At 50.4% G+C, this 71,230-nt stretch overlaps 2 protein-coding genes and 2 long non-coding RNA genes across 7 annotated transcripts in view; 3 read left to right on the forward strand and 1 right to left on the reverse strand.

The window, feature by feature from the left end:
* The window catches only part of LOC141129528 (ICOS ligand-like), a 33,960-nt gene extending 29,097 nt beyond the window's left edge, over positions 1 to 4,863 (forward strand). For all 4 annotated transcript variants that reach the window (XM_073617615.1, XM_073617617.1, XM_073617618.1 and 1 more), the window contains one exon: positions 1 to 4,863. This exon is cut by the window's left edge and continues 1,284 nt beyond it. The gene's annotated coding sequence lies outside the window, so the exon portion shown is untranslated.
* Positions 4,864 to 19,583: 14,720 nt separating this feature from the next.
* Positions 19,584 to 29,043, reverse strand: GATD3 (glutamine amidotransferase class 1 domain containing 3). The gene is made up of 7 exons (XM_073617619.1): positions 28,862 to 29,043; positions 24,676 to 24,728; positions 23,466 to 23,576; positions 21,970 to 22,089; positions 21,379 to 21,471; positions 20,909 to 21,065; positions 19,584 to 19,794 (listed from the first exon to the last, which is right to left on the reverse strand). Exons 1-7 carry the CDS (start codon positions 29,018 to 29,020, stop codon positions 19,666 to 19,668), a joined length of 822 nt encoding a protein of 273 aa, XP_073473720.1. The 5' UTR covers positions 29,021 to 29,043; the 3' UTR covers positions 19,584 to 19,665.
* Positions 29,044 to 29,333: 290 nt separating this feature from the next.
* LOC141129531 (uncharacterized) lies at positions 29,334 to 52,768 on the forward strand. The gene is made up of 5 exons (XR_012241837.1): positions 29,334 to 29,404; positions 33,712 to 33,811; positions 42,464 to 42,596; positions 49,710 to 49,837; positions 52,639 to 52,768. It is a non-coding gene; the product is annotated as an uncharacterized lncRNA (long non-coding RNA).
* Positions 52,769 to 52,812: 44 nt separating this feature from the next.
* Positions 52,813 to 53,531, forward strand: LOC141129532 (uncharacterized). Its single transcript, XR_012241838.1, has 2 exons — positions 52,813 to 52,916; positions 52,973 to 53,531. It is a non-coding gene; the product is annotated as an uncharacterized lncRNA (long non-coding RNA).
* The last annotated feature ends 17,699 nt before the right edge of the window (positions 53,532 to 71,230 follow it).

Genomic DNA, 71,230 nt, shown 5'->3' on the forward strand with positions numbered 1-71,230 from the left:
TAGTGGGAGGGGTTATATTGATCAATGGGAGGGACTATGTGGAGAAAATTGACTAACCACATGAGAGTGCAATTGAGGAGTCACGTGGCATAATGGAAAGAGCTATGAGCAGGGAAATGATGTATGTGAGATTGTGGAATAAATTGTATGGGACAGTGGGAGGAGTTGTGTATGCTAATGGGAGGAGTTGTGTATGGCAGTGAAAGGAGTTGTGTATGGTAATGGGAGGAGTTGTGTATGGCATTGGGAGGGGCTGTGTATGGTAATGGGAGGGGTTGTGTATGGTAATTGGACGAGTTATGTATGGCATTGGGAGGAGCAGGATATGACAGTGGGAGGAGTTATGCATGACAGTGGGAGAAGTTATGTGTGGTAAAAGGAGGAGTTATGAATGACAGTGGGAGGAGTTGTGTATGGTAATGGGAGGAGTTATGTTTGACAGTGGGAGGAGTTGTGTATGGTAATGGAAGGAATTATGAATGACAATAGGAGTTGTGCGTGGTAATGCGAGGAGTTATGTATGACAGTGGGAGGAGTTGTGCGTGGTAATGCGAGGAGTTATGTATGTCGATGGGGGGAGTTGTGTATGGTAATGGGGGGAGTTATGAATGACGGTGGGAGGAGTTGTGTATGGTAATGTGAGGCATTACTAGAAGTATTAGGTGTAATGTGTTATTCTCTATTGTAGACACTGCCCCTCCCCCTCACACTTTACTGCACCAGATGGAAGATGCACTAGGGGGGCTGTTTACAGGAGATTCCCCATGGTGGAAAGTGCAGCTTATAACATACCAGTTATAAGCTGCCCCCCAGGGGATGTCCTGCCTCACCCATTCCCCTCTGCTTCAGTGTAACTTTCATTAGGAAAAATGGGGGGAGTCTTTACGATGGGGATTTCTGGTTCCATATGTTCCGGGGGCTCCTGCCTCTTTAGCTATGTCACTGCCACAAGCTTAATATGAGCCAGTTCAATATTGTGAGTCTAACTATACCAAATAGAATACAACCGAAGTGCATCACTAACCTAACATAGGCACAGTGTGATAAAACCCAACCAATCCATGACCTCACCGCCCAAACCAACCCATGACCTCATCACCCAAACCAACTCATGACTTCAGCGCCCAAACCAACCCGTGACCTGACCTTACCGCCCAAACCAACCCATGACCTCACCGCCCAAACCAACTCATGACCTCATCACCCAAACCAACCCGCGACATGACCTTACCGCCCAAACCAACCCGTAACCTCACCGCCCAAACCAACCCGTGACCTGACCCTGCCGCCCAAACCAACCCGTGACCTCACCGCCCAAACCAACCCGTAACCTCACCGCCCAAACCAACCCATGACCTCTTCGTCCAAACCAACCCGTGACCTCACCGCCCAAACCAACCCGTGACCTCACCGCCCAAACCAACCCGTGACCTCACCGCCCAAACCAACCCGTAACCTCACCGCCCAAACCAAACCATGACCTCACCATCCAAACCAACCCGTGACCTGACCTTACTGCCCAAACCAACCCGTGACCTCACCGCCCAAACCAACCCATGACCTCAGAGCCCGAACGAACCCATGACCTCAGTGCCCGAACGAACCCGTGACCTCACCGCCCAAACCAACCCATGACCTCAGCGCCCAAACCAACCCGTGACCTGACCTTACCGCCCAATCCAACCCGTGACCTCACCACCCAAACAAACCCATGACCTCACCGCCCAAACCAACCCATGACCTCAGCGCCCGAAGGAACCCATGACCTCAGCGCCCGAATGAACCCATGACCTCACCGCCCGAACGAACCCATGACCTCACCGCTCAAACCAACCCATGACCTCATCACCCAAACCAACTCATGACTTCAGCGCCCAAACCAACCCGTGACCTGACCTTACCGCCCAAACCAACCCATGACCTCACCGCCCAAACCAACTCATGACCTCATCACCCAAACCAACCCGCGACATGACCTTACCGCCCAAACCAACCCGTAACCTCACCGCCCAAACCAACCCATGACCTCACCGCCCAAACCAACCCGTGACCTGACCCTGCCGCCCAAACCAACCCGTGACCTCACCGCCCAAACCAACCCGTAACCTCACCGCCCAAACCAACCCATGACCTCTTCGTCCAAACCAACCTGTGACCTCACCGCCCAAACCAACCCGTGACCTCACCGCCCAAACCAACCCGTGACCTCACCGCCCAAACCAACCCGTAACCTCACCGCCCAAACCAACCCATGACCTCACCGTCCAAACCAACCCGTGACCTGACCTTACTGCCCAAACCAACCCGTGACCTCACCGCCCAAACCAACCCATGACCTCAGCGCCCGAACGAACCCATGACCTCAGCGCCCGAACGAACCCATGACCTCAGTGCCCGAACGAACCCGTGACCTCACCGCCCAAACCAACCCATGACCTCAGCGCCCAAACCAACCCGTGACCTGACCTTACCGCCCAATCCAACCCGTGACCTCACCACCCAAACCAACCCATGACCTCACCGCCCAAACCAACCCATGACCTCAGCGCCTGAACGAAACCATGACCTCAGCGCCCGAATGAACCCATGACCTCACCGCCCGAATGAACCCATGACCTCACCGCTCAAACCAACCCATGACCTCACCGCCCAAACCAACCCATGACCTCACCGCCCAAACCAACCCATGACCTTACCGCCCTGTCCCGGCCCTGAACATTCCTCCACAAAGTGCCAGAGAGCCCTGAGCATGGAGGATAACCAATGGGGCCGCCATTGTGGAGGACCAGACTTGGTCAGAATGGGGCGATGTATTTCCTGTAATGATTTTTTTTGGTATTTGACTGTTTAACCAGAAAAGGGAAAAATGCATCTGCTCTGCCAATGAGGGGCAGTGGGGGGTCTGCTTCATCATTGTACAATCTTCCATCCACCCAATGTGAGGCCGTATATAGGAGAGTGTATATCGGGCTGTATATAGGAGAGTATATAGGAGAGTGTATATGAAGCTGTATATAGGAGAGTGTATATAAGAGAGTGTATATCAGGCTGTATATAGGAGAGTATATATCAGGCTGTTTATAGGAGAGTGTATATAAGAGAGTGTATATCAGGCTGTATATAGGAGAGTGTATATGAAGCTGTATATAGGAGAGTGTATATCAGAGGATGTATATCAGGCTGTATACAGGGAAGAATATAGAATTGTATATAGGGAGGTATATGAGGCAGTATAAAAGGAAGTATTCGGTATGTCAGTATATAAGGTGTAATATGGTCCACACTCGGCTGGTTTCTTCCATGGTTTCGGCCATCTTTGATGAGGTCACTTTGGTCTTCCATATCGTAGTTGTTGGTTTGGGGAAAAATTGGGAAATTCCGGCCTCCCTTTCACCTACCACATTTCTGATTGTCCTTCACAAGCCGGGACGGGAAAAGTCCCTTCTAAACTCCCTAAACCACAAAATACTTTCACTTCATCTACAGTATATGGCAGCTAAAAATAAGTGAGTCCTGGGAATTTCCCCATCGAGCTTCTCCATACAACCGAGAGCAAAAGATAAGAGATGGGTATTTACCAAGCAAGAGCTGAGCAGAGGGAAGGGGGTATCCTGCTGGTATCACCTGACCTCCATAGTGGAGGAGAGAGAATAAGCCACCAAATACACCCCCCTCATCCCGCTATACTTAGACATCCCACTGCACCCCCTCATCCCACTGCACTTCCTTATCCCGCTGCACCACCTCATTCTGCTGTACCCCCACACCCCACTGCACTCCCTTATCCTACTACACCCCACATCCTGCTACACCCCCTCACCATCCCACTGCATTCCCTAATCCCACTGACCCCCCCTCATCCCGCTGTACTCAGACATCCCACTGCACCCCCTCATCCCGCTACACTTCCTTATCCCGCTGCACCCCCTCATCCCGCTGCACTACCTCATTCTGCTGTACTCCCACACCCCACTGCACTCCCTTATCCTACTACACCCCACATCCTGCTACACCCCCTCACCATCCCACTGCACTCCCTAATCCCACTGCACCCCTCATCCTACTACACCCCACATCCTGCTACACCCCCTCACCATCCCACTGCACTCCCTAATCCCACTGCACCCCTCATCCCGCTGCACCCCATTCATCCCGCTGCACCCCATTCATCCCGCTGCACCCCCTCATCCCGCTGTACCTCCATGAGCTGTGCTCCCCTTTTCCTCCGCCCTAATACGGCCTCTCTTCCTGCTCCACCATGAATGTCCTCACATTGTGGAATCCATCTGGTTGATATTTTTGGTCAATCTCGGCTACTTTTGGTACAAATAACTTTTATGTTCAGAAAGGGGATCATTTATTGATAAAGGATTGGCTGTGACTTTCAGTGAACATTCTTTGGTGGGGAATTGGTCTCATATAACGCACATGGACCGGGAGGATTCTCCACCAGAGAATGTTTGGAGAAGGTCACATTCACGTCTTTATAAATAGACCCGTCTGGGACAATCAGGAGAAACTGATGAGACCTCAGAGGAAAGTTTTATACATTGGGGATATGATCAATAAATATTAGGCAGTGATGCAGCGTCATGTGATCAAAGTTTAAGGAGCCAATGATTGGGGGCGCCATGAAATCTTTATATGGAGCTCAGGTGACACCCTGCGATCCTGGCCACGCCCACTGCGATCTCATTGGCAGATTATTGATGGTCACTGTACATTTCCAGTTTTCGTGATTCTTCAGCCAGGACCAGCACATCCTGGACAGACTTACAGTAACTGTGGTGTTAACCAGTTGTGATCAACTTTTTAAAATCTAACCCTTTGTATATGGAAATTAAAGATTTGTTTATTTTTTAAGCCTTTTTGGTATTTTGGTGTATTTATATATATATATTAGACCCTGCAAGGTACAGTACAGGTAAAGCCCCACCTGGTTTTTGTTCGAAAAATAGTTTGAATGGATGATATTGTAATGTGTATATTATGTATATTAAAGGGGAATTCCGATTTATGACATGTCCCATATGGAGAAATACAGAACTGACAAACAACCAGACTTGGATTGTTTCTTAAAGGGTCTGTCCACCCAAAGGTGATATTATAGTTATAGGTGGAGTTTGATGGGCGGAGTCACCACGGAATTCAGCCGTGACACGCCTTCTTTTATTCTTAAAATAAATGAAAATACTTTGTCTGTTTTATAACATTTCCTACAACATTCACTACTGACTACTGATATGATGGGGAGGAACCTGCACTGATATGATGGGGAGGAACCTGCACTGATATGATGGGGAGGAACCTGCACTGATATGATGGGGAGGAACCTGCACTGATATGGTGGGGAGGAACCTGCACTGATATGGTGGGGAAGGGGCCTGCACTGATATGGTGGGGAGGAACCTGCACTGATATGATGGGGAGGAACCTCCACTGATATGGTGGGGAGGAACCTGCACTGATATGGTGGGGAGGAACCTGCACTGATATGATGGGGAGGAACCTGCACTGATATGGTGGGGAGGAACCTGCACTGATATGGTGGGGAGGAACCTGCACTGATATGGTGGGGAGGAACCTGCACTGATATGGTGGGGAGGAACCTGCACTGATATGGTGGGGAGGAACCTGCACTGATATGGTGGGGAGGAACCTGCACTGATATGATGGGGAGGAACCTGCACTGATATGGTGGGGAGGAACCTGCACTGATATGATGGGGAGGAACCTGCACTGATATGATGGGGAGGAACCTGCACTGATATGGTGGGGAAGGGGCCTGCACTGATATGGTGGGGAGGAACCTGCACTGATATGATGGGGAGGAACCTGCACTGATATGGTGGGGAAGGGGCCTGCACTGATATGATGGGGAGGAACCTGCACTGATATGATGGGGAGGAACCTGCACTGATATGGTGGGGAAGAACCTGCACTGATATGATGGGGAGGAACCTGCACTGATATGATGGGGAGGAACCTCCACTGATATGGTGGGGAGGAACCTGCACTGATATGGTGGGGAGGAACCTGCACTGATATGATGGGGAGGAACCTGCACTGATATGGTGGGGAGGAACCTGCACTGATATGGTGGGGAGGAACCTGCACTGATATGGTGGGGAGGAACCTGCACTGATATGGTGGGGAAGGGGCCTGCACTGATATGATGGGGAGGAACCTGCACTGATATGATGGGGAGGAACCTGCACTGATATGGTGGGGAAGGGGCCTGCACTGATATGATGGGGAGGAACCTGCACTGATATGATGGGGAGGAACCTGCACTGATATGGTGGGGAAGAACCTGCACTGATATGATGGGGAGGAACCTGCACTGATATGATGGGGAGGAACCTGCACTGATATGGTGGGGAAGGGGCCTGCACTAATATGGTGGGGAGGAACCTGCACTGATATGATGGGGAGGAACATGCACTGATATGATGGGGAGGAACCTGCACTGATATGGTGGGGAAGGGGCCTGCACTGATATGGTGGGGAAGGGGCCTGCACTGATATGGTGGGGAAGGGGCCTGCACTAATATGGTGGGGAGGAACCTGCACTGATATGGTGGGGAGGAACCTGCACTGATATGGTGGGGAGGAACCTGCACTGATATGATGGGGAGGAACCTGCACTGATATGATGGGGAGGAACCTGCACTGATATGGTGGGGAAGGGGCCTGCACTGATATGGTGGGGAAGGGGCCTGCACTGATATGATGGGAAGGAACCTGCACTGATATGATGGGGAGAAACCTGCACTGATATGGTGGGGAGGAACCTGCACTGATATGATGGGGAGGAACCTGCACTGATATGGTGGGGAGGAACCTGCACTGATATGATGGGGAGGAACCTGCACTGATATGGTGGGGAAGGGGCCTGCACTGATATGATGGGGAGGAACCTGCACTGATATGATGGGGAGGAACCTGCACTGATATGATGGGGAGGAACCTGCACTGATATGGTGGGGAGGAACCTGCACTGATATGATGGGGAGGAACCTGCACTGATATGATGGGGAGAAACCTGCACTGATATGATGGGGAGAAACCTGCACTGATATGATGGGGAGAAACCTGCACTGATATGATGGGGAGGAACTTGCACTGATATGATGGGGAGGAACCTGCACTGATATGATGGGGAGGAACCTGCACTGATATGGTGGGGAAGGGGCCTGCACTGATATGATGGGGAGGAACCTGCACTGATATGATGGGGAGAAACCTGCACTGATATGGTGGGGAGAAACCTGCACTGATATGGTGGGGAAGGGGCCTGCACTGATATGATGGGGAGGAACCTGCACTGATATGGTGGGGGAGGGGCCTGCACTGATATGGTGGGGAAGGGCCCTGCACTGATATGATGGGGAGGAACCTGCACTGATATGATGGGGAGGAACCTGCACTGATATGGTGGGGAAGGGGCCTGCACTGATATGATGGGGAGGAACCTGCACTGATATGATGGGGAGAAACCTGCACTGATATGATGGGGAGGAACTTGCACTGATATGATGGGGAGGAACCTGCACTGATATGATGGGGAGGAACCTGCACTGATATGATGGGGAGGAACCTGCACTGATATGGTGGGGAAGGGGCCTGCACTGATATGATGGGGAGGAACCTGCACTGATATGATGGGGAGGAACCTGCACTGATATGATGGGGAGGAACCTGCACTGATATGATGGGGAGGAACCTGCACTGATATGGTGGGGAAGGGGCCTGCACTGATATGATGGGGAGGAACCTGCACTGATATGATGGGGAGGAACCTGCACTGATATGATGGGGAGAAACCTGCACTGATATGATGGGGAGGAACTTGCACTGATATGGTGGGGAGGAACCTGCACTGATATGGTGGGGAGGAACCTGCACTGATATGGTGGGGAAGGGGCCTGCACTGATATGATGGGGAGGAACCTGCACTGATATGGTGGGGAGGAACCTGCACTGATATGGTGGGGAAGGGGCCTGCACTGATATGATGGGGAGGAACCTGCACTGATATGGTGGGGAAGGGGCCTGCACTGATATGATGGGGAGGAACCTGCACTGATATGGTGGGGAAGGGGCCTGCACTGATATGGTGGGGAAGGGGCCTGCACTGATATGATGGGGAGGAACCAGCACTGATATGGTGGGGAAGGGGCCTGCACTGATATGATGGGGAGTAACCTGCACTGATATGGTGGGGAAGGGGCCTGCACTGATATGATGGGGAGTAACCTGCACTGATATGGTGGGGAAGGGGCCTGCACTGATATGGTGGGGAAGGGGCCTGCACTGATATGGGGAGGAACCTGCACTGATATGATGGGGAGGAACCTGCACTGATATGGTGGGGAGGAACCTGCACTGATATGGTGGGGAGGAACCTGCACTGATATGGTGGGGAGGAATCTGCACTGATATGGTGGGGAAGGGGCCTGCACTAACTTCATGGGGGACAAACAAATTGCTGATTCTGCACTGATATCATGGGGAGGGGTGTGCACTGATATGGTGTGAAAAGAGAAGGGGCAAATTACTGGATCTAAACTGGTATGGTTGGGGAGGGGTGTGTAATGATATGATGGAGGAGGAGCGCATTGCTGGATCTGCACTGGTATAGTGGGAGACAGACAAATTGCTGGTTCTACACTGATATCGTTGGGGAGGGGTGTGTACTGATATGGTGGGGGGAAGGGGCAAATGGCTGGATCTGCACTGTTATAGTTGGAGAGGGTCACACTGACAGGTCTCCACTCTCCACCCATAATTTCTGGCTCCAGGCTGTTTTGGGATTCATGACAATTAAAGGTGTTCTCGACCCTTTCTCCCATGTTCTGTCCAATCATTAATAGGCTTGCACCCTGTACAGGGATCCACCTCCATCCTCTCTCTTGTCATCCATCCAGTGACAATTAATATGAACTGAATTGTCAGACCACGGTGGAGTGCACTGCATGATTGGGAAACTAGGTGGCCAATTCCAGAAGGAGAAGAGCTGAGGGAGTCAATGGAAGAGAAGATTCTGGGTGTTCTGGAAGATAATAGACTTATTAATCATACATACTAGGAGGGGAACAGCTGGAGGAGTAAGTGGTGGAGAAGGATCTGGGTGCTCTGGTATATGATAGACTTATTAATCATACAATCTAGGAAGAGAACGGCTGGGGGAGTCAATGGTGAAGGATCTGGGTGTTCTGGAAGATCATAGACTTATTAATCATACATACTAGGAGGAGAACATCAGGAGGAGTCAATGGTGGAGAAGGACCTGGGTGTTCTGGTAGATTATAGACTTACCTACTGTGCATACATACTAGGAGGAGAACATCTGGAGGAGTCAATGGTGGAGAAGGACCTGGGTGTTCTGGTAGATTATAGACTTACCTACTGTGCATACATACTAGGAGGAGAACATCTGGAGGAGTCAATGGTGGAGAAGGACCTGGGTGTTCTGGTAGATCATAGACTTATTAATCATACAAGCTAGGAGGAGAACAGCTAGGGAGTCAAAGGTAGAGAAGGATCTGTGTGTTCTATAATATATGATTAATAAATCTATGATCTATCAAAACCCCCAGATCCTTCTCCACCATTGATTCCCCCAGCTGGAATGAGTACGGGGCCAGGTTGGTGTGTGTGGGATGACTGCGGTGCCAGGTTGGTATATCTGGGATAAATACAGGGTCAGGTTGGTATGTTAAGGATGAGTACGGGTCCAGGTTGGCATGTTTGGGATGAGTACAGGGCCAGGTTGGTGTGTCCTGGTTGTGGCAGCTTCTTGAGGGACTCACTACACTAACACCAATGAGCGAGGAGGCCAGAGAATTTATTACGTAGTGAAACTACAGGGCTAAAGGTTTTCAGTTTGCCAGTGCTCAGTTCTCCTGTAGGTGGCAGCATAACCCGCCAGTTAGGGCTGGGGAAAAAAATCGATTTAAACCTTGAATCGAGTTGAGAGGTCAAATCGATTCAAAATTTAAGCATATCGTTTTTTTTAGATTTTTTTTTTCACCACGCCGGTCCTGAAGAGCTGCGGGCAGGAGTTTTTAGGCGAGGCTGCGGCTTTGCCTAAAAACTCCTGCCTGCAGCTCCCCAGGACCGGCGCGGTGTCCAAAAAAAAAAACTTGGTTCGAATCGTGAATCAAGTTTTTTTTAAAGAAAATCGCAGGTTTTTTTTTGTGGAAAATCTCCCAGCCCTACTGCCAGTATATGACTTCTGGTGTCCCTCAATGTATGAGAAAGTAAATGCTCTTCTGCCTAGGATGCGAATTAGGGATGTCACCCCTGTTGGGACATCTGCACACCATCCTCCTAGCCACAAGATCAGGTATGGTCATGGTGTTGTGGGCGGAGCTCTTCTTCACCAGTTTGTGCTGGCTCCCCCCCACATTCTTTGGTATTTTTATACACAGATTAACCATAACATCCTGACCACTGACAGGTGAAGTGATAACATTGGTTATCTGATGACAATGACATCTGAAAGTGGGTGGGATACATTAAGAAGCAAGTGAACATGTTATCCCTGAAGTTGTGTTGAAAGCATTAAAAAATGGACAAGTGTAAGGATTTTAAGGACTTTGACAAGGATCAACTTGTAATGTCCAGACAACTGGGTCAGAGCAACTTCAAAACTGCAGTTCTTGTGGGATGGTTCCCGGTCTGCAGTGGTCAGTACCAACCAAAAGTGGTCCAAGGAAGGAAAACCGGCCAACCGGTGACAGGGTCAAGGGCAGCCAAGGCTCATTGATGGAGGTGGGGAGGGAAGGCTCATTGATGTAGATGAGGAGGAAAGGCTTCATTGATGGAGATGAGGAGGGAAGGCTTCATTGATGGAGGTGGGGAGGGAAGGCTCATTGATGGAGATAAGGAGGGAAGGCTTCATTGATGGAGATAAGGAGGGAAGGCTTCATTGATGGAGATGAGAAGGGAAGGCTTCATTGATGGAGATGAGGAAGGAAGACTTCATTGATGGAGATGAGGAGGGAAGGCTTCATTGATGGAGGTGGGGAGGGAAGGCTCATTGATGGAGATAAGGAGGGAAGGCTTCATTGATGGAGATAAGGAGGGAAGGCTTCATTGATGGAGATGAGAAGGGAAGGCTTCATTGATGGAGATGAGGAGGGAAGGCTTCATTGATGGAGATGAGGAAGGAAGACTTCATTGATGGAGATGAGGAGGGAAGCCTTCATTGATGGTGGGGGGAGGGAAGGCTCATTGATGGAGGTGGAGAGTGAAGGCTCATTGATGGAGGTGGGTAGGGAAGGCTCATTGGTGAAGGTGGGGAGGGAAGGCTCATTGATGGAGGTGGGGAGGGATGGATCATTGATGGCGGTGGGGAGGGAAGGCTCATTGATGGAGGTGGGTAGGGAAGGCTCATTGGTGAAGGTGGGGAGGGAAGGCTCATTGATGGAGGTGGGGAGGGAAGGCTCATTGATGGAAGTGGGGAGGGAAGGCTCATTGATGGAGGTGGGGAGGGAAGGCTCATTGATGAAGGTGGGGAGGGAAGGATCATTGATGGAGGTGGGGAGGAAAGGCTCATTGATGGAGATGAAGAGGGAAGGCTCATTGATGGAGGTGGGGAGGGAAGAATCATTGATGGCGGTGGGGAGGGAAGGCTCATTGATGGAGGTGGGGAGGGAAGGCTCATTGATGGAGGTGGGGAGGGAAGGCTCATTGATGGAGGTGAGGAGGGAAGGCTCATTTATGGAGATGAGGAGGGAAGGCTTCATTGATGGAGGTGGGGAGGGAAGGCTCATTGATGGAGATAAGGAGGGAAGGCTTCATTGATGGAGATAAGGAGGGAAGGCTTCATTGATGGAGATGAGAAGGGAAGGCTTCATTGATGGAGATGAGGAAGGAAGACTTCATTGATGGAGATGAGGAGGGAAGCCTTCATTGATGGTGGGGGGAGGGAAGGCTCATTGATGGAGGTGGAGAGTGAAGGCTCATTGATGGAGGTGGGTAGGGAAGGCTCATTGGTGAAGGTGGGGAGGGAAGGCTCATTGATGGAGGTGGGGAGGGATGGATCATTGATGGCGGTGGGGAGGGAAGGCTCATTGATGGAGGTGGGTAGGGAAGGCTCATTGGTGAAGGTGGGGAGGGAAGGCTCATTGATGGAGGTGGGGAGGGAAGGCTCATTGGTGAAGGTGGGGAGGGAAGGCTCATTGATGGAGGTGGGGAGGGAAGGCTCATTGATGGAAGTGGGGAGGGAAGGCTCATTGATGGAAGTGGGGAGGGAAGGCTCATTGATGGAGGTGGGGAGGGAAGGCTCATTGATGAAGGTGGGGAGGGAAGGATCATTGATGGAGGTGGGGAGGAAAGGCTCATTGATGGAGATGAAGAGGGAAGGCTCATTGATGGAGGTGGGGAGGGAAGAATCATTGATGGCGGTGGGGAGGGAAGGCTCATTGATGGAGGTGGGGAGGGAAGGCTCATTGATGGAGGTGGGGAGGGAAGGCTCATTGATGGAGGTGAGGAGGGAAGGCTCATTTATGGAGATGAAGAGGGAAGGATCATTGATGGAGGTGGGGAGGGAAGGCTCATTGATGGAGGTGGGGAGGGAAGGCTCATTGATGGAGGTGAGGAGAGAAGGCTCATTGATGGAGATGAGGAGAGAAGGCTTCATTGATGGAGGTGGGGAAGGAAGGCTCATTAATGGAGGTTAGGAGTGAAGGCTCATTGATGGAGGTGGGGAGGGAAGGATCATTGATGGTTGGTGTGTGTGGAATGAGTACGGGGCTAGGTTGGTATATCTGGGATAAATACAGGGTCAGGTTGGTATGTTAGGGATGAGTACAGGTCCAGGTTGGCAACTTCAAAACTGCAGTTCTTGTGGAATGGTCCCAGTCTGCAGTGGTCAGGACCAACCAAAAGTGGTCCAAGGAAGGAAAACCGGCCAACCGGTGACAGGGTCATGGGCAGCCAAGGCTCATTAATGGAGGTGGGGAGGGAAGGCTCATTGATGGAGATGAGGAGGAAAGGCTTCATTGATGGAGATGAGGAGGGAAGGCTTCATTGATGGAGGTGGGGAGGGAAGGCTCATTGATGGAGATAAGGAGGGAAGGCTCATTGATGGAGATAAGGAGGGAAGGCTTCATTGATGGAGATGAGAAGGGAAGGCTTCATTGATGGAGATGAGGAGGGAAGACTTCATTGATGGAGATGAGGAGGGAAGCCTTCATTGATGGAGGTGGGGAGTGAAAGCTCATTGATGGAGGTGGGTAGGGAAGGCTCATTGGTGAAGGTGGGGAGGGAGGCTCATTGATGGAGGTTGGGAGGGAAGGCTCATTGATGGAGGTGGGTAGGGAAGGCTCATTGGTGAAGGTGGGGAGGGAAGGCTCATTGATGGAGGTGGGGAGGGAAGGCTCATTGATGGAGGTGGGGAGGGAGGGCTCATTGATGGAGGTTAGGAGTGAAGGATCATTGATGGAGGTGGGGAGGGAAGGCTCATTGATGGAGGTGGGGAGGGAAGGCTCATTGATGGAGGTGAGGAGAGAAGGCTCATTGATGGAGATGAGGAGGGAAGGCTTCATTGATGGAGGTGGGGAGGGAAGGCTCATTAATGGAGGTTAGGAGTGAAGGCTCATTGATGGAGGTGGGGAGGGAAGGATCATTGATGGTTGGTGTGTGTGGAATGAGTACGTGGCTAGGTTGGTATATCTGGGATGAATACAGGGTCAGGTTGGTATGTTAGGGATGAGTACAGGTCCAGGTTGGCAACTTCAAAACTGCAGTTCTTGTGGAATGGTCCCGGTCTGCAGTGGTCAGGACCAACCAAAAGTGGTCCAAGGAAGGAAAACCGGCCAACCGGTGACAGGGTCATGGGCAGCCAAGGCTCATTGATTGGGGTGGAGAGGGAAAGCTTATTGATGGAGGTGGGGGGGGGGGGGTAATTGATGGAGGTGGGAAGGGAGAGGTCAGGGTGCCCATGCGGACACATGTCTACAGCCAAAGGCGCCTACAATGGGCACGTGAGCATCAGAACTCAACCACGAAGCACTGGAAGAAGGTGTCCTAGTCTGATTAATTCAAGAATAGTTTGAGCAACACAATGAGTTTTAGGTGTTGACTTGGCCTCCAAATTCTCCAGATCCAATCTAGCTTCTGTGGGATGTGCTGGAAAAACAAATCTGATCCATGGAGGCCTCACCTCCCAACTTACAGGACTTAAAGGATCTGCTAGTTATGGCTTGGTGCCAGATACCACAGCGTACCTTCAGAAGTCTAGTGGCCTCAACCGGTCAGGAAAGAAAGACTTACTCCATATTAGGTGGGTGTTCATAACGTTATGGCTGATCGGTGGAACTGGTTTATGTTTGGCTATATAAGCCATGATGTGTGTAGTCTCAGCCATATATAAACCAACCCTTAAAATGTTTCCTTCAATTGTGGGGTCACCATGTGCCGTGGGGCAGTACACAGTGGTAGAACGTCGGCATGGTTCATTGTTTATTTAAAGTGGAACAAGAAATAAGCGGCAGCGATTTCTGGTAGAAGGGACTTTGTATGCAGAAGCGGAGAATGTGTGGGCACAGCAGGAGGTAGGTCCAAACACGTATGTACACACCGAGTCCAGACTTCTTCTATCATACAGTGTGTGTGGGGGAGGGGAAATAAGTGATAATGCCGTGTCCCATGTCCTTCCACTTCCTCCTCGGCTGGAAAGTCCCGTCGATAATGTGATATCAGTCTGAGAGGAAGTGACATTTCCTGTGTGCAGGGGGAGCAGACAGCGCGATCAACGGTGCAACCATCTGTGTGCGACAGGAACTTACTGACCAGTCCCCGACCCCCTCCACAGAGACTCGCTGACCAGTCCCCACCCCCTCCACAGAGACTCGCTGACCAGTCCCCGACCCCCTCCACAGAGACTCGCTGACCAGTCCCCGACCCCCTCCACAGAGACTCGCTGACCAGTCCCCGACCCCCTCCACAGAGACTCGCTGACCAGTCCCCGACCCCCTCCACAGAGACTCGCTGACCAGTCCCCGACCCCCTCCACAGAGACTCGCTGACCAGTCCCCGACCCCCTCCACAGAGACTCGCTGACCAGACCCAACTCCCTCCACAGAGACTCACTGACCAGTCCCCCTCCACAGAGACTCGCTGATCAGTCCCAACCCCCTCCACAGAGACTCGCTGACCAGTCCCCACCCCCTCCACAGAGACTCACTGACCAGTCCCCACCCCCTCCACAGAAACTCGCTGACCAGTCCCAACCCCCTCCACAGAGACTCGCTGACCAGTCCCCGACCCCCTCCACAGAGACTCGCTGATCAGTCCCGACCCCCTCCACAGAGACTCGCTGACCAGTCCCCGACCCCCTCCACAGAGACTCGCTGATCAGTCCCGACCCCCTCCACAGAGACTCGCTGACCAGTCCCCACCCCCTCCACAGAGGCTCGCTGACCAGTCCCCACTCCCTCCACAGAGACTCGCTGACCAGTCCCAACCCCCTCCACAGAGACTCACTGACCAGTCCCCACCCCCTCCACAGAGACTCACTGACCAGTCCCCACCCCCTCCACAGAAACTCGCTGACCAGTCCCAACCCCCTCCACAGAGACTCGCTGACCAGTCCAGACCCCCTCCACAGAGACTCGCTGACCAGTCCCCGACCCCCTCCACAGAGACTCGCTGACCAGTCCCGACCCCCTCCACAGAGACTCACTGACCAGTCCCCCTCCACAGAGACTCGCTGACCAGACCCAACTCCCTCCACAGAGACTCACTGACCAGTCCCCCTCCACAGAGACTCGCTGACCAGTCCCGACCCCCTCCACAGAGACTCGCTGACCAATCCCGACCCCCTCCACAGAGACTCGCTGACCAGTCCCCCTCCACAGAGACTCGCTGACCAGTCCCCCTCCACAGAGACTCGCTGACCAGTCCAGACCCCCTCCACAAAGGCTCGCTGACCAGTCCCCTGACCCCTCCACAAAGACTCGCTGACCAGTTCCAACCCCCTCCACAGAGACTCGCTGACCAGTCCCAACCCCCTCCACAGAGACTCGCTGACCAGTCCCAACCCCCTCCACAGAGACTCGCTGACCAGTCCCCTGACCCCTCCACAAAGACTCGCTGACCAGTCCCAACCCCCTCCACAGAGACTCGCTGACCAGTCCCAACCCCCTCCACAGAGACTCGCTGACCAGTCCCAACCCCCTCCACAGAGACTCGCTGACCAGTCCCAACCCCCTCCACAGAGACTCGCTGATCAGTCCCAACCCCCTCCACAGAGACTCGCTGACCAGTCCCCGACCCCCTCCACAGAGACTCGCTGACCAGTCCCCGACCCCCTCCACAGAGACTCGCTGACCAGTCTCGACCCCCTCCACAGAGACTCGCTGACCAGTCCCCGACCCCCTCCACAGAGACTCGCTGACCAGTCTCGACCCCCTCCACAGAGACTCGCTGACCAGTCTCGACCCCCTCCACAGAGACTCGCTGACCAGTCCCAACCCCCTCCACAGAGACTCGCTGACCAGTCCCAACCCCCTCCACAGAGACTCGCTGACCAGTCCCCCTCCACAGAGACTCGCTGACCAGTCCCCCTCCACAGAGACTCGCTGACCAGTCTCGACCCCCTCCACAGAGACTCGCTGACCAGTCCCCGACCCCCTCCACAGAGACTCGCTGACCAGTCCCAACCCCCTCCACAGAGACTCGCTGACCAGTCCCCGACCCCCTCCACAGAGACTCGCTGACCAGTCCCCACCCCCTCCACAGAGACTCGCTGACCAGTCCCCGACCCCCTCCACAGAGACTCGCTGACCAGTCCCCCTCCACAGAGACTCGCTGACCAGTCCCCACTCCCTCCACAGAGGCTCGCTGACCAGTCCCCACTCCCTCCACAGAGATTCGCTGACCAGTCCCAACCCCCTCCACAGAGACTCGCTGACCAGTCCAGACCCCCTCCACAGAGACTCGCTGACCAGTCCCCGACCCCCTCCACAGAGACTCGCTGACCAGTCCCGACCCCCTCCACAGAGACTCGCTGACCAGTCCCCGACCCCCTCCACAGAGACTCACTGACCAGTCCTGACCCCCTCCACAGAGACTCGCTGACCAGTCCCCGACCCCCTCCACAGAGACTCACTGACCAGTCCCCCTCCACAGAGACTCGCTGACCAGACCCAACTCCCTCCACAGAGACTCACTGACCAGTCCCCCTCCACAGAGACTCGCTGACCAGTCCCGACCCCCTCCACAGAGACTCGCTGACCAATCCCGACCCCCTCCACAGAGACTCGCTGACCAGTCCCCCTCCACAGAGACTCGCTGACCAGTCCCCCTCCACAGAGACTCGCTGACCAGTCCCCCTCCACAGAGACTCGCTGACCAGTCCCGACCCCCTCCACAGAGACTCGCTGACCAGTCCCGACCCCCTCCACAGAGACTCGCTGACCAGTCCCGACCCCCTCCACAGAGACTCGCTGACCAGTCCCGACCCCCTCCACAGAGACTCGCTGACCAGTCCCGACCCCCTCCACAAAGACTCGCTGACCAGTCCCCTGACCCCTCCACAAAGACTCGCTGACCAGTCCCAACCCCCTCCACAGAGACTCGCTGACCAGTCCCAACCCCCTCCACAGAGACTCGCTGACCAGTCCCAACCCCCTCCACAGAGACTCGCTGACCAGTCCCAACCCCCTCCACAGAGACTCGCTGACCAGTCCCAACCCCCTCCACAGAGACTCGCTGACCAGTCCCAACCCCCTCCACAGAGACTCGCTGACCAGTCCCAACCCCCTCCACAGAGACTCGCTGACCAGTCCCAACCCCCTCCACAGAGACTCGCTGACCAGTCCCGACCCCCTCCACAGAGACTCGCTGACCAGTCCCCGACCCCCTCCACAGAGACTCGCTGACCAGTCCCCCTCCACAGAGACTCACTGACCAGTCCCGACCCCTCCACAGAGACTCGCTGATCAGTCCCAACCCCCTCCACAGAGACTCGCTGACCAGTCCCCCTCCACAGAGACTCACTGACCAGTCCCGACCCCTCCACAGAGACTCGCTGATCAGTCCCAACCCCCTCCACAGAGACTCGCTGACCAGTCCCGACCCCTCCACAGAGACTCGCTGACCAGTCCCGACCCCCTCCACAGAGACTCGCTGACCAGTCCCAACCCCCTCCACAGAGACTCGCTGACCAGTCCCAACCCCCTCCACAGAGACTCGCTGACCAGTCCCCCTCCACAGAGACTCACTGACCAGTCCCGACCCCTCCACAGAGACTCGCTGATCAGTCCCAACCCCCTCCACAGAGACTCGCTGACCAGTCCCGACCCCTCCACAGAGACTCGCTGATCAGTCCCGACCCCTCCACAGAGACTCACTGACCAGTCCCGACCCCTCCACAGAGACTCGCTGATCAGTCCCGACCCCTCCACAGAGACTCACTGACCAGTCCCAACCCCCTCCACAGAGACTCGCTGACCAGTCCCCCTCCACAGAGACTCACTGACCAGTCCCGACCCCTCCACAGAGACTCGCTGATCAGTCCCAACCCCCTCCACAGAGACTCGCTGACCAGTCCCGACCCCTCCACAGAGACTCGCTGATCAGTCCCGACCCCTCCACAGAGACTCACTGACCAGTCCCCGACCCCTCCACAGAGACTCACTGACCAGTCCCCGACCCCTCCACAGAGACTCGCTGACCAGTCCCCTGACCCCTCTACAAAGGCTCGCTCACCAGTTCCAACTCCCTCTACAGTTCTGTGTATGGGGGGGGGGGGTCACACACAGACCAGGACTATTACATGAGCAGGGGAGAGACAAACCGGGACTCCCATTACCCATCTCTCTCTGAAAATTCTAATTATCTGGCAGGCTGATCAAAGGTTTTAATACTTACCGTTTCTCTGCCCCCCCCCCCCGCAAGGACATAGATCGAGGTTTCAGACTTCACTGGCTGCATGCTTGCTCTAGTCCATAGCCCCCTATGCTTGAAATCTAAGGCAGCCAGGAAAATAGCATTTTCAGGTTTTCTTTAATGACCCCCCCCACCCAAGTGCCACATGAATCTCACTAAGATACTTCTGTGATCCTAACCAAAGAGACCAGGAGAGGTGACCCCATGTAGATGTACCAATGACTGCTACTGGAGGAGAACCAGAAATCATGTCTGCTGAAGAACAAGCTCCTCCCCTGAGGTACACATACCGTCCAATCAGATCCCCCTCTACACAGCTACATTTAAGGGGCCCATAGACATGTGATGACTGTTAACCACTCCTAGGAAAACCAGAACAGAGAGCAGCCTCAGTACTTCCTAACGCCCCCCCCCCCCCCCCCACCCCCTTCGAATGTCCTCAGGAGTCCAACTCTAGCTTTAGGTGATTGGACACCACACAGACACCAGTTACACACCCCCCCCCCCCCCCCTGCTGTAGTCCATGTGGTACGCTCAGGTATACCCCCCACCAGTAGAAAAGGCCACAGACTCCCTCTGTGAAGAAGAATTTATTGAAGATTAAAGTCTGATACAGAATACATTAATTTCATTGTCATGTAACATGCTGTCCACGTCATGTGACCCCCCCCCCCGGGGAGCCGTCCACGTCATGTGACCCCCCCCCCCCCCCGGGGAGCTGTGTGATTAGCCGCGGCAGGGACAGCAGGAAGGGGTTCTTCACTTTCTGGTCAGTTTGAGAACGTTGGACACCATGGATCCGATCCCATCAAAAATGATGTGCAGAGGAGCCTGACCCATGAAGGCCGGAGTGGTGACCACTTTGTGTGCCTTGTCTACGTGGACCTCGTGGGGGGAAGAAGGTTAAGGAAAGGAAACCATGGACATAAATGTGACCCCACACTCGAGACAAAGGTGACCCTGCATCCAGAACAAGGACAACCCCATATCTAGGACAAAGGTGACCCCACACGCCCAGGACAAGGGCACCTCCATATCTAGGCCATAGATGACCCCAAACACACACACCACAAGGGAAACCCATATCTAGGCTATAGGTGACCACACACACATACACCTCGGACAAGGGCTTCCTCGTATCTAGGACAAAGGTGACCCCACACACCCAGGAGAAGGGCAACCCCCATATCTAGGATATAGGTGACCCCACACACCTCGGAAAAGGGCGACCCCGTGTCTAGGGCAAAGGTGACCCCACACACCCAGGACAAGGGAACCCCCATATCTAGGTTATAGGTGACCCCACACACCTCGGACAAGGGCGACCCCATGTCTAGGGCAAAGGTAACCCCCATATCTAGGATATAGGTGACCCCACACACCTATGACAAGGGCACCCCCATATTTAGGACAAAGGTGATCCCACACTCCCAGGACAATATCAGATCTGGGAACACAGTGACCCCACCTCCAGGACAAAGCTGACCCTTCAGCATGGACACGGATGACCTCCAACCTCTGGGACAAAGCTGACCCTATACAACCTGAGGAAAGGTGACCTCACAGAACCGGGACAGGGGGACCCCATACCTGGTACTCACATAGAAGGGCCACATTCCTTCATTACACAGGCAGGCTTCCTCAGATGAACATTCCAATAACATCAAACGGAATTCACTGCAGGTCAGATCTCAGTGCGCCCCCCAGTGGCTGCCGGACAGAACTACAACAATCTCATTGTGTGTGACCTCAATAGGATGACAGGATCACTAGGATGACAGCTGGGAGGGGGTGCAGGGATCTCCATTACCCCCATCGCCCCCCCACTTCCTGGGCTCTGGGAACCTTCTTCACAATGCTCCCTTACATCTATGGATGAGGCCAATACACAGAAGGATATGTGCACCTCCCCCTCCCCCCACCTATGGATGAGGCCCATACACAGAAGGATATGTGCACCTCCCCCTCCCCCCACGGATGTGGCCCATACACAGAAGGATATGTGCACCTCCTTGGCGCTGTGCTTTCCTCCCATGGCTTGGATGGCTTTCGAGGTCCCACAATAGGGCCATTTTCCTCCCTGTTCTTCCTCCTGTCCCACCGTCACCTCCACGCCAGGGATCACCTTCGCCGCCAGGACCGGAGCGATACAGCAAAGCCTGGGGAAGAGAGTGGAGGACGGCCGACATGTCATCCGCCATCATTACATGACACCCGCCATCATTACCACCACCACCACCACCACTTGATGCCCGCCACCATCGCTTGACACCCACCACCATATGACACCCACCACCACCATCATCATATGACACCCACCACCATAACTAGGGAGGGACCCCCAACTGACAACTCAGGGAGCTTCCCGACTGCAGTGTAAGGAGTTGAGCTCTGACCTCTCATCCAATCAGTGAAAAGCTGGGCAGGAAGACCAGTGGGCGACGCCCTCTTCTTCAGCGGCCATGCACTCACCCGATTGGCTTGTCTGCTTTTCTGAAGTCCTGGAGAACTCGCTCCACCTCACTGTGAATGCTGCACGACTCGCCATCCACCGCAAAGGAGGAGCTGAAAGAGGAAGAGGCGGGGTCAGACTGTGATTGGCTGGAATCCACAATATGATTGATATCTTAGATTTTGGATCACACAATGATAAAGAGGACCGGTCACAGTTGAAATAAGAAATGGACTTCTATTCCAATGGAGGTGTAAAGCTGATATACCAGTATTGCTGGGAGAAAATGCTGCTCCGAGCTCCCTCCAGTGAGGCCAATGCCCAGGGAGCTCCCCTGAGGGGAATAATCAGCTAATTCCTCCTCATAAACAAATCACATAACCAGAGCTGAGACCTTTAGAGATGTAAGCAGCACTGAAGGGAACCACGAGCAGCATGTCCTCCATGAAAGGTAAGTGCTGCAGCTATTATTTGCTGCTGATGCCTTGCCTGTGTCACATGATGTCACACCTACGGGACGTCCCTACCCAGAGAAGGTCCGCCCAACACGGAGGTTTCTGAACACTTATTGATCCAGGGAGCCACGGCCATGACTTTCCTTCCATACTCACAGGTTCTTTGCTGCTCCAAAACCTCCAGGAAAGATGATCGCATCGTGATCCTTGGCGCTCAGCTTGGACAGGGCTGTGATGTCACCGCGAGCGAGCCGAGCCGATTCCACCAATACGTTCCTGCATGGACAGACAGCAGACCAATCACCTTCCAATCCCCAGTGTGAGGACACCATCTACAGACCAATCACCTTCCAACCCCCAGTGTGAGAACACCATCTACAGACCAATCACCTTCCAACCCCCAGTGTGAGAACACAATCTACAGACCAATAACCCCCCGTGTGAAAACACCATCTACAGACCAATCACCTTCCAAACCCCAGTGTGAGGACACCATCTACAGACCAATCACCTTCCAAATCCCAGTGTGAGGACACCATCTACAGACCAATCACCTTCCAAACCCCAGTGTGAGAACACCATCTACAGACCAATCACCTTCCAACCCCCAGTGTGAGGGCACCATCTACAGTACAGACCAATCTCCTTCCAACCCCCAGTGTGAGGGCACCATCTACAGTACAGACCAATCTCCTTCCAACCCCCAGTGTGAGGACACCATCTACAGACCAATCACCTTCCAACCCCCAGTGTGAGGGCACCATCTACAGTACAGACCAATCTCCTTCCAACCCCCAGTGTGAGGGCACCATCTACAGTACAGACCAATTACCTTCCAACCCCTAGTGTGAGGGCACCATCTACAGTCTAATCACCTTCCAACCCCCAGTGTGAGGGCACCATCAACAGACCAATAACCTTCCAACCCCCAGTGTGAGGGCACCATCTACAGACCAATAACCTTCCAACCCCTAGTGTGAGGACACCATCTACAGTACAGACCAATCACCTTCCAACCCCCAGTGTGAGAACACCATCTACAGTACAGACCAATAACCTTCCAACCCCCAGTGTGAGGGTACCATCTACAGTACAGACCAATCACCTTCCAACCCCCAGTGTGAGGGCACCATCTACAGACCAATAACCTTCCAACCCCTAGTGTGAGGACACCATCTACAGTACAGACCAATCACCTTCCAACCCTCAGTGTGAGGACACCATCTACAGTACAGACCAATAACCTTCCAACCCCCAGTGTGAGAACACCATCTACAGACCAATAACCTCCTAACCCCCCAAGTGTGAGGACACCATCTACAGACCAATAACCTTCCAACCTTCAGTATGAGAACACCATATACAGGTCAATCACCTTCCAACCCCCAGTGCGAGGACACTAACTAAAGACCCATCACCTTCCAACCCCCAGTGTGAGGACACCATCTACAGACCAATAACCTTCTAACCCCCAGTGCGAGGACACCATCTACAGACCAATCACCTTCCAACCCTCAGTATGAGAACACCATCTACAGACCAATCACCTTTCAATTTCTAGTGTGAGGACACCATCTACAGACCAATCACCTTCCAATTCCCATTGTGAGGACACCATCTACAGACTACGAAGGAAGAGGAGGACCCCCCACCTGTTCTCTTGGCTGGGCTGCCCCTTGCTGTGATCGATGACGTGCATCTGAGGGATGTCCGGGGCAAACATCTTCACTTCGGCCCCCTGGCGGCTCAGGTGGACAAGAATACTGAGGAGAGAAAAGACAGGAGGGGGGGTCAGAAGTCAAAACAGAAAGAGGAAATGTCAAAGGTCTGTAACAATGGAGAAGCAGAGAGGTCACAGGTCAATGAAGGAGAAAGTGATGGCACCATCAATGAGCAGGACATGTCCCTCACCCCTCACAGCAAAGGTGAGAAAGAGGTGCCAGGTGAGGACACTGGAGGAGTTTGGATAAAGGCCTATAAAGAAGAAGTAAATAGGGCAGTGAGGACCTGTCTAAGACAACGATGAAGGAATAGGAAGAGATTCACAAAATCAGAGACGGATGGAGTTTGGGTCAAGGCCGGCAGGGTTTGGGAGGAGAGTTGTGGTGAACTCCACCAAACAAAAGATGGGGAAGCGAGGATCTGTTTTAGAAACCATTTTGAAGACACAGGTGAAGACACAGGTGTTAGAAGATTTGGGAAAAAAGGACCGGTCTCAGCTCATAGAAAAATGAGGGGACAGAGGGCCCTTTATGTGGGAGTTGGATGGTGAGGACCTGTGTCGGGTTGGAAGTCTAGATAAAGGGCCCAGTGTGAGGGAGGCAGAGGGTGAGGACCTGCCTCAGGTTGGAGGTTTAAATAAAGGGCCCAGTGTGGGGGAGGTGGAGGGTGAGGACCTGTCTCAGGTTGGAGGTCTAAATAAAGGGCCCAGTGTGGGGGAGGTGGAGGGTGAGGACCTGTCTTGGGTTGAAGGTCTAGATAAAAGGGCCCATGTGGGGGAGGTGGAGGGTGAGGACCTACCTCAGGATGGAGGGGTAGATAGAAGGCCCCGTGTGTGTGGGAGGTGGAGGATGAGGACCGCTTTTAGGTTGAAGGGGCAGATAGAAGGCCCTTTGTGTGTGGGAGGTAGAGGGTGAGGATATGATAGAGATAGATATATATAGATATATAGACAGGCTCCATTTTGTATAGGGGATGAAGGGTGATACTTGGATAGTAAGCGATGGTCAGAAAGGAGGTACATAGGGCAGTCAGTCAGGAAGGTGCACGGGGCAGATAGTTGGTAATGAGGTCAGTCTGTAGGGAAAGGTGTACAGGGCAGAAAGTTGGTAAAAGGTGTACAGGGCAGATAGTTGAACTTACGCTGAGGCCTCGTGGATTTCTGTCCCATCATAAACTCCACAGCCGGACAGAACCTGCAGATAGACAGACATGTGATGTCAGATGAGAACAATGCTGGAGGAGGACAGGGGAAGGCAGTCTGGACAAGGGGGGCATGATACCCTGCAGAAGGTCCCTGCTCCTGACCCCACCCACTTATGGCCCCAACCCCATGTGTTACCTTTCAGTGTCTGTGTGTCAGGTGACTGTTGGCTCTCCTAGTTCACAGCGGATCCCCAATCTTTGTGGCACTGTAAGGAATATTTCAGTGGCGGAGACGTGACAGAACTTAGAGAATGTGTGAATAGAAGACCAGCTGGAAACCTTCAAATCTGGGAGACAATTCCTTTATGGTGTAAAGCCCAAGAGACAATGAGAGATATAGTCAAGTGCATCTTGTCAGGAAAACTGGGAACCAGGTCCTTGGGATCAAAGGCTTGAAAGACAGTCAATAGCGGAGGATAGACTCTTGCAGCCTGAACCTCTTCCAGGCAATGGAGGAAATTTCCTTTTGGTGAACTTCAGCCAGACAGAGGGAATGGGGGAACAATGTCTTAGTTGAGGTGAAAATCAGAACTACCTCAGAGAAGAAGGAAGTCCTCAGCCTTTACACTCCTAATAAACCTGTGCAGACCCAGAAAGGGTTCAGTGCAGCAAAAGGCCGCTAGACCCTCGTCTCACAGAGGTGATTGCTACAAGTAATATCACTTTGTGAGTAAGAGTAGAGAGAAAAATGTCTCTGATGAGTTCAAACCATGGTTTTTTGGAGGTGCAGAGAGAACCAGATTCGGGTCTCCTGGAGTCATGGGGACAAGGATGGGGGGAGATACATTGCACACCCCCTGTACAAAAGGTCCTAATCAAGGAGGGAGAGACCAACAGTCCCTGAAACGAAATAGAGAAATCCCGACCCAGAATAGCGCTGAGAGCCAGATGCTGGACCAGCCCCAGCTGTAGAAGAAGAGGAAAAATCTCATGGAGAAGATCCTGGGGTGGAACACCTGGCACTCACACATGACGTATGTCTTCCATGTTGGATGCTAGACCGTGTGGGAAGTACACTTCCTAGTCTTGAGCATTGTAGAAAAAGGGTTTGTCCCACGGTGAAGCTCCTGTAGTGGAAGAACCACGACTCACCATGTGAAGTATGTCCTCCATGTCTGATGATACATCCTACGTGAAGTAGACTTCCTACCCTTGATCATTGTAGGAGAGGATTTATCTCACAGAGAAGCTCCGGTGGTGGAATCCCCAAGACTCACACCATGTTAAGTCTCATGTCTGATATTAGACCTTGCAGGAAGTGGTCTTCCTAGCCTCGTGGACTGAAGGAGAGGATTAATCCCAGGGATGGAACCCCAGAGATTCACCACATAATGTATATCCTCTAATAGACCTTGCAGGATGTAGACTTCCTAGCCTAGTACTGTAAGCAAAGTTGGGTCCCACATGAAGCTTCTGGGGTGAAATCCCTGGGACTGACTATGTAAAGTGTGTCCTCCATGTCTGATGATGGATCCTATGAGAAGAAGGCCTCCAAGCCTTTATCATTATAGGAGAACTTGGGTCCCAAGTGAAGTTCCTGGGGTGGAATCTCTGAGAACGACAACGTGAAGCATGTCTGATGATAGACCTTGGGGGAAGTAGACTTCCTAGCCTTGAGCACTGTAGGAGAGGATTCATCCCATGGAGAAGCTCCAGGGGAGGAACCCCCAAGATTCACCACTTGAAGTATGTCCTCCATGTCTGAGGATAGACCTGGTGGGAAGTAGACTTCCTAGGTTTTAGCACCAGAAATCAGAGACTCGTGGATGTCCCCGTCCCTCACAATCCGGACCTCCTCAGCCATGGAATCAGAGACTCGGGGATGTCCCTGTCCCTCACAATCCAGGCCTCCTCGGCCATGGAATCAGAGACTCAGGGGATGTCCCCGTTCCCCACAATCCAGGCCTCCTCAGCCATGGAATCAGAGACTGGGGGAATATCCCCGTCCCCCACAATCCAGGCCTCCTCAGCCATGGATTTAGAGACTCGGGGATGTCCCCGTCCCTCACAATCCAGGCCTCCTCAGCCATGGATTTAGAGACTCGGGGGATGTCCCCGTCCCCCACAAGCCGGGCCTTCTCAGCCATGGAATCAGACTCGGGGATGTCCCCATCCCTCACAATCCAGGCCTCCTCAGCCATGGAATCAGAGACTCAGGGATGTCCCTGTTCCCCACAATCCAGGCCTCCTCAGCCATGGAATCAGAGACTCAGGGATGTCCCTGTTCCCCACAAGCCAGGCCTCCTCAGCCATGGAATCAGAGACTCGGGGATGTCCCCTTCCCCCACAATCCGGGCCTCCTCAGCCATGGAATCAGAGACTCGGGGGATGTCCCCGTTCCCCACAATCCAGGCCTCCTCAGCCATGGAATCAGAGACTCAGGGATGTCCCTGTTCCCCACAATCCAGGCCTCCTCAGCCATGGAATTAGAGACTCGGGGGATTTCCCCATCCCCCACAATCAGGACCTCCTCAGCCATGGAATCAGAGACTGGGGGGATATCCCCGTCCCCCACAATCCAGACCTCCGCAGCCATGGAATCAGAGACTCGGGATGTCCCCGTCCCCCACAATCCGGGCCTCCTCAGCCATGGAATCAGAGACTCGGAGGATGTCCCCGTTCCCCACAATCCAGGCCTCCTCAGCCATGGAATTAGAGACTCGGGGGATTTCCCCATCCCCCACAATCAGGACCTCCTCAGCCATGGAATCAGAGACTGGGGGGATATCCCCGTCCCCCACAATCCAGACCTCCGCAGCCATGGAATCAGAGACTCGGGATGTCCCCGTCCCCCACAATCCGGGCCTCCTCAGCCATGGAATCAGAGACTCGGAGGATGTCCCCGTCCCCCACAATCCAGGCCTCCGCAGCCATGGAATCAGAGACTCAGGGATGTCCCTGTTCCCCACAATCCAGGCCTCCTCAGCCATGGAATCAGAGACTCAGGGATGTCCCTGTTCCCCACAATCCGGGCCTCCTCAGCCATGGAATTAGAGACTCGGGGGATTTCCCCATCCCCCACAATCAGGGCCTCCTCAGCCATGGAATCAGAGACTGGGGGGATATCCCCGTCCCCCACAATCCAGGCCTCCGCAGCCATGGAATCAGAGACTCGGGATGTCCCCGTCCCCCACAATCCAGGCCTCCTCAGCTGTGATGAAAAGCCGGATCCTGAACCGGTCCCTGGGACAGAAGATCTGACCCATCTGATAGAGACCACTCTGAGTCCTGACTGAAAGAACGGCAACATGGGGCCCAACAAGAAGAAGAGACATCAGAGCCGAGGAGAAGACGTCCGTCCCCCGAAGACACGCTGGGAGTGGGAGGGGTTTATCTAGACATCTTGGTCTGCCGGTGTCCTCTCCTCCTGCAGGTGGCAGTATAAGATGTCTGGTGTCCCTCTATGGATGGGAATATATGAGGGTGGGGGAGGGGTATACATGCCATTAAGTGGGCGGAGCTCCCTACAGATCATGCATTGATATAGAGATATATTATATACATTCTATAGATCAGACAGTCCATATTGCAGGATATTCTATACATTCTATAGGAGGGACCTCAGACAGTCCATATTACAGGATATTATATAGGGAGGACCTCAGACAGTCCATATTGCAGGATATTATATAGGGGGGACCTCAGACAGTCCATATTGCAGGATATTATATAGGGGGGACCTCAGACAGTCCATATTACAGGATATTATATATATTATATAGGAGGGACCTCAGACAGTCCATATTACAGGATATTATATATATTATATAAGGGGGACCTCAGACAGTCCATATTGCAGGATATTATATATATTATATAAGGGGGACCTCAGACAGTCCATATTGCAGGATATTATATATATTATATAGGGGGGACCTCAGACAGTCCATATTGCAGGATATTATATATATTATATAGGGGGGACCTCAGACAGTCCATATTGCAGGATATTATATATATTATATAGGGGGGACCTCAGACAGTCCATATTGCAGGATATTATATATATTATATAGGGGGGACCTCAGACAGTCCATATTACAGGATATTATATATATTATATAGGGGGGACCTCAGACAGTCCATATTGCAGGATATTATACACACAGAAGAGAATACAGACCACGGCCACCCTGGCGGAGGGGTTTCCCGGGCTGGTATGGAGGGGTCGGGGGGTCCCCAGAAGGGGGAGGAGCCTCCTGGAGCACCGAACAGCGAGCGCCGCCATTTCCAGCACTTCACCTTCACTGACCGCCGCCAGAGGGCGCTGCTGTCTATACATTGCGGACCCCGCCCCCTGTACATCACACCGCGCCCCCCCGTATATCAGCTCCTCTGCCCTGTAGAGGCCCCACTACATCATAGAGTTCTGACCCCACCCTTGTCCGCCATGTTTGCGTGGACCAATGCCTGTATCCTGTACTATGAGGCTACGGCAACATGGCGGATTCCTCAACAAGACTGGGGACATTATACGGAGTGATGTCTTCTCCGCTTTCCCCAGCATGGGGCGCTGCTGCTGCAGAGATGTATACACACAAACATCGCCCCGCCTCCTCCAGCACAATACTAAAACTCCGCCCCTCTGCTCTTCCCGCACTTTTCACCTGAGGATCCAAGATGGCGGTTGTGCGGAAGAGGGAGAGAGAGAGAGAGCCGCCATGAGGTGATGGGGGGAGGGGAGAGGACTAGGATGTGATGGAGGGTGAGAGGTGTCCCCATCCAGGAGATTTCCCCTCATTTCCTGTCTCATAAACACATAACAGGAAGTGAGAGGAACTCCCTGATTGTCCCCATTGGAAGATTTCCTCTCTATTCCTGTTTATATCTACAACAGGAAGTCAGAAAATCCCTTCTGATTGTCTCCAGAACTTGTGTCCCCCAGTGCAAGATTCCCCCCACTTCCTGTCCTATGTCCCCAACAGGAAGTGAGGGGGGAGGGGCTCCAATCAGGTCTGTTCTACTCTCTATAACCCCCCCCCCCCTCCCCCGTCTGTGCGAATCGGAGGGCAGGAGATCCGCCCCCCTCCCCCGTCTGTGCGAATCGGAGGGCAGGAGATCCGCCCCCCTCCCCCGTCTGTGCGAATCGGAGGGCAGGAGATCCGCCCCCCACCCCTCCCCCGTCTGTGCGAATCGGAGGGCAGGAGATCCACCCCCCCTCCCCCGTCTGTGCGAATCGGAGGGCAGGAGATCCGCCCCCCCCCTCCCCCGTCTGTGCGAATTGGAGGGCAGGAGATCCACCCCCCTCCCCCGTCTGTGCGAATCGGAGGGCAGGAGATCCACCCCCCTCCCCCGTCTGTGCGAATCGGAGGGCAGGAGATCCACCCCCCTCCCCCGTCTGTGCGAATCGGAGGGCAGGAGATCCGCCCCCCACCCCTCCCCCGTCTGTGCGAATCGGAGGGCAGGAGATCCGCCCCCCACCCCTCCCCCGTCTGTGCGAATCGGAGGGCAGGAGATCCGCCCCCCACCCCTCCCCCGTCTGTGTGAATCGGAGGGCAGGAGATCCGCCCCCCCCCTCCCTCGTCTGTGCGAATCGGAGGGCAGGAGATCCGCCCCCCCTCCCCCGTCTGTGCGAATCGGAGGGCAGGAGATCCACCCCCCCCCCCTCCCCCGTCTGTGCGAATCGGAGGGCAGGAGATCCGCCCCCCACCCCTCCCCCGTCTGTGCGAATCGGAGGGCAGGAGATCCGCCCCCCACCCCTCCCCCGTCTGTGCGAATCGGAGGGCAGGAGATCCGCCCCCCCTCCCCCGTCTGTGCGAATCGGAGGGCAGGAGATCCGCCCCCCCTCCCCCGTCTGTGCGAATCGGAGGGCAGGAGATCCGCCCCCCCTCCCCCGTCTGTGCGAATTGGAGGGCAGGAGATCCACCCCCCTCCCCCGTCTGTGCGAATCGGAGGGCAGGAGATCCACCCCCCCCTCCCTCGTCTGTGCGAATCGGAGGGCAGGAGATCCACCCCCCTCCCCCGTCTGTGCGAATCGGAGGGCAGGAGATCCGCCCCCCCCTCCCTCGTCTGTGCGAATCGGAGGGCAGGAGATCCGCCCCCCCCCCCCCTCCCCCGTCTGTGCGAATCGGAGGGCAGGAGATCCACCCCCCCCTCCCCCGTCTGTGCGAATCGGAGGGCAGGAGATCGTTCACTTCGGGGGAGGATTAGAAGACCCCCCAATATTTTCATTGTCCCCCCATCCGCACACCATGGAAGTTCCTCTGTTCTATTGAATAATGCCGATTACCTGTGCAGTAAACAACGTCACAACAGCTGCCGTGACGTCAACACCGCGCATGCGCAGGTAATCGGAGACATTATCAGACGATCCGCCCTTCAACACAGTGACAATGTGAAGATCGGTTCTCCCGCATGAGCCGGAGAGGCAGAATCTGATCGTTCCATCATTTGTGGGATTCCATCATCTCTGAAATTTATATTTTTTGCGCTATAAACAAAAAAAGAGCCACAATTTTTGAAAATAAAAAATAAAAATATCCCGCTAAAAAAATCAAAAACAATTTATTTTTCCTCAGTTTAGACCGATTCGTATTCTACATATTTTTGTTAAAAATAAAAAAATCGCAATAAGCGCTTGGTTTGCGCAAAAGTTGTAGAGTCTACAAAATAGGGGATAGAATTCTGGCTTTTTTATTATTATTATTTTACTAGTAATGGCGGAGATCTGTGATGTATATTTTTTTTTTCTCCCCCCGTGACTGCGATATTGCGGCGAACACTTTAAACTATTTTGGGACCATATTTATTTATAAAGCAATCAGTGCTATAAAAAAAAAACGCATCGAGGGGTTAATTATGTTTCCTTGGGAGTGATTCTAACTGTAGGGGGAGGGGACTCACAAGGGGAGGAGACTGATCGCTGTTCCTCTGTACTGAGAACACACCATCGCTCTCCCCTGACAGGACGTGGATCTGTGCGTTTTACGGTCCTCCTGTGTTCACGGGCAATCGTGGGTGCCGACGGACATCACAGGCCGCCAGGCACGCTCACCGGGTGCCTAGTGACGCAACGGGCGCGCCCCCCCCCCCCCCCCCCCCGAGGCTCAGAAGTAAAAGACGTCCTATGACGGCGGCCCGGAGGGACACGGGGTTCCTGCCCCCGTCATAGGACTGCGCAGTAGGGAATTTGGTTAAAGTGTATTTTATCCCCCCCCCCCAAATTGTGTGTGCAAATACCGCTATAAAAAGTTGCAATGATCACCATTTTATTCTCTAGGGTCTCTGATAAAATATATATAAATAATTTTTTTTTTTTTTTTTTTTTTTTTAGCAGAGATTTAGCAAACACAATTTTTTGGGGGAAATTAAAACATATACATTATATTACAATAAAATGTTTGGGGGTTGGAAGTCGTTTTCTAGCAAGAAATACGGATTTTTACTTTGAATGAGAAGCCCATTCAAATGATCGGCACCGCTCCAAAAACATTCCACTAAACCCCCCCCCCCCCCCCCCCATGCTGCAGCAGATGTCGCTGTGCTATGGGGTGTGTATGGAGCCTTATTGGGCACTTGTTTAACCCCTTCCCAGACAGCGTCTTCAGTACAGTGACAGTGCATAGTATTATCACTATAAGGCCCCATTCATACCTGAGTGTCGCGTTTTCAGACAGAAAGTCGCGCGTTTTTTACAGCGTTTTTTTTTTTGCAGCGATTTTGTACAGGTCAAAAGGTCACCAATGTAAAAAACGCAGAAATCTGCCTAAAACTAAAGTTCCAGAACTTGTCTGAGCTTCAGGCGTTTTGGGGCGGAGATTCCATAAAGAATCATCGACTTCTATTTTCCCCCTCCAGCGTTTTGTAGCTCAGTTGTGAATGGGGCCTAATAATGGCACTGGTGATGTCAGTTAGTGTCAGATTGCCCGCTGCAATACCGGTTGCATTAGAAGTCGCTGATCGGTGCCGTTGCTGGTATATAAAAATCCTGGTATATATCCCACTGTTTGGAGACACTAGAACGTTCACACAAACCGATCAATAAACACTTATTGGGATTTTTTAAAAAATGTTTTATCGGACATGTAGCAGAATACATTTCGGCCATCATGTATTAACCACTTGGGTAGCGCCCCCACACACATCTACTGCGGCATGGCGGCCCTCCTGTGTCAAATCATGTACGTGATTTTGTGCGAACGCCACCGGCGATCCACTCATAGCGGGAGCCAATCGTCGGGTCCGGGGGGACGCAGTGCCTACCGGGACCCACCAATCGTTCTCAGGAGAGGCAGAACGGCGCTCTGCCGATGGGGGAAGATGGAGATCACCAAAGCACCTCCCCCCACACAGTTAGAAAGCACCCCCTGGGAGCACACATTTAACCCTTTGATCTCCCCCTGATGTTAACCCCTTCCCTGCCAGTGTCATTAGTACAGTGACAGTGCATATTTTTAGCACTGGTCCCCAAGAAAGTGTCACTTAGTGTCTCCGATGTGTGCGCCGAAATGTCGCAGTCCTGCTAAAAATCGCTGATCGCCGCCATTACTAGTAAAAAAAAAAAAAAAAAAAAATCCCCTATTTTGCAGACGCGATAACATTTGTGCAAACCAATCAATATAAACCAATCAATATAAACCAATCAATATACGATTATTGGGATTTTTTTTTTACCAAAAATATGTAGCAGAATAAATATTGGCCTAAACTGAGGAATACATTTTTATTTATTTTTTTATTGGACATTTTATAGCAGAAAGTAAAATATATATTTTCTTTTTAAATTGTGGCTCCTTTTTTGTTTATAGCAAAAAAAATAAAAACCTCCCCAGAGGTGATCAAATACCACCAAAAGAAAGTTCTATTTGTGGGAAAAATTTTGAGTACAATGTCACATGACCGCGCAATTGTCAGTTAAAGCGACGCAGTGCCGTATCACAAAAAATGGCCTGGTCATGAAGGGAGGGGGTAAAACCTTCCAGGGCTTAAGTGGTTAATCATTAAAATACCAACAATTCACCTCTTATCTTGTAGGGATCTTTCTGTATTCCTGATCACCCCGAACGATCGTCCTCTTCCTGAATATTGGCCTCCATGATGGATTCATCTGCAGCCGAAGTACAAGTGTCACCTGGTGAGTGTCGTCTCCATTATTAGTGGTTGGAAAAGTTCGTATTAAAGAGGAGCTCCACCTTAAAAAAGATTATTAAAATCCAGGAGCTACAAATCCTGCAGCTGCTGACTTTTATTAAATGGACACTTACCTGTCCCGGGGTCCAGCGATGTCGGCAGCTGAAGTCGATCAATCGCTCAGCTGCCCCCGCCGCCATCCTCGGTCAGGGAATCGGGAAGTGAAGCGCTGCGGCTTCACTGCCCGGTTCCCTACTGCGCATGCGCGAGTCGCGCTGCGCGTCTACACTGGTCCCCGTTGTGTGCTGGGAACTGTGTGTTTCCCAGAACACAACGGGGGGGGGGCGGATATTCTGCGCTGTCTATTATTATTATTATTATTATTATTATTATTATTATTATTATTAGACAGGTATCTGCACCCCCCCCCCTCCCCCCTGAAAGGTGCCAATTGTGGCATCGGAGGGGGGGAGGGTTCCGATGAGCGGAAGTTCCACTTTAACCCTTTCACTGCCAGGCTCTCTCGTCCTGGGATAACGTTGTCCCACTAGGGGGGCAATTGGTAAGGTCGCCACCTTTTTTTCTTCAAGCCAATCCCGAACACTTTAGAGGTCTAAGACACAATTGGGTGCCCCAAATGTGGTGCAAATAGCATGCTGCAGCAGACGGTGGGTGTGGCCAAATTGCTGTTGCTGACATCGCCCTGCCCCAGTAATAGACAGTGACAGGTCCTCTTTATGGAGAGATCTGGGGTCTATAATGAATGTAAACATCCCATGTGACAGTAATAGGAGGTGACAGGTCCTCTTTATGGAGAGATCTGGGGTCTATAATGAATGTAAACATCCCATGTGACCGTAATAGACAGTGACAGGTCCTCTTTATGGAGAGATCTGGGGTCTATAATGTAAACATCCCATGTGACAGTAATAGGAGGTGACAGGTCCTCTTTATGGAGAGATCTGGGGTCTATAATGAATGTAAACATCTCATGTGACAGTAATAGGAGGTGACAGGTCCTCTTTATGGAGAGATCTGGGGTCTATAATGAATGTAAACATCCCATGTGACAGTAATAGGTGGTGACAGGTCCTCTTTATGGAGAGATCTGGGGTCTATAATGAATGTAAACATCCCATGTGACAGTAATAGGAGGTGACAGGTCCTCTTTATGGAGAGATCTGGGGTCTATAATAAATATAAACATCCCATGTGACAGTAATAGGAGGTGACAGGTCCTCTTTATGGAGAGATCAGGGGTCTATAATGAATGTAAACATCCCATGTGACAGTAATAGGAGGTGACAGGTCCTCTTTATGGAGAGATCTGGGGTCTATAATGAATGTAAACATCCCATGTGACAGTAATAGGAGGTGACAGGTCCTCTTTATGGAGAGATCTGGGGTCTATAATGAATGTAAACATCCCATGTGACAGTAATCTCCATAAAGAGGACCTGTCACCTCCTATTACCGTCACATGGGATGTTTATATTCATTATAGACCCCAGATCTCTCCATAAAGAGGACCTGTCACCCCCTATTACTGTCACATGGGATGTTTACATTCATTATAGACCCCAGATCTCTCCATAAAGAGGACCTGTCACCTCCTATTACTGTCACATGGGATGTTTACATTCATTATAGACCCCAGATCTCTCCATAAAGAGGACCCGTCACCACCTATTACTGTCACATGGGATGTTTACATTCATTATAGACCCCAGATCTCTCCATAAAGAGGACCTGTCACCACCTATTACTGTCACATGGGATGTTTACATTCATTATAGACCCCAGATCTCTCCATAAAGAGGACCTGTCACCTCCTATTACTGTCACATGGGATGTTTACATTCATTATAGACCCCAGATCTCTCCATAAAGAGGACCTGTCACCTCCTATTACTGTCACATGGGATGTTTACATTCATCGACACGATGCTCTCTCCCACTGTAATGCCGGGTGCGCAACGATTTATATTGGCACGGGGCGTGGTCAGCGTGTGATGTCATCCAGTGACCCCGCCCCCTTATGCCGTCACCACTCGGGGCATGATGGGACGTGATGTCGTCATAAGGGGGCAGAGTCACCGGATGACATCACCCGGTGACCACGCCCCATGCCAATAGAAGTCGTTGCGCACCCGGGATTATAACGGGAGAGAGCATCATGTCAACATGGGAAGAAGACGGAGAAGACCGGGCAACCGCTAGCAGAAGACACTGGAGAAGTCGGAAGAGACCCCCCGGAGCTGCCTAATAAATTACTATAAAAACCGGTCTAGTGTGTGTTTTATTTTTGACACTTTTTTTTTTTTTACCAGGTGAATGGGTGGGGGGCTGAGATCTGGGGGCCCCCTTATTATTGTTTTTTCGGCGAAGGGGGTTCCCCTTAAAATCCATATCAGACTGAAGGGCCTGGTATTGTCTGAGGAGGGGGGGAACCCCATGCCAATTTTTTTTTTTAATTTTGGCGGGGGCTCCCCTTCATCCTCAGCACAGAAGATGCACCGCAAGTTGGATCCATGATGATCAGACTTCTGGTGCGACTTCTATTCAAATCAATGAGCTCCCATAGGGAACCTTTGATTTTGAATAGAGGCAGAGAAATGCGGCTAAAAGCTAGCGCCGCTAAACGCGTATTGACAGAAATGCAAAACGCTGATAAAATCGCGTGTTTAAAGCAGCATTTTCCTGCCAGCCAACCGACGTTCAGAGCGGCCATTTATGAGCTCCAGTGTGCGAGGAGCCGAATACAAGCTGTACACTCACTACTTTACATTGTAGACAAGTGTCATTTCTTCAGTGTTGTCACATGAAAAGATAGAAGAAAAGATTTACACAAATGTCACTGAGGGGTGTACTTACTTTTGTCAGATAGTATGTATATATGTGTGTGTATGTATATGTATATGTATATGTGTGTGTGTATATATGTGTATATATATATATATATATATATATATATATATATATATATATATATATATTATAAAAAATATATATATCGGCATATAACACGCACATTCATTTTAAAGCGGGGTTCCACCCAAATTTTGAACAATATCTGTATGTATTCTCTTCCTTGCCTAGATGCTGACACGCCGTTTAAAAAAAATTTAAATCGCTGTAATTACCGTATCGGCGTATAACACGCACTTTTTTTTTTCCCCTTAAAATCAGGGGAAAGTCGTGGGTGCGTGTTATACGCCGATCCCCGCTATCGCTATGTGAATGTCGGCGATCGCCGCCGACATTCACATAGCGAGTAGTTTTAAATATGGCGCCGCGGAGTTCGGAGGGACTCGGTGTTGCTGAACGAGCGCCGCCGAAATCACATAGCCGAGATACACATACCCGAGTGTATTTGGCTCTTTCCGGCGCCGCTCACAGTCCCGCCATTGGACCTGTGTTATGTCCATCATAGGGTTGGACTGTGAGCGGCGCCGGAAAGAGCCGAATACACTCGGGTATGTGTATCTCGGCGGCGTTCGTTCAGTTCCGCCGGCGCCGAGTCCCTCCGAACTCCGCGGTGCCATATTTAAAACTACTACTATGTGTATGGCGGCGGCAGGCATGGACACTGGGGACAAGACTGCACTGGGGACAAGGCTGCACTGAAATTACTGCAATGACACTGACGAGGCTGCAGATGAACACTGACGAGGCTGCATTGATGGGCATTTTAATGTAAGTTTCTTTACCTTAAACTTCCCTCCTAAACTTGGGGTGCGTGTTATACGCCAATAAATGTGGTACCTTTTATTTTTCTATTCTTCTTTGCACTTCCTGGTTCTCCTCCCGTGGGAGTAGGCGTGTTTCTAGCCTCTCCCAGACTCCTGGGAGCTAGTCTCAGGCTTCCCAGGATGCCACTGAGCATGTGCGGGAACGAGTGGTGAATGCTGGGAGCACAGCATTCACCACATCCAGGAAATAAATGCTTGTGGGCTTCAAATGCCCACAATGAAGATGGAAACCGCCTGCAGTAAATAATATAAGTTATTCTTTCCGACGAAATCTGACACAGGCGGACATATTACACACAATATGTGAGTATGTAATGCTGAGAAGAAAAGTTTGTGAATGAACTCAAAAAAAAAAAAAAAAAAAAAACGATAGATAGGTGGACCCCCGCTTTAAGACGGAAGTTTCAGGAAAAAAAACTTAAATTTTAAGTAAGGAACTTTGAAGCAAAATAAGGGTCAGCGCCCATCTGCAGCCTCATCAAGTGCCATCAATGCAGCAGCAATGCCATTGCCATCAGAGCAGCCTGATCGATGCCCATCTGCAGCCTAGAGGGGACACGGAGGGGGCGGGACGAGCGTCGACAGATTACATACAGTGAGAATCTCCTATGATAGACAGAACAGTGGTCCAATGGTGGCCCAGGAGACAGGACTTCCTATTACAGAGGCTGCCAAGTAAACAGGAGATTCTCTCTGTATGTAATCTGACGGCGCTCGTCCTGCCCCCCCTCCGAGGAAACTAAAATTGGAGTATTGGCGTATAACACGCACACACTTTTTGCACCCGATTTTCATAGTGAAAAGGTGAGTGTTATACGCCAATAAATACTATATAAGTATAATCTCTTATAAATTCCAGTGCTGCTTATGGGAATAAACGCTTACAGCGATCAGATCAGCACATGGCCTGCCTGGTATTTTGTGGCTCAATATGACCGGCTATAATGGTTGTGATCGGAGAGAGGAAAAGCGGCTCTTGTTTGGTGAGACAAATGGTGATGTTTAGTGGATACATTAAGAACAGTGAAGAACGGGGGTCAGCAACCTGTAGATCTCGGTCTGGATTTGCTGACCCGCCATTGCAGAGCATCAGAGTGCAGTGCAGAGGGACTACTTGTGAAGTTGGAGGTGTAGTAGGGAGCAAGAGCCGCATAATCTGCTGAGTTCTGCCAAGAAAGTTCCCCTCGGCGGATAATGACCCCCGCCCCCCTGTACTGCGCTTGTGCAGCACGAATAAGAATGGAACCTCCGAAAATCTCCGAAGCTGAACAGCTGTAGACGGCGCCTGCGCAATGAGCAGGACATTGTGCCCGACGCTGCTGCACACTCCCGATGCTCGTGCTACTCTGCAAGGGGCGGGTGTATTACTGTCATGTGGTGGTAAGGGGCGGGTGTATTACTGTCATATGGTGGTAAGGGGCGGGTGTATTACTGTCATGTGGTGGTAAGGGGCGGGTGTATTACTGTCATGTGGTGGTAAGGGGCGGGTGTATTGCGGTCATGTGGTGGTAAGGGGCGGGTGTATTACTGTCATGTGGTGGTAAGGGGCGGGTGTATTACTGTCATGTGGTGGTAAGGGGCGGGTGTATTACTGTCATGTGGTGGTAAGGGGCGGGTGTATTACTGTCATGTGGTGGTAAGGGGCGGGTGTATTACGATCATGTGGTGGTAAGGGGCGGGTGTATTACTGTCATGTGTTGGTAAGGGGCGGGTGTAGTACTGTCATGTGGTGGTATGGGGCGGATGCTACAGACGAGGTTGAGTATAAAATGAAAGGGCGGAGCTGTTTGCACGAGCATCGGGAGCGTGCGGCATTGTCTGGTAGCATCGGGAGCGTCTCTTAGAATGTGGTGTTCATTGCGAAGGCGCGGTGTACAGCTGACTGAGCTGTGTATGTTTGGCTATTTTCGGCGACTCTCCGCCGGGGAATCCTTTTTCGGCAAGCGCTTACCATGCGCAGTACAGGGGGGTCCTAATCCGCCAGGGGAACTTTTTCGGCAAGACACCAGCTCCTGTCCCATGTGGAGTGATGCCAACTGCACTCCACCTCTTATCCTGGATGGAGGTCTCTCCAGAGTGGTGCCAGCAGAGGGAAAGATCTTCAGGTCAGTGTGAAGCAATACACCGGTCATAATATAGATGAAAAGCCCCAAGGCTAACGCCGCGCTTGATGATCATCAACAACTGAAGTACATATAAAAACTAGAAATAAAGCAGCCAGCACCTAAAGTTCAATGCAGAAACTTCAAATAAAGTGAGTGCAGCGCTAATATTGATATGAAAAAATGATTATAATAACCAAATGTGATCAAAAATTGAATAATCAACAGATAAGTGATACATTCATTGAAAAATTAATAAAAAATAAAATTTCCCCCCCCCAAAAAAGAAAAAATATTTAAAAAAAAAGAAAACTACAGCAACGTCCCATCCAAATAATAATAATAATCAATGAAAGAGTCCGTGTAAAATTAGCCTCCAGAGGAAAGGAGATGAATTGCAGGAAAAAGTTGTGATGCCAATCTTCCCAAAAATCAAACATTTGTTCAGGTCAACACCCAAGTGTGAGGTAGCTTGCTTACCAAAACCTATAGATATCCGGAACAGCCATTGATGCTCTATTGTTACTCAAAGATATAAAAAATTAAAAACTCCCATGGTGCAGTATATCAATTCAGATGATTTAATAAAAGAAAGTTTGCACTTACAGGAGCGAAGTATAATAACAGGCGGTTGTGTCATATGACAGCCGCGGCGTCCCTATTAGCTTCTCCCCATTAACTAGATTGTTCATCTCAACACCGTCGCGGAAGGATAGCGTAATGACGTCAGTGTCGGAGGCTCCACCCTACGCGTTTCGTCACAAATGGATGTCTTCTGGAATTGGCCGGATGGATGCGTCATCACAGATGGTTTTATATGCCTACAGCGCCGTTTGGACTAATGGCAACCGGAGCTGTACAATAGACGAATATAGTGGCTACTCCATTTTAAGTGTTGGCTGTTAATGGAAATAGGGGAATATAGAGCCGCCATCTTGTGGTAAGAAAGAAATATATAATTAAGAGTGGATAACGAACAAAAGGGGAAGCATTGGAATATTAATAGTGACGCCGTCGGCTTGATACAAACCTAGCAACATTGAGGTAAACTGCCAAACATTATTACTAAGCTCCTGATATAATATTTAAATTAAAAAAATAAATTATATATATTTATTTGAATCTGTATATAGAATAAAGGAACACTATTTTAGAAATGGTTGAAGGCAATACTAAGAGACAAAATTTAAGAATTATTGATAAAGATGGTATAAGGCTACTTTCACATGGATGTGCTGAAATTTATGCATGGCATAGTAGACCATTATGTGTCACTTACCTGACACAGGAGCCTGCGATGTCACCGCCGTCCCCTCTGGTACGGATTATCCATCTTCTATCTTGGTTCCAGCGCTGTGATTCGCTGGAGCCGCGATGGCGTCACTCCCGCGCATGGGAGCCGCCATTAACTGCATACCGCCGTTAGCAGCAGTGCGCCTGCGCCGTGGACTGCGGTGCTTGTCTTTTTGGAAATGTCTCCTAACCCGTGTAGGTTTAGGAGATATTTCTAGGACCTACAGGTAAGCCTTAATCTAGGGTTACCTGTAGGTCAAAGTGGTCTGTAAATGGGGAATAAACTTTTCTTTTTTCTGGGGAGAGATTTTCTAGCAGGTGTGGGAGTATCTTGGGCCATCCATCATGGGATGTCAGTGGCCGAGGTGTACAAGACCACTATTTGGTCATTTTGTTTATACATCTAGAGGGTTTTCACCAGATTGTGGTCAATCACGTAGAAAATACTGCGTCTGGCCTTGGCGTATTACAAATAGCGGAGCAGGTCCTTCTTGGTGGCAGTTTCTATAATGGTGTCTCCCTCCCTTCAGGGACATTGCTTTAGGATGGGGATTTGACATTAGCGGACCTCCAGCTGTTGCAGAACTACAAGTCCCATGAGGCATAGCAAGACTCTGATAGGCACAAGCATGATACCCAGAGGCATGATGGGATTTGTAGTCTTGCAACAGCTGGAGGTCCGTTAATTGCCTATGCCTGCTTTAGGACATCCTGGATAGTCATTATTATGGTTGCTCTGCGCCACGTGATGTACGATTAAAAAAAAAAAAATAGATTTTTCCTACAGCTTAGCTGTAAATCCCTTTTCTTGGAGTACATCGTGGGACACAGAGGTCCTTCTTGCTGGGATATACATTGCTTGGCTACAAAACTGATGTGCTTCCTGTGAAGGAGGGGCCTCCTGTCTATTGGTTGTCAGTGTCCATTCACCTATAGGTGGGGCGTATAACCCAGATAGTCATTATTATGGTTGCTCTGTGTCCTGTGATGTACTCCAAGAAAACGATTTTACAGGTAAACTGTAGGAAAAATCCATTTTTTACTTTTTGATGGCACTTCATCTGTTTAATGTGATACAATAAAATGATGTTTTTATACTATTGAAGGTTCTATTTCTTCTCATTTGTTGGCACAATTAAAGTCCCTTCCCCCGTGCTTGCTGAGGTCCCCTCCTCGTTTTTAGGATGTGGCCCCTCCCTCTTATAGGGGTTATGTTGTAATTTTATTACTTGAACGGGATGGTGCTACGATGAGAAGTCATTTTATACCTTTGTCTGGCTCACACCTTTATTTGCATTGCTAGTCTACATGCACACCCAGGAGAGAGGAGATCGATATCTGATCCATCACGTGGGGGATGGTGATTTATATACAATACATGAAGCTCTGATATCACACGATGAAATGTCAGTGCCTTGCTTTTATGTTTATTATAATACTTTTATATGGCAGAAATCTATCTGAGTGCTTCTACCTGTTTTAGAATGAAATGTGTCTATTGTTTTTCAGTTGGATGGCCGGTCATGACGACTCGCAGGAAACAGAGGTGTACTACAAGTCATTAAATGGACAAGGTCGATTGAAATTGGCAATTTGTGTTAACTTTTTGCTCCAGGAAGAGCTGTGTATTATTTCTAAGAAGGTAAATGGCGGGAACATTGCTGTGCCTGTATATAGAATGGAAAGGTTGGAGGATCTCATGTGTGGTGGACATTTCCTTCTGCTGAGATCTGATTCCCGTCTTTTCAGAAGGTCCGTTCTGCCGGTTTTCCTTCGATGTTTATTGGGTTTGGAAATGTAATCACAGCAAATTTCAGTGTAGGAATTGATTAGCGGCTCCTAGTTGCTCTTACTGATATCACTGCAGCGAGGGAAGAGACATTCACACCAGGTGTGTTTCCAAAGCTGATCTTATGACATGTTTGACATCTTTTCTTACTTTAAAACTCTTATCTACTTTTCATACAAAGGAAAGTTACAACAAAGCAATTGGTATAGTATAGGCGATTGGAGCGATTTGTGTAGTTGGGGCAGAGATGGTGCTAAAGTGAGAACTCTACATTCTATGAAGGATACATTGGAATGAAGGGGGTGGGCCTTGTAAGCAGAACCATCCCACTAGAGCTACACCATTCTGGCCAAAATGAGAATCGAGATTTTTTTTTATATTTTAATTATAATTTATTTTGCTTGGAATAAAAAGATGACGATATTTGCAACATTATTTTTTTTTTTTTTAAGGAGAGAGATTGATAGAGAATCTCTCAATCAATCTCTCTGAATCAATCTCTCTCAATCAATCTCTCTCAATCAATCTCTCTGAATTAATCTCTCTCAATTTGAGAGTGATTACCGGTAATTAAGAGAGATGAAAAAGCATTTGCTGATTCTAAAGAATTCTAGCGGCTGACATTTCTGTGCTGGTCACTGGTGCTCTGTCCCCAAGACCTCTGAGAAGAAGAAACCTACTTCCCCCAACCAATCACATTCTTCTTTGCTGACATCAGACGTTTTCACGCCGGCTCCGACGGCTTCCCCTCCGCTCCGAAACAGGCAACATCCCAGGGACACCAATTGATCGGCGCGCGCTTTTCAGCTCACATTCTCATAACAAATTGCTTGATGGTCAGAATCGCTCAAATCCGGAGTTGCGACCATGGCGGGCGGAGAATAGCGATAACGATTAATCGTGCAGCTCTACTTCCCACAGAGGGTCAAGGCCTCATTCTAGATATTGCCCCATCACCTGTTGGGGTATTTAAGACGCAAATTTTGTTTGGGTACTGCGCTGCTATCAATCCAATCAACAGCCGAGAACCCCCAGAGAGAAGGCTCGTCCCCTTGGGACAAGTTCGAGGGCTCAGGTAAGTAAAGCGGGGGGGGGGGAGGGGGTGACAGGTGGTTTTTTTACCACATGTGTGGGACTTTTTGGGAGCCTAGCCGCGTACGGGGCCCCGAAAACCAATCACTGCCTTCAGGATTTCTAAGGGTGTAAATTTTTGATTTCACTCTTCACTGCCTATCACAGTTTCGGAGGCCATGGAATGCATAAATGACCCCATTTCGGAAAGTAGACACCCCAAGCTATTTGCTGAGAGGCATGGTGAGTATTTTGCAGCTCTCATTTGTTTTTGAAAATGAAGAAAAACAAGAAAAAAAATGTTTTTTTTCTTTTTTTAATTTTCAAAACTTTGTGACAAAAAGTGAGGTCTACAAAATACTCACTATACCTCTCAGCAAATAGCTTGGGGTGTCTACTTTCCAAAATGGGGTCATTTGGGGGGGTTTTGTGCCACCTTGGCATTCCATGGCCTCCAAAACTGTGATAGGCAGTGAGGAGTGAAATCAAAAATTTACACCCTTAGAAATCCTGAAGGCGGTGATTGGTTTTCGGGGTCCCGTACGCGGCTAGGCTCCAAAAAAGTCTCACACATGTGGTATCCCCGTACTCAGGAGAAGCAGCTAAATGTATTTTGGGGTGTAATTTCACATATTCCTGTGGCATGTTTGAGCAATATATCATTTAGTGACAACTTTGTGCAAAAAAAAAAAATTGTCTCTTTCCCGCAACTTGTGTCACAATATAAAATATTCCATGGACTCGACATGCCTCTCAGCAAATAGCTTGAGGTGTCTACTTTCCAAAATGGGGTCATTTGGGGGGTTTTGAACTGTCCTGGCATTTTATGCACAACATTTAGAAGCTTATGTCACACATCACCCACTCTTCTAACCACTTGAAGACAAAGCCCTTTCTGACACTTTTTGATTACATGAAAAAATTTTTTTTTTTGCAAGAAAATTACTTTGAACCCCCAAACATTATATATTTTTTTAAAGCAAATGCCCTACAGATTAAAATGGTGGGTGTTTCATTTTTTTTTTTCACACAGTATTTGCGCAGCGATTTTTCAAATGCATTTTTTGGGGAAAAAACACACTTTTTTACATTTTAATGCACTAAAACACACTATATTGCCCAAATGTTTGATGAAAAAAAAAAAGTTGATCTTAGGCCGAGTACATGGATACCAAACATGACATGCTTTAAAATTGCGCACAAACGTGCAGTGGCAACAAAATAAATACATTTTTAAAAGCCTTTACAGGTTACCACTTTAGATTTACAGAGGAGGTCTACTGCTAAAATTACTGCCCTCGATCTGACCTTCGCGGTGATACCTCACATGCATGGTGCAATTGCTGTTTACGTTTGACGACAGACCGCCGATTGCGTTCGCCTTAGCGCAAGAGTAGGGGGGACAGGGGTGCTTTTGTTTTTTTTTTTTTTTTTTTTGTTTTTTCTTTATTATTTTTTTGCTTTTTTATCTTATTTTTAAACTGTACCTTTAATTTTTTTTTTTTTAATCATTTTTATTGTTATCTCAGGGAATGTAAATATCCCCTATGATAGCAATAGGTAGTGACAGGTACTCTTTTTTGAAAAAATTGGGGTCTATTAGACCCTAGATTTCTCCTCTGCCCTCAAAGCATCTGACCACACCAAGATCAGTGTGATAAAATGCTTTCCCAATTTCCCAATGGCGCTATTTACATCCGGCGAAATCTAAGTCATGAAATGCTCGTAGCTTCTGGTTTCTTAGGCCATAGAGATGTTTGGAGCCACTCTGGTCTCTGATCAGCTCTATGGTCAGCTGGCTGAATCACCGGCTGTATTCTCAGGTTCCCTGTTGAGACAGGAGAGCCAGAGAAAAACACGGAAGACGGTGGGGGGGGGGCATTCTCTCCCACTGCTTGTAAAAGCAGTCTAGAGGCTAATTAGCTGCTAGGATTGCTTTTACATGAAAGCCGACCGCTGGCTGAAAAGAATGATACCAAGATGATACCTAAACCTGCAGGCATCATTCTGGTATAACCACTCAAAGTCGTGAATGGCGTACCTGAAGACAAAAAAATGGTTAACAATAAAGCACAGTAAACGGTAAAGTATAAAAAATTGAATACCTGAAAAGCAAACATGATAAAACATAATAACAATAAAACATTGCAGAATAGAATACAGTAAAAAAGAGCAGAACGAGAGAGAGAACAATAAAACGACAACTATTTTTTTTTATTATATATATTTTTTTGTGTTTTGTTTTTTTTTTTTTTTTACACTTTTTTTTTGTAACTAACATTTATAACTGTAACCGGTTCCAGGTTCGGGTCTCTCAAAATGCGATGGCATCTTGGGAGACCCTGTGAAAGTGTGCCTAGTCTGTGCAATGCTGTACCCTACGCTAATACTCAACTAGTGAATGGTAGCGTTCAAAACCAATGCAAAGACCAGGATTGTCAGGACAGGAGGGACAATAATAGCGGGTGTCACGTCTATATCCGCGCTTGCTGCAGACACAACATCTTTTTTGGGGGGTTCGTTGGGTAGGGGTACTCGGGAGGACATAAAGAAAATGCCTCTCATGCAGCCGACTGCATTTGGTTGGGGATGTGAATGGGGGAAGTACGGGCGCTGCAGAAGTGGTGGGTACCCAATTAGGATTGGCGAATGCAGCAGGAAGGGCACTATGGGCACGACGGGCCTGTGTTTGTCTTCTTGGTGGCAGCGGGACACTACTTGTGCTTGTCACCTCACCAGCTTGAACTGCACTTATGGGACTCGCCACGTCACCAAGTGTTACTGCAGCGCTGGTTTGACTACGACCGGGGTGTACTAGGCCGCTGGTGCTTGCCAGTTCACCAAAACGCTACAAAAAAAACTGTTAGCGATCGCAGGGATCAGGCCTGACTCTGCGAACGCTGCAGTTATGTGTTTAGTGTTTTGTAAGTGACAGTGATCGATCGATACTGCACTTGGGTGGGCTGGGCGGAGGGGCAAAACGCAGGTGCTAGCAGGTATCTGGGCTGATCCCGCTAACACTGCGTTTTTGGGAACCCTAAACTGCTGGGGACGCTAGTATAGATCTGATTGGATCAGATATTGATCAGTTCAGATACTATACCACTAAGGGAGGTGTACGGTGCGTGCGTGGGTGTTAGCGGTACTGGCGCTAATCTGACGCTGCCTGGGGTGACGCATATCACCGCCGGGCGATCAGGGGGCTAAACCTTTATTCGGTAATAAATGGCGGGTGCCCGGACACTATAAAAAATAAACGAACTAACCAGCGTCACCCGTAATGGTTATACGGTGATCAGTGGTGAAAGGGTTAACTAGGGGACAATCAAGGGGTTAAAACATTTATTAGATAGTATATGGGGGTCCCTGTCGCTATAAAACGCTGACGGCGAACCTAAATATTTACTTCCCTAACTAGCGTCACCAGCGACACTAATACAGCGATCAAAAAAATGATCGCTTAGCGACACTGGTGACAGGGGGTGATCAAGGGGTTAAAACTTTATTAGGGGGGGTTAGGGGGGTACCCTAGACCTAAAGGGGGCTAATACTAGCTGCCCTAACACAGTAACTGTCACAAACTGACACCAATACAGTAATCAGAAAAAAAAAAAAAAACCTGCTTGGTGTCAGTTTGTGACGGGGGGGGTGATCGGGGGGGGATCGGGGGGGGTGATTGGGGGGCGATCGGGGGGGGGGGATCGGGGTGTTTTGTGTGCCTGGCATGTTCTACTGTGTGTAGTGTTGTGCTCTCACATTACAGTCTTCTCTCCTCGGCGCCGGAAGGAACGGAAAATACCGAGGAGAGATGACATCATTTCCTTTGCCTCTGTGTACAATACAGAGGCAGGGAAATGATCCCATTGGCTGGGAGCGATTGCGAGGGGGGGGGGGGCCACAAATGGATGGCCTCCCCCTCACCACCGATCGCCGGGGGAGATTTGCCGACCGCCGCAGGCACTGGGGGGGGGGGTCGGATCGGACCCCCCACCCACGGGCAGGCAAGGACGTACCTGTAAGTCCTTTTGCCTGCCCGTGCCGCTCTGAGGACGTACATCATGTTCGTGCGGCGGCCGGCAACTGGTTAAAGCGGAGCTCCGCTGAATTTTTTTTTTTTTTTATAAAAGTCAGCAGCTACAAATACTGCAGCTGCTGACTTTTAAACCATGAATACTTACCTGTCCAGGGTGCCCGCGATGTCGGCACCTGGGGCCGAACCGTCTCTCGGTCCTAAGGTGCTGCCGTTTTCGGTAAGGGAATTGGGAAGTGAAGACTTGCGCCTTCACGTCCTGGTTCCCTACTGCGCAATGCGTGAGTCGCGCAGCGTAATACGGATGGTCTCTGGGACCTGTGTGTTTCCCAGCGGGGGGGGGGGGACGACTGGCGTAAAAGTGGGTGCAAATACCTGTATTGTACAGGTATCTGCACCTCCCCCCTGAAAGGTGCCAAATGTGACACCGGGGGGGGGGGATCCGATGAGTGGAAGCTCCACTTTTGGGTGGAACTCCGCTTTAATGAATAGGATGCATTAAGGTGAAAAAACACCTCTGCAACCCCTTTAAGCTGGGGACACACCAGAGTTTTTTTTTAATTATTCAACCAGCAGCCTGAATAATAAAAATCTAAAGCCGGCCATAAATGGACAGAATGTGGGAGGGTCAGCGGGGACTGAATGGGTTTCCATTTATCTATGGCTCTTCCTGAGAAGTCCATCCTATGATTGACTTTTTTCACAAACAGGCTTGTTGGAAACTTTGTATTCAATCAGTGACTGCAGAGCTGACCATTGTATTCTGACCGAGGAGGAATCCCCTGTGACAGACCCACCCAGGACAGGGGGCTTCTGGAGGGGGCTGCAGGCTAGCCTCTTGTCTACTGACTATGGGCCCTGGCTTTTAAGGGAACATCTATTGTTTGGGAGGTCTGTGCCTGGGGGGGACCCTTGGAGTGGCCTTGCTTTGTTTTAGGGAGACATGGACTTGAATCCAGACAGACTCTGGGAACTGGGGGATTCAGATACATATTTGGGGTCTCGAAGGCCAAAACGGCAATGACCAGTTCAGACTGAGATTAAGAGCAGATGTTAATAAAACCAACTTCAACCATAAGAAATGTCATACAATCCAATATACCCAATTCTATACCCTCCGTTTGATCCAGAGGAAGGCAAAAAAACCCAGCAGAGCATGCTCCAATCTGCTACAGCAGGGAAAAAAATGTCTTCCTGATCCCAGGAGAGCCAATCGGATTTTCGCTGGATCACTTTTACCTATAAATGTCAGTATCCAGTTATATTCTGTACATTTAGGAAAGAATCCAGACCTTTCTTCTAGAAATCTACTGAGCTGCTCAGATCCACCTCTGGAGGGAGTCTATTCCACATTTTCACACCTCTTACTGTGAAGAAACCTTTCCGTATTTGGAGATGAAATCTCTTTTCCTCTAGATGTAAAGAGTGTCCCCTTGTCCTCTGTGAGGACCTTACAGTGAATAACTCAACACCGTGTTTTCTAGGACCTTACATTGGTAGAACAATTCCATTCAAACATGGAAGCTATTCTGGGTTGCTGAGAGATCATTTGGAGAGGATCTGATCGTTCATTGATTTGACCCGACATCTGGCCTTGTATGTCCACAATAGGAGCTGGTGGGGGGAGATTTCATTTGAATTTTAGACTCTGGTTGGAGATCTGGACATGAAGATAGGAACATTATATGTATGTTCTACCCATCCACTTCTCCTCCCAATATACTTTCCTGTACCCCACCCCCACTCCTATGATTGGTGCTTTTCTTGCAGATTAATTATTAGAAGGCAGAAACAATAAAATGTCCTTGTGATTTGACAACTCACAGTTCAGTGGATAATAAAATTATTTTTCTTTTCTTGTCTAGGTTCTGTGGAAATGATGTTGTATAACATAGAAACACCCGAAGCGACCATTGGCTCTATATTTAAAAATAAAATAATCAAAGACTGATGGCGTTGTTACACCAAGAAAGATGGTGAAACAATTTTGGCAGTAAGTGTAGTCATGGATTCCATTTGCAGTAATAGAAGAGCATTCTCTAATTGTTCTACACACAGGGATGGTGTCGGGGCTTTTGTGTACTTTAAGCCAGCTTTAATTTTGGCGTCATATTTCAATTTAGTTTTAGTCATAGTCTTTTGCCTAAAATGCCGTTTTAGTTTTAGTTGTATCTTTTTCACCTGCAATTGATTTTGTTTTAGTCAACTAAAATCTGCAGTACACCTTGGTCGACTAAAATGATTTTTGTTGACTAAAGTCTAATGGGTTTAGTTAAATTGTAAAGCATTTCTCTAGAATTTCCAAATTCATTATACACTCCTGGAGTAAAAATGTAATTACATGTTATAATTTATGTTCTTAATGCTGGAGCAAACATCTGAGGAGGCCTGGGATGATATATATATATATATATATATATACACTATTAGAGGATATATATGTGTGAATCTGGTAAATATCATCAGACCCGGATTACGTTTTTTATTTAAAGGAAAATACATTAGAGTGTGTTGGAGATTTCCAGAAGTGTGATCTATCCTGTGACTCCCTTCTCATAGGCGGGTGGATGATAGAAGCTCGCCGGCTCTCATGCTGGCCATATGAAAACAATATTTTCCTTCAAAAAATGTCATTTGTAAGAACGTTCGTTGATTTTCTAATCGTTAGTGGGGGTCAAATCGACGTTCTTTTTCAACCACAGTGAAGGGAGGATTGGAAGGAGCAGAATAGAAGAATTCTCAGACAGTGGATGTGGTTTTTGTTCAGAAATGAAATTCATTTTAAAACTGAATGTTTGAAAATGTTACTTTTTGTTTTGTTTTCATTCAGTGAATGTACAAAGATTTTTCATCTGAATATTCTCGTCTGAAAATTGATCGGTGTGGCCAGCATAGGACTCGGATCAGACCTATGCTGTTTGCTTTTGATCCGTTTCTGCGGTGCTTTTGTGCTTTTTTTTTTTTTTTTTTTTTTTTTTTCCACTCGCCACACGGATGTGACGTCACTTGCGGTCGCTGTGATTGCGTCATCAGGAAGATGCATATTGAGGTCTGATCGCTGTTTCAATTCCCGCGGACTGCAAGTGACGTCACATCCGTTTGGCGAGTGGAACGCACGCCGAGGTCTGGTAAGAGGAGCGGCAATGCAGATCGGATTACCTTACGGGTGTCTGGAATTTTTAAAATTAATTTTTTTTTTTTTTTTCACAAATTTTATATTTTATCCCTGGATCACCTCTACCTATAAATGTCACCCAGTTCTATTCTGTACATTGAGGAAAGAATCCAGACCTTTCTTATAGAAATCTACTGATCTGGTCAGATCCACCTCTGGAGGGAAAATATTCCGCATTTTCACAGCTCTTACTGTGAAGAATCCTTTCCGTATTTGGAGACGAAATCTCTTTTCCTCCAGATATAAAGAGTCCCACCTTGTCCTCTGTGATGACTGTAAAGAGAATAACTCAACACCAAGATCACTATATGGACCCCTTATTATATATGTTGTGATATTTTATGATGTTTTTGGAGTCGAGAACCATATATGTGGTAAAAATCACGGATTGTGAGACAGAAATCGCATAATATATAGGAAGACGAGCGGATACTTTAGTTTTTGACAAGTATTAATTTGGCATGTGAGAGAAATAACCTGTTAACCACTTCAGCCCTGGAAGGATTTACCCCCCCCTTCATGCCCAGGCCATTTTTTGTGATCTGGTACTTTGTTACTTTAACTGACAATTGCGCGGTCGTGCGACATTGTACACAAATAAAATATCCTTTTTTTTCCCCCACAAATGGAGCTTTCTTTTGGTGATATTTGATCACCTCTGTGTTTTTTTTATTTTTATTTTTTTTTAAGCTATAAACAAAAAAGTGACAATTTTTTGAAAATAAAACTATTTTTTACTTTCTGCAATAATAGATCCAATAAATGAAATGTAAAAAATCGAATTTCTTCATCAGTTTAGGCCAATATATATTCTGGTACATATTTTTAGTAGAAAAAAATCCCAGTAAGCGTATATTGATTGGTTTGTGGAAAAGTTATATAGTCTACAAAATGGGGGAAAGATTTGTGGAATTTTAGTTTTTTTTTTTTTTTTTTTTTTTTTACTAGTAATGGCAGCGATCGGCGATTTTTAACAGAACTGTGATATTGCAGCGGACAAACAAGGACACCAAGTGACACTTTTGAAATTTTTTGGAGGGGACCAGTGACACCAATACAGTGATCAGTGCTAAAAATATGCACTGTCACTGTACTAAGGACACTGGCAGGAAAGGGGTTAACACCAGGGGGCGATCAAAGGGTTAAGTCTGTCCCTAGGGGGGGTGCTTACTTTGTGGGGGAGGGTTTGACTGGGGAAAGAAAGATCCGTGTTCCTGCTTGGCAGAAACACAAGATTTCTCTTTCCCTCTGACAGAACGGCGATCTGCCTCTTCCGGGAACGATTGTAGGTGGCCGCCGGACATCGGGTCTGCCGGACCGGCTGATTGGCTCCCCCTCTGGCCAATCGGCCTGCAATTTCTCACCCCCCAGAGCTACTACATGAAACGACATACAGGCAAGTCGCTTCCCCCAATCCAAGATTACAAAGTGAAGAAATGAATTCATACAGTTCCATATTTATCCTTCTCTGTTGTATTTCCCATATTCCCCTCCCCCCCATTCTTCTATTTCCTTCACGATCTTCCTCTTCATTTCTTTCATCATAACCAAAGCAAAACTTCCAGATCCCATCATAACGTGTCTTCATCTTCGTGATCATTTCATGCTTTATTTTCTAGGTTGTGTCCACATACATAAGGCCGAGTATTGAAGGTCTACATGTCCTGCCGGGACCACCCCATCCCCCCCCCTCCACCACACGGGACATGGAGCTCATCTCCCAGAGGATGGAAACCTTTCCTATCTGTTATATTTATTGTTATCGTTATTTGTAATGTTATGTTAATTTTGTTATATTTATTGTTTATATTTAGGTTATTTGTAATATGTTAGATTTATAGTTAGATTCATTGTGTTGAATGTATGTTCAAAGTTTTTTGTATTTATAGTTATGTAGGTTGTTTTTTGTATTTATAGTTATGTAGGTTGTTTTTTGTATTTATAGTTATGTAGGTTGTTTTTTGTATTTATAGTTATGTAGGTTGTTTTTTGTATTTATAGTTATGTAGGTTGTTTTTTGTACTCTCACTATTTTACTCAGTTCGGATCAAAAAAAAAAAAAATCTCCCCCACTGTAATAAAATATTAGCAGGGTATTGGTGGGTATATTGTCAGCGAATTGCAGAGTATTGTCAGCGAATTGCAGAGTTTTGGCAGGGGGGAGAGAGCCGGTTTGCCATAAGTGATCGCTCCGTCATTAGACGGAGCGATCACGTGGTAAACGGCCGCCGGGTGTACCAAGGTGGCTGGAGCTAGGCCGAAGCCGCGGCCTTTCCCGAGGCCACAGAGCGCTCTGCGGATCGCGGGTGTCCCGATCCGCGGAGGTTGATCCGTTGCACCCCTACTATTTTCCTTTTCTGAGTTTTATTGTATAATAGGGATGGAGATCACATCTCTTCTTTTCTATGTTTAGGTTCATTGTTATATATTGTCAATGTTTTGTATTTATAGTTATGTAGGTTGTGTTTTGTATAGTTGGGTTAAATCCAATATTAAACCCTCATCCTCCAAAGTGTTTTTTTTTTTTTTTTCCTGGTTTGTTATAAAATTTAGCAAATATTTATAATCTTTCTTTGTAAATTTGGTTATAGAGTCCACAAATTATGAGATGTATATCTAAAGATCGATCAATTCTGATGTACCAATCTCATTTCTTGAGTCCACCAGGACAGCACTAATACCCCCCAAATCATCCCCCCAGTACGAATACCCCCCCCCAAATCATCCCCCCAGTACGAATACCCCCCCCCAAATCATCCCGCCAGTACAAATACCCCCCCCAAATCTTCCCCCCAATACCAATTCCCCCACGAAATCATCCCCCCAGTACTAATACCCCCCCAAATCATCCCCCCAGTACGAATACCCCCCCCAAATCATCCCGCCAGTACAAATACCCCCCCAAATCTTCCCCCCAATACCAATTCCCCCACGAAATCATCCCCCCAGTACTAATACCCCCCCCAAATCATCCCCCCAGTACTAATACCCCCCAAATCATCCCCCCCCAGTACTAATACCCCCCCCGAAATCATCCCCCCAGTACGAATACCCCCCTGAAATCATCCCCCCAGTACTAATGCCCCCCCGAAATCATCCCCCCAGTACTAATACCCCCCCGAAATCATCCCCCCAGTACTAATACCCCCCCCAAATCATCCCGCCAGTACAAATACCCCCCCAAATCTTCCCCCCAATACCAATTCCCCCACGAAATATCCCCCCAGTACTAATACCCCCCCCAAATATCCCCCCAGTACTAATACCCCCCCCCAAATCATCCCCCCAGTACTAATACCCCCCAAATCATCCCCCCCAGTACGAATACCCCCCTGAAATCATCCCCCCAGTACTAATGCCCCCCCGAAATCATCCCCCCAGTACTAATGCCCCCCCGAAATCATCCCCCCAGTACTAATACCCCCCCGAAATCATCCCCCCAGTACTAATACCCCCCCCAAAATCATCCGCCCAGTACTAATCCCCCCCCCCCCCCGAAATGTTCCCCCCCAGTACTAATACCCCCCACCACACACATCTCCCCTTTTTTGGAAACTAGACTGTTCATGGTATTTAGGAAGAGGCATGGTGAGTTTTTAACCACTTAAGGACCAGCCTCATTTTGGATTTTAGGTGTTTACATGTTTAAAACAGGTTTTTTTGCTAGAAAATTACTTAGAAAAAAAAAAAACAATATATAATGTTTGGGGGTTCTAACACCCTAGAGAATAAAGTAGCGGTAGTTGCAATACTTTTTTTTTTTTTTTTTTGCACCATATTTGCGCAGCGGTCTTACAAGCGCACTTTTTTTTTGGAAAAAATTCACTTTTTTAAATAAAAAAAAAAAAATAAGACAACAGTAAAGTTAGCCCAAATTTTTTTTTATATTGTGAAAGATGATGTTACGCCAAGTAAATTGATTCCCAACATGTCACGCTTCAAAATTGCGCTTCGTGGAATGGCGTCAAACTTTTACCCTCAAATCTCCATAGGCGACGTTTAAAAAATTCTACAGGTTGCATGTTTTGCATTACAGAGGAGGTCTGGGGGTAGAATTATTGCTCTCAGTCTAATGATCGCGGCGATACCTCACATGTGTGGTTTGACCACCGTTTTCATATGCGGGCGCTACTCGCGTATAAGTTCACTTCTGCGCACGAGCTCGTCGGGACGGGGTTTTTAAAAGGTTTTTTTTTTTTTTCTTGTTTTTATTATTTATTTTACTTTATTTTTAATTTTACAGTTTAAAAAAAAAAAAAAAAAAAGTGTCACTTTTATTCCTATTTCAAGGAATGTAAACATCTCTTGTAATAGAATAAAGTATGACCGGTCCTCTTATATATGAGATCCGGGGGGACAAAAAGACCTCAAATCTCATATTTACACTAAAATACAATCATAATAAAGTCATTGAAAAAAATATGTCTTTAAGAAGTATGGGCGGAAGTGACGTTTTGATGTCATGGAGACGAGTGGACGCCATCTTAGCCTCTCTCGTCTCCAGGCACAGAAGGGAGACAGACGCGATCGCCTCCGCCGCTACTGATAAAAGTGATCTCGTGGCGAATCCGCCGCAGGGACCACTTTTATCTGAAAGCCGACCGCCGCACGAAAACGGGGAGACCGGGGTTATGGCAGCGAGCTGCCGCCATACCAACGATATCCGCCACCTAAGTTTGGACGTACATCGGCGGGTGGCAAGTGGTTAAAGTCATTTTGTCACAATTTTTCGGGAAAATTAATAAATTGAATAAAATGGTTTTTTTTTTTTTCCCACCTTTTACATAGAAGGTGAGGTTGAAAAAAAAGACACAAGTCCATCGAGTCCGACTTCTGTGAAAAGGTTTGTTTCCTGTCACCAGTACCGGCGCCGTCACGTGACCGGTGTGAGGGGATCTCGCCAGTACCGGCGCCGTCACGTGACCGGTGTGAGGGGATCTCGCCAGTACCGGCGCCGTCACGTGACCGGTGTGAGGGGATCTCGCCAGTGCCGGCGCCGTCACGTGACCGGTGTGAGGGGATCTCGCCGGCGCCGTCACGTGACCGGTGTGAGGGGATCTCGCCAGTGCCGGTGCCGTCACGTGACCGGTGTGAGGGGATCTCGTCAGTGCCGGCGCCGTCACGTGACCGGTGTGAGGGGATCTCGTCAGTGCCGGCGCCGTCACGTGACCGGTGTGAGGGGATCTCGTCAGTGCCGGCGCCGTCACGTGACCGGTGTGAGGGGATCTCGCCGGCGCCGTCACGTGACCGGTGTGAGGGGATCTCGCCAGTGCCGGCGCCGTCACGTGACCGGTGTGAGGGGATCTCGTCAGTGCCGGCGCCGTCACGTGACCGGTGTGAGGGGATCTCGTCAGTGCCGGCGCCGTCACGTGACCGGTGTGAGGGGATCTCGTCAGTGCCGGCGCCGTCACGTGACCGGTGTGAGGGGATCTCGCCGGCGCCGTCACGTGACCGGTGTGAGGGGATCTCGCCAGTACTGGCGGCGTCACGTGACCGGTGTGAGGGGATCTCGCCAGTACTGGCGGCGTCACGTGACCGGTGTGAGGGGATCTCGCCGGTGCCGTCACGTGACCGGTGTGAGGGGATCTCGCCGGTGCCGTCACATGACCGGTGTGAGGGGATCTCGCCAGTACTGGTGGCGTCACGTGACCGGTGTGAGGGGATCTCGCCAGTACTGGCGGCGTCACGTGACCGGTGTGAGGGGATCTCGTCAGTACTGGCGGCGTCACATGACCGGTGTGAGGGGATCTCGCCGGTGCCGTCACATGACCGGTGTGAGGGGATCTCGCCGGTGCCGTCACATGACCGGTGTGAGGGGATCAGGAACACGACTGCTGACATTGTGCAGAATTTTTATTATTTTTCTTTTATTTCATTTTCTTAAATCTTTTTCTTTTCCTATTTTTATGTTATCACCATGTGATGAGGGAGACGATCATTGTGTAGAAGAGCGCTGATCGCTTCTCTAAGGAATCCATATTACGGGGGTCACATGGTACAAAGCGCCTATGAAGTACCATGTGATAGATTAAGTCAGCTGTCGTGTATGAAATCCATTCATGACTTTGTTTACATTGTTGTCATGGAAATTGCTATAATTGGTCGTAATGATCACATGATCTCCCGGCCACTCAGAGCCGCCTGGTACCAAACACTGGAATTCCGCTCTCCAGGGGGCGCCCTTGTGTACATCGCTGTGCCTGTAGTGACCACACCGCCCGTCCGTCCATCATACAAGTACCGGGACACCAAGTGCTTAATAATAGTGTGTGACTGTGGGTCTTAGAGTGTAAGCTCCTCTGTATAGAGACTGATGTGACTGTGGGGGAGGGGACATTAGAGTGTAAGCTCCTCTGTATAGAGACTGATGTGACTGTGGGGGAGGGGACATTAGAGTGTAAGCTCCTCTGTATAGAGACTGATGTGTGGGGGAGGGGACATTAGAGTGTAAGCTCCTCTGTATAGAGACTGATGTGACTGTGGGGGAGGGGACATTAGAGTGTAAGCTCCTCTGTATAGAGACTGATGTGACTGTGGGGGAGGGGACATTAGAGTGTAAGCTCCTCTGTACAGAGACTGATGTGACTGTGGGGGAGGGGACATTAGAGTGTAAGCTCCTCTGTATAGAGACTGATGTGTGGGGGAGGGGACATTAGAGTGTAAGCTCCTCTGTATAGAGACTGATGTGTGGGGGAGGGGACATTAGAGTGTAAGCTCCTCTGTATAGAGACTGATGTGACTGTGGGGGGAGGGGACATTAGAGTGTAAGCTCCTCTGTATAGAGACTGATGTGACTGTGGGGGAGGGGACATTAGAGTGTAAGCTCCTCTGTATAGAGACTGATGTGACTGTGGGGGGAGGGGACATTAGAGTGTAAGCTCCTCTGTATAGAGACTGATGTGACTGTGGGGGAGGGGACATTAGAGTGTAAGCTCCTCTGTATAGAGACTGATGTGACTGTGGGGGGAGGGGACATTAGAGTGTAAGCTCCTCTGTATAGAGACTGATGTGACTGTGGGGGAGGGGACATTAGAGTGTAAGCTCCTCTGTATAGAGACTGATGTGACTGTGGGGGAGGGGACATTAGAGTGTAAGCTCCTCTGTATAGAGACTGATGTGACTGTGGGGGGGAGGGGACATTAGAGTGTAAGCTCCTCTGTATAGAGACTGATGTGACTGTGGGGGGAGGGGACATTAGAGTGTAAGCTCCTCTGTATAGAGACTGATGTGACTGTGGGGGGAGGGGACATTAGAGTGTAAGCTCCTCTGTATAGAGACTGATGTGACTGTGGGGGAGGGGACATTAGAGTGTAAGCTCCTCTGTACAGAGACTGATGTGACTGTGGGGGAGGGGACATTAGAGTGTAAGCTCCTCTGTATAGAGACTGATGTGACTGTGGGGGAGGGGACATTAGAGTGTAAGCTCCTCTGTATAGAGACTGATGTGACTGTGGGGGAGGGGACATTAGAGTGTAAGCTCCTCTGTATAGAGATTGATGTGACTGTGGGGGAGGGGACATTAGAGTGTAAGCTCCTCTGTATAGAGACTGATGTGTGGGGGAGGGGACATTAGAGTGTAAGCTCCTCTGTATAGAGACTGATGTGACTGTGGGGGAGGGGACATTAGAGTGTAAGCTCCTCTGTATAGAGACTGATGTGACTGTGGGGGGAGGGGACATTAGAGTGTAAGCTCCTCTGTATAGAGACTGATGTGACTGTGGGGGAGGGGACATTAGAGTGTAAGCTCCTCTGTATAGAGACTGATGTGACTGTGGGGGAGGGGACATTAGAGTGTAAGCTCCTCTGTATAGAGACTGATGTGCCTGTGGGGGAGGGGACATTAGAGTGTAAGCTCCTCTGTATAGAGACTGATGTGTGGGGGAGGGGACATTAGAGTGTAAGCTCCTCTGTATAGAGACTGATGTGTGGGGGGAGGGGACATTAGAGTGTAAGCTCCTCTGTATAGAGACTGATGTGACTGTGGGGGAGGGGACATTAGAGTGTAAGCTCCTCTGTATAGAGACTGATGTGACTGTGGGGGAGGGGACATTAGAGTGTAAGCTCCTCTGTATAGAGACTGATGTGTGGGGGAGGGGACATTAGAGTGTAAGCTCCTCTGTATAGAGACTGATGTGTGGGGGGAGGGGACATTAGAGTGTAAGCTCCTCTGTACAGAGACTGATGTGACTGTGGGGGGAGGGGACATTAGAGTGTAAGCTCCTCTGTACAGAGACTGATGTGACTGTGGGGGGAGGGGACATTAGAGTGTAAGCTCCTCTGTATAGAGACTGATGTGACTGTGGGGGGAGGGGACATTAGAGTGTAAGCTCCTCTGTATAGAGACTGATGTGACTGTGGAGGAGGGGACATTAGAGTGTAAGCTCCTCTGTACAGAGACTGATGTCATTGGCTCCCTGATCTTTGTACAGCACTGCGGTATATGTCGGAGCTATATACACTGACCCTTTATTAGGTCCCCCTTGCTGGTAGCGGGTTGGACCCCCTTTTGCCTTCATTCTTGGTGGAATAGGTACAACAAGGTGTTGGAAACATTTCTCAGACATTTTCCTCCATAGTGAGATAACATTGTGCAGCCGACAAATCTCCCATTCCACCACATCCCAAAGGTGCTCTAATGGATGAGATGTGGTGATTGTGGAGGTCATTGGAGTACAGGGACCTCATTGTCCAGTGGTGAGATGATTGGAGCTTTGTGACATGGTGCATTATCCTGCTGGAAGGAGCCATCAGAAGATGGGGACACCCCATCCCCCACACCATTACACCCCCATCACCAGCCTGAACCGGTGATATCCCATCCCCCGCACCATTACACCCCCACCACCAGCCTGAACCGGTGATATCCCATCCCCCACACCATTACATCCCCACCACCAGCCTGAACCGGTGATACCCCATCCCCCACACCATTACACCCCCACCACCAGCCTGAACCGGTGATATCCCATCCCCCACACCATTACATCCCCACCACCAGCCTGAACCGGTGATACCCCATCCCCCACACCATTACACCCCCACCACCAGCCTGAACCGGTGATATCCCATCCCCCACACCATTACACCCCCACCACCAACCTGAACCGGTGATATCCCATCCCCCACACCATTACACCCCCCACCACCAGCCTGAACCGGTGATATCCCACCCCCCACACCATTACACCCCCACCACCAGCCTGAACCGGTGATATCCCATCCCCCACACCATTACACCTCCACCACCAGTCTGAACCGGTGATATCCCATCCCCCACACCATTACACCCCCACCACCAGCCTGAACCGGTGATATCCCATCCCCCACCATTACACCCCCATCACCAGCCTGAACCGGTGATATCCCATCCCCCACACCATTACACCCCCACCACCAGCCTGAACCGGTGATATCCCATCCCCCACACCATTACACCCCCACCACCAGCCTGAACCGGTGATACCCCATCCCCCACACCATTACACCCCCACCACCAGCCTGAACCGGTGATATCCCATCCCCCACACCATTACACCCCCACCACCAGCCTGAACCGGTGATATCCCATCCCCCACACCATTACACCCCCACCACCAGCCTGAACCGGTGATATCCCATCCCCCACACCATTACACCCCCACCACCAGCCTGAACCGGTGATACCCCATCCCCCACACCATTACACCCCCACCACCAGCCTGAACCGGTGATACCCCATCCCCCACACCATTACACCCCCACCACCAGCCTGAACCGGTGATACCCCATCCCCCACACCATTACACCCCCACCACCAGCCTGAACCGGTGATATCCCATCCCCCACACCATTACACCCCCACCACCAGCCTGAACCGGTGATATCCCATCCCCCACACCATTACACCTCCACCACCAGCCTGAACCGGTGATACCCCATCCCCCACACCATTACACCCCCACCACCAGCCTGAACCGGTGATATCCCATCCCCCACACCATTACACCCCCACCACCAGCCTGAACCGGTGATATCCCATCCCCCACACCATTACACCCCCACCACCAGCCTGAACCGGTGATATCCCATCCCCCACACCATTACACCCCCACCACCAGCCTGAACCGGTGATATCCCATCCCCCACACCATTACACCCCCACCACCAGCCTGAACCGGTGATACCCCATCCCCCACACCATTACACCCCCACCACCAGCCTGAACCGGTGATACCCCATCCCCCACACCATTACACCCCCACCACCAGCCTGAACCGGTGATATCCCATCCCCCACACCATTACATCCCCACCACCAGCCTGAACCGGTGATACCCCATCCCCCACACCATTACACCCCCACCACCAGCCTGAACCGGTGATATCCCATCCCCCACACCATTACACCCCCACCACCAGCCTGAACCGGTGATATCCCATCCCCCACACCATTACACCCCCACCACCAGCCTGAACCGGTGATACCCCATCCCCCACACCATTACACCCCCACCACCAGCCTGAACCGGTGATATCCCATCCCCCACACCATTACACCCCCACCACCAGCCTGAACCGGTGATATCCCATCCCCCACACCATTACACCCCCACCACCAGCCTGAACCAGTGATATCCCATCCCCCACACCATTACATCCCCACCACCAGCCTGAACCGGTGATACCCCATCCCCCACACCATTACACCCCCACCACCAGCCTGAACCGGTGATATCCCATCCCCCACACCATTACACCCCCACCACCAGCCTGAACCGGTGATATCCCATCCCCCACACCATTACACCCCCACCACCAGCCTGAACCAGTGATATCCCATCCCCCACACCATTACACCCCCACCACCAGCCTGAACCGGTGATACCCCATCCCCCACACCATTACACCCCCACCACCAGCCTGAACCGGTGATATCCCATCCCCCGCACCATTACACCTCCACCACCAGCCTGAACCGGTGATATCCCATCCCCCGCACCATTACACCCCCACCACCGGCCCGAACCGGTGATACCCCATCCCCCGCACCATTACACCCCCCACCACCAGCCTGAACCGGTGATACCCCATCCCCCGCACCATTACACCCCCCACCACCAGCCTGAACCGGTGATACCCCATCCCCCACACCATTACACCTCCACCACCAGCCTGAACCGGTGATATCCCATCCCCCACACCATTACACCCCCACCACCAGCCTGAACCGGTGATATCCCATCCCCCACACCATTACACCCCCACCACCAGCCTGAACCGGTGATATCCCATCCCCCACACCATTACACCCCCACCACCAGCCTGAACCAGTGATATCCCATCCCCCACACCATTACACCCCCACCACCAGCCTGAACCGGTGATATCCCATCCCCCACACCATTACACCCCCACCACCAACCTGAACCGGTGATATCCCATCCCCCGCACCATTACACCCCCACCACCAGCCTGAACCAGTGATATCCCATCCCCCGCACCATTACACCCCCACCACCGGCCTGAACCGGTGATATCCCATCCCCCGCACCATTACACCCCCACCACCGGCCTGAACCGGTGATATCCCATCCCCCGCACCATTACACCCCCACCACCGGCCTGAACCGGTGATATCCCATCCCCCGCACCATTACACCCCCACCACCGGCCTGAACCGGTGATATCCCATCCCCCGCACCATTACACCCCCACCACCGGCCTGAACCGGTGATATCCCCTCCCCCGCACCATTACACCCCCACCACCGGCCTGAACCGGTGATATCCCATCCCCCGCACCATTACACCCCCACCACCAGCCTGAACCGGTGATATCCCATCCCCCACACCATTACACCTCCACCACCAGCCTGAACCGGTGATATCCCATCCCCCACACCATTACACCCCCCACCACCAGCCTGAACCGGTGATATCCCATCCCCCGCACCATTACACCCCCACCACCAGCCTGAACCGGTGATATCCCATCCCCCACACCATTACACCTCCACCACCAGCCTGAACCGGTGATATCCCATCCCCCACACCATTACACCCCCCACCACCAGCCTGAACCGGTGATATCCCATCCCCCACACCATTACACCCCCACCACCAGCCTGAACCGGTGATATCCCATCCCCCACACCATTACACCCCCACCACCAGCCTGAACCGGTGATATCCCATCCCCCACACCATTACACCCCCACCACCAGCCTGAACCGTTGATATCCCATCCCCCACACCATTACACCCCCACCACCAGCCTGAACCGGTGATATCCCCTCCCCCTCACCATTACACCCCCACCACCAGCCTGAACCGGTGATATCCCCTCCCCCACACCATTACACCCCCACCACCAGCCTGAACCGGTGATATCCCATCCCCCACACCATTACACCTCCACCACCAGCCTGAACCGTTGATATCCCATCCCCCACACCATTACATCCCCACCACCAGCCTGAACCGGTGATATCCCATCCCCCGCACCATTAAACCCCACCACCGGCCCGAACCGGTGATATCCCCTCCCCCACACCATTACACCCCCACCACCAGCCTGAACCGGTGATATCCCATCCCCCACACCATTACACCCCCACCACCAGCCTGAACCGGTGATATCCCATCCCCCACACCATTACACCCCCACCACCAGCCAGAACCGGTGATACCCCATCCCCCACACCATTACACCCCCACCACCAGCCTGAACCAGTGATATCCCATCCCCCACACCATTACACCCCCACCACCAGCCTGAACCGGTGATATCCCATCCCCCACACCATTACACCCCCACCACCAGCCTGAACCGGTGATATCCCATCCCCCACACCATTACACCCCCACCACCAGCCTGAACCAGTGATATCCCATCCCCCACACCATTACACCCCCACCACCAGCCTGAACCTGTGATATCCCATCCCCCACACCATTACACCCCCACCACCAGCCTGAACCGGTGATACCCCATCCCCCACACCATTACACCCCCACCACCAGCCTGAACCGGTGATATCCCATCCCCCACACCATTACACCCCCACCACCAGCCTGAACCGGTGATATCCCATCCCCCACACCATTACACCCCCACCACCAAGGTTGGATGTTTTGTGTGTTCAGAGATGGTATTCTGCATACCTTGGGTGTAACAGAACTGCGGTATATGTCAGCAGTAAAAACAACTCATAAAGGTCTGTACTATTACTGGCAGTACATTGAGAAGGAGCATCAGGGATCTTCTCACACTGATTGGCCGCATTGTAACCCGTGAATCAATCTGCAAATATCTATTCCACCAACCACTGCTTCTATTTACTGTGCTAATACTGCCATCTAGTGGTGGTGAAAAGTTAGTGCAGAAATGGTGAGAACCCCTAATATACCCACTAGTTATGATGACACCGAGTTCCCGGGTCTGTACACCCGCTGTGCCCATTATGAGGGGTTCCCACCATCCCTGTGCTGAGTTCCCGGGTCTGTACACCCGCTGTGCCCATTATGAGGGGTTCTCACCATCCCTGTGCTGAGTTCCCGGGTCTGTACACCCGCTGTGCCCATTATGAGGGGTTCTCACCATCCCTGTGCTGAGTTCCCGGGTCTGTACACCCGCTGTGCCCATTATGAGGGGTTCCCACCATCCCTGTGCTGAGTTCCCGGGTCTGTACACCCGCTGTGCCCATTATGAGGGGTTCCCACCATCCCTGTGCTGAGTTCCCGGGTCTGTACACCCGCTGTGCCCATTATGAGGGGTTCCCACCATCCCTGTGCTGAGTTCCCGGGTCTGTACACCCGCTGTGCCCATTATGAGGGGTTCTCACCATCCCTGTGCTGAGTTCCCGGGTCTGTACACCCGCTGTGCCCATTATGAGGGGTTCCCACCATCCCTGTGCTGAGTTCCCGGGTCTGTACACCCGCTGTGCCCATTATGAGGGGTTCCCACCATCCCTGTGCTGAGTTCCCGGGTCTGTACACCCGCTGTGCCCATTATGAGGGGTTCCCACCATCCCTGTGCTGAGTTCCCGGGTCTGTACACCCGCTGTGCCCATTATGAGGGGTTCCCACCATCCCTGTGCTGAGTTCCCGGGTCTGTACACCCGCTGTGCCCATTATGAGGGGTTCTCACCATCCCTGTGCTGAGTTCCCGGGTCTGTACACCCTCTGTGCCCATTATGAGGGGTTCTCACCATCCCTGTGCTGAGTTCCCGGGTCTGTACACCCGCTGTGCCCATTATGAGTGGTTCCCATCATCCCTGTGCTGAGTTCCCGGGTCTGTACACCCGCTGTGCCCATTATGAGGGGTTCCCACCATCCCTGTGCTGAGTTCCCGGGTCTGTACACCCGCTGTGCCCATTATGAGGGGTTCCCACCATCCCTGTGCTGAGTTCCCGGGTCTGTACACCCGCTGTGCCCATTATGAGGAGTTCCACCATCCCTGTGCTGAGTTCCCGGGTCTGTACACCCGCTGTGCCCATTATGAGGGGTTCTCACCATCCCTGTGCTGAGTTCCCGGGTCTGTACACCCGCTGTGTCCATTATGAGGGGTGCCCACCATCCCTGTGCTGAGTTCCCGGGTCTGTACACCCGCTGTGCCCATTATGAGGGGTTCCCACCATCCCTGTGCTTAGTTCCCGGGTCTGTACACCCGCTGTGCCCATTATGAGGGGTTCCCACCATCCCTGTGCTGAGTTCCCGGGTCTGTACACCCGCTGTGCCCATTATGAGGGGTTCCCACCATCCCTGTGCTGAGTTCCCGGGTCTGTACACCCGCTGTGCCCATTATGAGGGGTTCCCACCATCCCTCCATGGACTTCCCCTCTCTCACTCCCCAGACAGGGACTTTACTTGTATTGTGGGGGGAGATAACTCCGCCCACATTGGCCGTATGTTGGGGGTGAAAATGCCAGGAGAGCGTCAGATCCAGAAATACACCAGTCCCATCCGATCACCTTGTCCCAGCAATCATCCAAAGGCCACACATGAGATCACATCTCTTCCCCCAAAAAATGATCTGATCTGTATTTGTGTGACTTTAGGCACGACCTTGCTGCCACTGATTAGATGATGACATGAATGAGCCCTCTACAATCCATGGGCGCCCTCCTTATGCCCTCTACAATCCATGGGCGCCCTCCTTATGCCCTCTACTATCCATGGGCGCCCTCCTTATGCCCTCTACTATCCATGGGCGCCCTCCTTATGCCCTCTACTATCCATGGGCGCCCTCCTTATGCCCTCTACTATCCATGGGCGCCCTCCTTATGCCCTCTATCCATGGGCGCCTCCTACTATCCTCTACAATCCATGGGCGCCTCCTACAATCCATGGGCGCCTCCTTATGTCCTCTACAATCCATGGGCGCCTCCTACTGTCCTCTACTATCCATGGGCGCCTCCTTATGCCCTCTACTATCCATGGGCGCCTCCTTATGCCCTCTACTATCCATGGGCGCCTCCTTATGCCCTCTACTATCCATGGGCGCCCTCCTTATGTCCTCTACAATCCATGGGCGCCTCCTACTGTCCTCTACAATCCATGGGCGCCTCCTTATGCCCTCTACAATCCATGGGCGCCTCCTTATGTCCTCTACAATCCATGGGCGCCCTCCTTATGCCCTGTACAATCCATGGGCGCCTCCTTATGTCTTCTACAATCCATGGGCGCCCTCCTTATGCCCTGTACAATCCATGGGCGCCTCCTACTGTCCTCTACAATCCATGGGCGCCTCCTTATGTCCTCTACAATCCATGGGCGCCCTCCTTATGCCCTGTACAATCCATGGGCGCCCTCCTTATGCCCTGTACAATCCATGGGCGCCTCCTTATGTCCTCTACAATCCATGGGCGCCCTCCTTATGCCCTGTACAATCCATGGGCGCCCTCCACAATCCATGGGCGCCTCCTTATGTCCTCTACAATCCATGGGCGCCCTCCTTATGCCCTGTACAATCCATGGGCGCCCTCCTTATGCCCTGTACAATCCATGGGCGCCCTCCTACTGTTCTCTACAATCCATGGGCGCCTCCTTATGTCCTCTACAATCCATGGGCGCCCTCCTTATGCCCTGTACAATCCATGGGCGCCCTCCTACTGTCCTCTACAATCCATGGGCGCCTCCTTATGTCCTCTACAATCCATGGGCGCCCTCCTTATGTCCTCTACTATCCATGGGCGCCCTCCTTATGTCCTCTACAATCCATGGGCGCCCTCCTTATGTCCTCTACAATCCATGGGCGCCCTCCTTATGCCCTCTACTATCCATGGGCGCCCTCCTTATGTCCTCTACAATCCATGGGCGCCCTCCTTATGCCCTCTACTATCCATGGGCGCCTCCTTATGCCCTCTACTATCCATGGGCGCCCTCCTTATGTCCTCTACAATCCATGTGATTCTACATTTTCCTTAGAATACTCAGAAAGCTGCAGAACTTCTATTTGCCTTTTTGTCAACATTGACCCTTTTCATAGATTCAAGTTGCCGTTTTTAGCTGCTGGATTCCATCTCTGATGAGCAATCCTAACATTATAAATGTTCAATCTTTCTTCTGTTGTTGGTATTACGAAACGACCGATAAGATGGATTAGGGGAAAAAGTACTGCAAAAGAATGATGAACATGGGGCAAAGAATTCATGAAGAGCGACTGCTGTTTAAAAGGATTAAAAACAGGGAAAATTAGACCCCTTTAAAAGGGGTAAAGCGCCACTCGTTTTAGCTGCTGGATACAAAAACTACAGGGGCATTTGTTACCTTAATGTAGGGAATGCATTAAAGTAACAAAAAAAGTCTCAACTTTAGAACCATTTTAAGCCCTGATGAAGAGTGTGATTTTGGGCTCCCAAACGTGTTTTCTTCTCCTACATTACGTTGGGATAAAATTATATCTGGACTATTGATTTGTAATGTGGTGCTGCTATCCTAGACCCATTGTTTGGGTGGTCAATGAAATGGTGGGAATCCTTTGGAGTGTGAAGCTACCAGTCTGATAACTTGTACCAACACCACTGCAAAACAATTGGATAGTAATACCAATAGGACAACCTTAGGGTTCGGCGCCCCCTATCCACTTTTTCCCAGTGTCCCTCAGCAGTGCTGACCCCTTATGTCCATGTATTCTTAATCTTCACCTCTGGAAAGATTTGAGATCTCCCCCTGGGTGACCCACTGCCTACATTTGGCAGTTCTGATAGTACCATTTGTGACCCCACTGTCTCTCCTAGAACCAAAGGTGTCCCTTCTTCTGATGCCCCCCACTTTGTACAGTTTTGCATGTCCTTTCTTTCTCGCATGGATTTAGCCATCACTGAAAGGGTCAGCAAGTATTACACACTGTTACCCTCTCCAAATTCTCCTCTGTGAGATTGGGCAAGTCCTGGGGCCTTCAGGGAACCTGACAACTGGAACACATCCTTTTCTGAGGAAGTCTCCAAGGACTCCTTCGTCTTCCTAGGATTAGAATTCCCAGTCCTTGTTCCTCAGCAGAGGAGTGTGCTCTTTACAGGGGTAGGGGATGATTCCTCTGGTTAGGGAGACTTCCACATTCTTGGAACACCTATGGGTAGAACCCCTTCTCATCCTTCGTCCCGATGCTCTTCTACACCACCATTTATCCTCACCCTTCCTACCCTTTTATACAGGTGGTATCACCCCACCCTCTCTTTAGGAAGGGTTCGGTGTTGGCACTCTTCCATTTTTTCCTCTCCATTCCAGAGCTTGCATCCTTCGTTATCTCTGTCAGTGATTAATTACCTATCAGATAAACATCCCACCCTACCATGGACCTTCCTCTCCCTGAGGTCAGGGGTTAGGAGTGTTCAGCTTAACGTGGATGTGAGGACACCCCCCCTTATAGGTTCTGTGTGTGCCCCCCCCCCCCTCCCCCCACCAACCACCCACACAGTACCTAAACATATTTCTTACCTTTTAGAGCAGTGGTCATCAAACCTGTCCTCAGGGCCCACTAACAGGCCAGGTTTATGTATTACCTTGGGGGAGATGCAGACTAGAATACTGCAATCACTGAGCAGCAAATGATATCACCTGTGATGTATTTCAGTTATCTTGCAAACCTGGCCTGTTGGTGGGCCCTGAGGACGGGGTTGATGAACACTGTTTTAGAGGTCTCTTAGGAGAAGGTGTCATGGCTGACTGCAAGCATTTCCCAATAAGTTCAGAGGGAGTCTGACCCCATAAAATGGCTGAGGACAGACTGACTCCAGTTCTCATTAAAGTGGAACTCTGGGATAACCTGAACTACTCTTAAAACTGTCCCCTCCCCCCTCCTAGGACTTATGCTGACTAACCTGTGTAAGAAAGATGTGTATTCTTGTCTATTTTCAGCCACTTTAGTCACGTGACCTGTGTCAGCCAATGGCAGCTGCAGGGGAGAGAAGGGAACTCCGACAACATCTGGTAAAACCTGGGTGCATGACATCACTCGTAGGCTTCAATGGCCCAGCTGTTGTCGGAGCTCCTCCTCTATCCTGCAGCTGACACAGGGAGTGAGATCATGTGACCAGAGTGAAAATATGCAAGTATACAGATTGAACTTCCTCAGGGATGTTCGCATATTAAAGGGGGGGGGGGGGGGGGGTAGTTATCTTGGAATTCAGTTTTAGCATACAATGCTTCTAAATACTTAACCCTTCAGTAGGATAGAGCACATTCAAATCTAGTTTACAACTGATACTAAGACCTGCCAGCACAGCACACACAGGGTTAGTTATGGTAAACATTGCTCCCGGCCCCCTTAATAAACAAAGTAGGTTTTTTGAGAACTGAAGTGTCCAGAAAAGGAAAGCAATCACTTGAAAATCATATGATGATAGATCCATTTGTGGAGTCTGTTCTCAGACATTGCGGGAGATTTACGAAGACTGGAGAGCACAGAATCTGGTGCAGCTCTGCATGGGAACCAATCAGCTTCCAGGTTTTATTGTCAAAGTTTGATTGAAGAAGCTGAAGTTAGAAGCCGATTGGCTCCTATGCAGAGCTGCACCAGATTTTGAGTGCTCCAGCTTTAGTAAATCTCCCTCGTTGTGTTCTTCTTGCTGCACTTTTGTTGTCCATTTAAAGCTTCCATTTTCTCTGGACCTCTCCAGATCCATCATAACTCCCCCCACGTTGTGGCTGCACCCGGCTCTCCAAGCCTCTCTTCTATACTTCCTGGAGGAACGCCCTGTAGGGGGGGCTGCTGAGCAATGTTAGGTGACCTACCTATGAAGAGGATTGGAGACCAGCAATGAGGAGAGCGCCATGGAGGACCCCCCCAAATCGCTTGAATGGAGAACCCACCTGAGGGAAGATTTACAGGAACAAATGGAGGAGTCCAGCTGGAAACTTGAGGATCGATCATCACATTTTCTGCAATGGTTTGTGGGATCACATGCAGTACTTTGTCCTATTATGCCCAGTACTACCGAAGCCTAGCTATAAGGTTCAACTGGGCACACCCTCCCCCCCCATGGCCGTCCGACAACAGCTAGGAAGGAGATGGCTGCTTCATGACAACAGTTTGCCTCGTCTTCAAATACTTTCCAGTGGCAAGAGAAATGCAGAGGACTGAAGGGCTGGCACACCTCCTCCTTGCCGCTCAGGAAGGTACTTGGAGCCAAGTGACTGCTGCGTTGTTGTCGGACAGCCGCATAGGGGGGAGGGGGGCGTCCAGTCTGACCTCCAGTACCCATGGGGGGACAGAATGGGGAATAAAAAGACAATGATAGTTCCTCCTCAATGACCTCACAGAGGGGATCAGATGTTATCCGCTCACCATTGGGAGATGATGAGGAGCGCTGTGGGCGGAGTCTGACCGGGGCACTGGTTATTGGTCACTTGCCGACCGCCTACAGTACATTTAATACTGGAGTTATGGTAGCAGCTCGCTGATAAGCCCAAGACCATTTTGTTCTGTGGGAAATTCGGGGTCTGATAAAAAGCAGATTCGCCAGGGGATAATCTTTAGAGGTGGTGGGAGAGGCGACGCCCTCCTGCCGCTGCTTTCAGGTCGTAGCTGTCGGTAAACTCGGAAACTATGAGCTCCGTTGGGTGGATAGGCAGGAAGTCAAACGAGGGCAAGATGGCCCCCACTTGGCTCTATGCCTTGGAGGACCGGAGCGACCTCCGACGTCACTTCCGCTTCTCGAGCAGAAAGAGATTATTTTTTTTAAGTCAAAGTGTCAAAATTATTTCTCTGCTTTTAAAAGGTGGAGAAGAGA

The sequence above is a fragment of the Aquarana catesbeiana genome, linkage group LG02 (genome assembly GCF_042186555.1).
Source record: "Aquarana catesbeiana isolate 2022-GZ linkage group LG02, ASM4218655v1, whole genome shotgun sequence".
Lineage (NCBI taxonomy): Eukaryota > Metazoa > Chordata > Amphibia > Anura > Ranidae > Aquarana > Aquarana catesbeiana.

Coding starts and splice junctions, on each gene's coding strand:
- GATD3 (XM_073617619.1), bottom strand. CDS start 29,020: ATGTATAGACAGCAGCGCCCTCTGGCGGCGGTCAGTGAAGGTGAAGTG. Junction 23,577..24,675: donor GAAATCCACGAGGCCTCAGC/GTAAGTTCAACT, acceptor TTCTCTCCTCAG/TATTCTTGTCCACCTGAGCC. Junction 21,472..21,969: donor TTTGGAGCAGCAAAGAACCT/GTGAGTATGGAA, acceptor TTCCTCTTTCAG/CTCCTCCTTTGCGGTGGATG.